Source organism: Lupinus angustifolius, chromosome LG16, assembly GCF_001865875.1.
Source record: "Lupinus angustifolius cultivar Tanjil chromosome LG16, LupAngTanjil_v1.0, whole genome shotgun sequence".
Classification (NCBI taxonomy): domain Eukaryota; kingdom Viridiplantae; phylum Streptophyta; class Magnoliopsida; order Fabales; family Fabaceae; genus Lupinus; species Lupinus angustifolius.
Genome location: NC_032024.1, coordinates 13,877,441 through 13,949,529, shown reverse-complemented (window position 1 = coordinate 13,949,529; position 72,089 = coordinate 13,877,441). Strand labels below are relative to the sequence as shown.

Genomic DNA, 72,089 nt, shown 5'->3' with positions numbered 1-72,089 from the left:
TCTATATTGGTATAGTCAAATTGCATAGTCCCACCAGTGCTCCAGTCTACAGGAGAAGTTGCCCCTGATGTCCCTGCTGATCCTAGCCCAGAAAAGAGTCCTAGAGAAGAAGCAGCAGCAAGCGTAGGGGAGGCAGTTGTTCTGTTCCACATGCTATTCCCTCGGTTGGTTGGTTGGAGATCTACGGAATTGCTGTTTCCAGTCACAAATTGTTGTTGAGGTTGATACTGAAGTTGATTGTACATTTGATGATTAGAACTGACATAGTTTGAACCAAGGTTTCTAGTGCTAGGAGTGTGCGACATAAAGCCATTAGCCCTCACTGCTTCTAAGCTGTTAGTTGGATACCAACTGGCAGCTACTCCAGGAGAAGATGAACTTATGCCTAACACCGGAACTTGCTTTGCATTTATAGATTGAGGCTGCTGCATCACAATCACCGGTTCCTTAGCTGTTCCATGTTGAAGGTTCTTAAAATCGCGTTCAGAAGCCATATAAGAAGCTTCAGTCTTAGCAGGTTTGGGCGACACCTGCAAAGGTGATGTCATTGAATAAGAAACAGAAGGATTGGATCCTGCACTAGGCCACCTCTTGTCAGCAGGTATAGCAGCTTGTTGAGGCTTTACCCATTCAGGCTTAGATTGGGTTCTCTTTAGAGGCTGCAAATTTTTATTGCTGGAATCTGAAGATCCTCCATTCATAACTGATACTTTTGTGTAGTTAAAACCCTTATCATCTTTTTTCGGTTGATTTGGCGAGAGAATAGGTTTCGTTTGTAGCCTTTGGCTTTGAGTCACAACACCTGATTGCTTATTGTTAATGGTAGGAGGACCAGCAATTTCCTGTGCCTTTGGTAGAGCAGATGATAGATCCAGCTTCAAATCTCTCAAGGTCTCTGCAGCCTTATCAAGATCACCTTCACAATGAACAATGGCTCTTTCGACCTCCTGTTTTGAGCAACTATATCTGGTTTCCAGGTCTGCAATCCGAGCAAGTTCTTCTGATATTTCAATTTTCAAATTGGCCACACCTATATTTTTATCCTTCTGATTATCTGATTCTTCGCCACCTTCAAACAGCCATGCAACTGATTCCTCCACCCTCCCTTCATTCAGTATCAGTGCCACTGTTGCACGATCATGAGAAAACCCCATTGCCAAAAGCTGTTGAGCAAGTGACTCTAGTTTCCTTGACATAAGATATCCATTGCAACGATCATGCAACTCTTGTGCTCGCCTTTCCTTCTGTCGTTGATGCTTTCTTTCATTCTTCTGGCGGATTTTCTCTCGCTTGTCAGTATCAGCTCCTGGTACTGCTTCCAGTCGAACAGGCGGATTAGAAGCTTTCTCTTTATGGTCCTCTGACTCACCAGACCAACTACCATTATTAGAGACAGAATCATCCTCCAGACCAGCTACCAATGAGCCTACAGGATGTTCGTCTGTCTCATCTATGTTCCGAAAACGACCATTAGAATGTACTGGTGAAGTAGAAGATATGGGTGACATCTCCAGGGTATGGAACGTTCCCAATAATGGGTTATATGCACTAGCTGGAATACCAGGTACTGCATTACCAGATCCTGAAGGTTTGGCAGAAGGCTTGTGAGTTTCCTTGCCTGCCTTTTTGTCTTTGGACTTCGATTTGGAAGCAGAAGACATATCTTTTGAAGAAAAAAAGTCCCTGCAAAATTAAGGAAAATAATAGATGAAATTTGTTTTCTAGTTGATAGAAAAACCAGTATGGTAACAACATTGATAAATCTGGGATGCACAGACACTCCAAAGTTGGTGGCTTATCCTAACATGATACTCACACTCATACAATTTGCTTGCGTTTTATTTATTGTATATTTTTTCTGTGGATACCCACCATCCTCAAAGTATAGCTACTTGAAAAATCCAGAACACAGATTCAAGTCCATGAAACCATATCTATCCGACAACCTTCTGTTAACATCAAGGGAACCTTATGACCAATAGGGACCAAGGCTAAAGTTGCCTAGGACTCTAGGGTACAATGGTGTGCCTCGACTTCTGACTTTTACCGTTAACAAACCAATTCCCACTGTACTTGTCAAGGCCAATAATCTGCACACATGTGTGCGCCACCAATAAATCTCCCTATTCTTCTTAACAAGGGGAAATGAAGAAACTAACAACCAGAGTCCGGATTAGATCTATACACCTTTGATGGACTTCCAAACTATATAGATCAGTTTCAAGAAAATAACTTAAACGAAACAAAAAGACAAACAGTCATTATTTGATTAATATTCTTCTCTGGCATGCCCCATGTGCATAAGCAGGTTGACTAAGGTTCAAAATCATATACACACTCAGTCAACTTTCCAATCTTGCCTCGTACAGTAAAAACCAAAATCAATAAGTTATCATTCATCCACCGTACCGTTGTACAGTGGCAATGCTAAATATTAATCTTAAAAATAATAATAAGAAAAAGCAAAACAAAAAGTTTAATATTTCTGCTCAATTTTTTCATAAGCATTAGTCTTATTCTCCAAAAAGAGGGTGAGCTTGACGCAACAGTAAGGTTATTGCTTAGTGACCATGAGGTCACGGGTTCAAATCCTGGAAACAGCTCCGCTAGCATGAGTAAGGCTGCATATATCTAACCTCCTCAGATCCCACTAAGTGGGAGCCTCATGCACTGGGCCACCCCATTTTTGGTCTTATTCTCCAATAAAACCCCAAACATGAAGAACAATCAAACATGATATCAGGATTCCCCAATAACAAAATAGTCCAAAAAAATCCGCAACGGCAACGAAAATCGAACATGAATGAAGAATCGGAATCACTGAATCCAATAACATTAACCATCCACATGAAAAAATACTCAATACAAACGGCGCCCCCCCAAAATCCATATCCCCAAACAGAGAATCCGACAACAAAGGCCGCGAAATCCGAAACACTGAATCCAATAATTGCGAAACCTAAAATCAAACCGTAACAACGTCTAATTCGCAGATCATAGTATGGAAACATAATAGAAGCGAAAAACACGGAAAGAGAAAAGGGTATTGAAACAGAGAAGAACGAACGAACCTGTGGATCGAAGTGTTGTATGGAGAAGCCGTCGAAAAGTGAGAGAGAAAAGGAGATAGGTTTTTCGAGGCTCTTGAATTTGGAGGAATTAGGGTTTTGAAAGATCTGAAGGAAGAAAAAAATTAAGCAAAGGAAAACAAAAAAAAAGGTCAAAAGAAACATATATGGTAAGTAATATAATAATATTAACATTGGAAGATGTTTTTTTTTTGCATTTTTTAAATCACAAAAATATTAAATTCTAATAATATGCATTAAAGCGTATAATTTATACATTGACAATATACAAATTTATATACATGTACTTAATCATCTATTATTCATTTTAATTATTTTTTTAAAAGTCAACAATAATTAAATATCAATAGATGGTGCAATGACAGTGTATAAATCTCATACACTTTAGTGCATACAATTTTTTATATACTAATAATAATCTATGCTATTATTTTATGAGTGTAATATCTATGTACTTTTAGTCTAAAATTTATATACAATCATTATATTATCTATCATTCATTTGTATTATTTTTTTTGAAGAAAGATAGATGATAGAGTATGAATGGTGGGTAATATCTATACTATATATAAAACCAAAACTTGAAATAACTACCTTCATGGTGTAATTTTTATTTCTTATATTGCCCTTAATATTATTTAATTTTTACAAAAAAAACTATATAATCTTAAGCAACTACCACCAATACATTAATTAATCACATATATCATATTAAATTAAACATTATCATAAACACAAAAAAAATATAATATAAAGTACACCGAACACAACAAATACATTTTAATTCAAAAAATGAAATATATAAAAATTGAATATGTAATATCACACAATATTCGTCGACAGACACAAAGTGTACACACTAGTAATAATAATGTATCAAATTTATACATTATTAGTGGATACTTTTTTTCTTATTTTATTGTAATTATATCTTATCTTATATATCATAATATAATATAATATAATATATATATATATATATATATATTTATTGATTTTCTTCTTTCATATTTTACTCCAATTAATACTTTATAGTTTATATTATTTTGTTTCCATGTTGTTTAGTAGTGTTTGGTCTAATTAGATCTTAGAAAGACCAAAATGCAATGGTTTAGTTTCGGGAGCGAGACTTGTTAAGATGGATAATCATGTATTCTGAAAGAGATAAGTTTATTATTCATAAGGTGATGAAATATCTTCGGTATTACAAAATAATGTTATTTATGAGAAAATTATATATATCATTATCATTAATTATTTTCATATATAATTATATCTTACCATATTTTAATTTTGTTAAAAATTAATACTTTAATTCAATTTATTATTATTATTATTTATCTGTAATATATATATATATATATATATATATATATATTGACTGAGGATGACACAATAATTATTATAAAAATGAGAACAATTAATATGAATCATCTTATATTATTTGAATGATGAGATTAATAAAAGTAATCATGTTGCTAATAACTAAGTTTTGATCTTAATTATTTATGTATCGTTGTAAGACTCAAATTTATTTATTTTCACAATTTATTTATATATATATATATATATATATATATAATGGAATGTTTCATGAATGATATGTTATTTTAGAATTCATAATAATTCTACAATTTAGTCAAATTCAAATAATTATTATTTTTATTTATTTGTCAATTTTCACACATTTAAATATTTTAAAAGTTTGTTTATATATCACTAATTATAGAAAGAATTAGTGATTAGATAATATGATTTTATCTTGCCCTATTTTATCATCCCTAAAATTTATATTTTCACAATACATTATACTTTTCACAGTCTCTAAATTAAATATATTATTTTCATCATCTAATATTTTTATATATAAATAAATATCATGTGTCAAACTCACTCATTCCATATTTTGAATTATAACAATCAAATTAAAATATTATTATAACCTTTAATTTATATGTTAATTTCCACACGATCAAATATTTTAAGTTCATTACTAAGATTTTAAACATCCAACAAAATACAAATATGTGACCTAAAAACTTTACAATGTGGGAACCTCGACCAATGAGGATGTGTGGTATGCAGTGTTGTTAAAACTGTACGATTAGGATACTGGTATAGTGGTACAATGGTTCAGTAATTAAACCGCATGTCTGTTAAACCGGACATACCTACTTATATTTATATATGTATATATATATATAAAAACATATAACAAAAAAATTCCAAATAGGTAGATACTCAAATTTATAATTCATATTTATAATCTACTCAAAATTCACATAAACAAACAACTAAGTTTTTAACAAATTCAAAGTCTAAATTACAAAACATATATAAATCCAAAAGTATCACTTGACAACCGCAAAATATAAATAAATGACACAAGTTCATAACTCACTCTATAAAACAAATAAATTTGGAGTTTTAACATTTAACACCAAAGAGTCAAAGTTGTCTCATATCGATATTATATTTTTGCACCAAATCTTATCTTCAGATAGAACTCCAAGATTACACAAATGTCATTGAGATTACACACGAATGTTAGGAACCAAAAGATGTAATCTAAGTATGTTTTGGAAACATGTGCATTGAAGTGTTGAAGAAGAGTTGGAAAGATAGGTCACCTTGTAATGAGTTTTTAAGTTTTTTTTCCAAAAAAAAAATATATGTATAAACCGGCCGGTTTAGTGAAATACCGGTCGGTTCACCAGTTTTGACCGGTTTTTGATCGGTTTTGATACTTGACCAGTTCAACATATGTACCATACTGGTTAGGAGACCGGTTTTCCGGTTGAACCGGCCGGTACGGTCCAGTTTTTACATCATTGGTCTCATCTCGATATTATATTTTTGCACCAAATCCTATCTTCAGAAAGAAATCTAAGATTACACAAATGTCACTGAGATTACACACGAATGTTAGGAATCAAAAGGTGTAATTTAAGTATGATTTGGAAGCATTAGCCTTGAAGTGTTGAAGAATAGTTGGAAAAATGGGTCACCTTGTAATGGATTTTTAAGTTTTTAAGTTTTTTTAAAAAAAAAATATATGTATAAACCGATCAGTTTAGTAAAATATCAGTCGGTTCACTAGTTTTGACCAATTTTAATACTTGACCGATTCAACATATATACCGTACCGGTTATAATCATCGAATGTTCACGATTGTTAGATGTGTATTCTTGTATTGAGAATTTATAGCACATGTAAATCGAAATGTTTCGACGTTGATTTTATGTGGGGATCAAACATTGGTTATAGAACATGTGGTATTAACACAAAATTTTGTTGGAAGAAACAAAGGAGGCACACATCTCAATGAATTTGTTTTTTCTATTTTTGGGAATATTTCATTATGTGATTTCTCACATATTTATATGGGATTTCAACATATGTTGAAAATGAAATATTAACCTCATTAATTTATATATTCAATTCAGATACCAAATATTTTTATTGTTATTATTAAAATTTTGAATTTAAATATATTCATAAATTCAAAAACTCGAATTAATTATTTTTAGTTTTAAAATTAAAAAATTATTACATTACATATAAAGAGGTAAAAATAATTATTTTATTTTTATAAAATTATAAAAAAAAATATCGACTGTAATTTTTTATTTAATTAAAAACGAGAACTGAAATTGTTATAATTTGAATTGACACGTGATTTTTTTAAAACCAATTCCTTCCATTGTGAGGTTAATGAGTGGTCATAAAACCACTTAAAACTTTAAAAAATAGGTAATTAAAAAGAAAACGAAAATTGTAAGGGAAATTAATCTTGAGATGCTTATTGGGGGGTGAGGTAATTTGAAATTGAATTTTTCATATTAAAACATTTATTATTTTTAAAAGAGTGAAGACCGAAGACATTTGAATTGAAAGTTATAATTTTCCAAATCAAGATTCTAATTTATCTATACTAGCATGTTGATAGACACTCGTGTCTGTTAATCCGCTTTTCTATTGTTTGAAATATAATTGTTTGTTTAAATAATTGAATCATCTATAGTTAATTTTGTAGATAAAGTGTATAATTGGGGCGGAATTATTCAAATAAACTTATCATGAAATGAAATATTTGTGAAATGTATTCTTATTTTTTTAGTAATGATTGGACAAAAGTAATAAATATTATATATCGATTAATAATTTTTCTTTAGTATGGTGAAATTGAGAAAAAAAAATCATATTTATAGAGCGTTGTTATTGAATATTGAAGTCGTGAGAACATACTTAAGAGATAAGTATCAGTACAAATAGTTTTTGTTTCATAAGTAAAGAAAAAATGTTGTGGTTATAAAATTAAGAATAAGATACAATTAAGAAAATAATATGGGACATGTAATGGTGATATTGACATTAAATTATATGGTCTTTTTGTAGAAAATAGGCAATGATAAACTAGAGAATTATAAATTACACCATGGTGGATGGTTACACAATGTTTTAGCTTTATAATAAGTATATAAGTTTTGATAATAATTAATAAGTATTGATAGTTAGATATCTTTTTTTAATTATTTAATAAACACATTTTTTTTTGAATTATTTTTAAATATTTTTGGCTTGACAAAATTAGGTATTTACACTAAGATAACTAAAATACTAAATAGACCTTAGAAATATTGTTTTTCTTCCCGGCAACTTTTGCTTGTATTTGTTATTGATTCTAAAATATTTATCATACAAATTCATCATTAATTTATACATAATGTCTTCAATTTCAATAACTTCTATATGCATTGATTTTCTAAGTGATATAATATTTATATGCTTTAGTGATCTAATCTTACATTTTGGAAGATCTTAACTTGAAATGTATAATAATTTTAAATGAAACATTCCCTTCAAATATCATTTTCAGATAAAATCAACAATATTCTGGCACTTTTAACAAACAAAAAAAACCATATGAGTCTCCTTCAATTATGATAATTTATTTTTATGTTATGATTACATATTTATTCAAAGCCTTTTTTCTCATTTAAAACCTTCACCTGACTCATAAATTTAGAAATAACATGTTTTGATTATAAATATTATGAAAATGTCTCATTCCAAAAAGTAAAATAATCAAATATATTCATGTATATCTAATTCTATAACATATTCTTCAAAAAAAAACTTAATTGTTCTATGTCTTCACATTAATGCTCCATTTGATTGTAATAAAGAAAGCAAGAAGAGAAATACGAGTAAGAGACTGGAGAGAAAAAAATGATAAATATAGTTAATTTTTATGTTATTTAATTTTAGAGGGGAAGAAAAAGAAATATCACGCTCAATTATTTATCATATTTTCTCCATATGAGACGATAAACAAATTTCACAACTCAATATATTATCCTCTCCTTTAAATGAAAGGAGAAAAATATAACATTTTTCTTTAACTTCTCAGCGATCCTTCTCTTTTTCACTCTTTCTATTATACCAAATGCAACATAAATGCTTTTATTAAATAAGAAAGCAATTTCTCTTTTGGATTACTATGATTGTGTATGAGGAAAAACTCATAAACATATTGGTTTTGGTATGATACAAGTCCTCATAGTTTTTGAGATTTAATTCATGATGTAAACACTTAATTTTGTCTTATTTATTCATAGAATTCAATGACATTTTTGTAATATATGTAGAACACTATCAGAATTTTAATATTTTCACTATAATCAAATCTAAAAAACTCACTTTTTATGCATCCCAAATCTCATATTCACCCTTCTATTCTAAGGCGCTTGTCACTTTTGTCTTTCCCTCACTTATCTTGTATGTCATTGTTTGCCTCAGGCGACATTACTAGGAAAAATTACGGGGATAATGTAGTTTGACCACACTATCCCAACTTTAGTGTAGGTTTTGAATTAATTACGGGTTTGGAGTATTTTTATGAAACTCGTGGATGTCATCCACGAGTTTGGCAAATTCGTGGACCAGAGCCACGATTTCACTGGAAAGTTGTGGATACCATTCACGATTTCCATTTATTATTCTCTCTCCTCACTGAAATCGTGGATAGGGTACATGACTTCCAATGTCGTGTACCCGGTACACGAGATTGCATGGGTTATTTCAAATTGCACCCATTTACGAAACGTTTTAGTTGTTTTTTTATTAATTTATAAAAATAATGTATTTGAATATGGTAATTTTAGTTAAATGATTATTTTAGTATTTTAGTATGGTAATTGAATATGTTAAATGATTAATTTAATAACAAATTTGGAATTGGAATAATTTGTAATTTAAAATTAAAAAAATAACAAAAATGGAATTGGAAATGGAAGAAAGTTTCATAAATTGTAATTTAAAATTCAAATACATTTAATTAGCGGGAAAAAAATATCCTAATGGCGTCTATGAGATGATGTTCCACATCCAGGTGCCTTTCTCCTTCGAGGTGGTTGAACTCTTAGTTGTTGTTGTTGTTGCGATTGATTTTGTCTTCCACCTCTAACCAGTTGTGGCTGCTCCTCGTCTTCGTCTTCACTATCGTCATCATCTTCATCGTCATCGTTTGTTTGTGAAGGTATTGTCGGCTGATAATATTGTTGAGAGTTGAATGCCGAGAATAGAGTATTTGAAGTAGTGCCAAACATTGATGGGATTCCTTAAAATTGCAAATGTGATGGTAATTGAGAAAATGAGTAGTCACCCATTGCTCCGTAACTTTCAAACCCAAAGGGATGTTGTTGTTGTTGCTGAGGAGCAGGAGTCTGAGTGTATGCCTGCGGAAAAGTATCCGTCTGAGTTTGACTCTCATAATGTTGTTGATATTCAAGTGCAAAAGGCATTTGGAACTGTTGTGGAGTAGGAGCTTGAGAAGTAGTTGAGGAGAAGGCGGTTAGAATTAGTTGAGCAAATGCTTCCATCATCTCATTACAGTTTTGATAGACGTCATTCAATGACTGCAACGAATTTGGAAACACATTTGTAGGAGTACACCTATCCCGAATCATTTTGATAAAATTGTAGTGAATAAATGGAAAATTTTAAATTGTTAGAATATGTCAACACAAAATAAAATAAAATATAATTAGAAATGTTTTTGTTATTACCGATCCGGCTGAATATGTTCCATCTGGAGATATGTATTTCCTTGTCCTATGTAAGTACCATTGCATATACTGCGAGTAATGGTACAAAGGCTGGTTATCGGGAAAACCGTTGACCACATAGTTTTCCCGGTTATTCCAAACCTGAATCCACTGGTCATGCTTTTGAGGCCAGTTGTAGTCATTTTTCCCACGTAGATCCATCTTGTGTTGTTTCTCCAGATTAATTGGATCTTCTGGGATGGGTTGTTGTAGACCAAACTGTCTCATCACCCTATCAGCAGCATGCCACTCAACAAGTGAAAAGCATATGAGTGGTACACGTGCTCTGACTACATCAGGTATGGGGCCCACATAGGTAATGTTCCTATATGGGGTCCACACAAACTAATATATAAACAAAGTTAGTAATTAATGAATACAAGAATAGTTAGAAATAATAGTAAATATATTAAAAATTAGAATTTACAGAAATTACATGATTAATGCACAAGCGATCCAACATTGACTGTATTATGTTCGTTACATGACCATGTTGCGCCCACCTAAAATGTAATGTTATTGGTAGTTATTATTATATGAATAATTTCAAACAAAAACTATTGTAATTTGAAGAATTTTAGTAATAAAATCATGGAAAAAAATATACCTTTGGACTAAAATGAAATTTTGTGAGTCATTGTTGTGTACTCTTGGAGCTAGCATTGGGATGGGGTCATATGCTCATGACTGTAGTAAATGCAAGCATCCACCGATTTCAATTTGGTGACTTATGAGTGTCGCACGACATATTCCACGATATAGACACACAATACAGCTGAACCCCAACTATATTGGAATGTCTATGACAAGTCCTCCAACAATGGGAGATACATCAGGTGGACTCGTGATCCTGATGTATCTAGCATGAGGAAGTTTCCAATCATGCGTAATATAAATGCTCTTGCGTGTTGCTCAATAACAACATCATCAACATGTGGTGGTGTTGCTCAATAACAACATCATCAGCATGTGGTGGTAGAACCGCAAAAGTTGAGTCGAGCCAACTCATTTGGATTCTTTGACCCATAATTTGTTTGTCAGTTGAGATTGCACCCAACAAGTTGTGACAAATCATTTCCCAATTACCACTTGTAATGCCAGTAATAGGAGCTCCATTTATTGGCAACCCAAGTTGGAATGCGACATCTTCGAGAGATACTGTGCACTCGCCAACAGGTAGATGGAAGGTATGAGTCTCCGACCCCCATCTCTCAACTAATACCGTAATTAGGTGGTTGTTGATTTCGATTGTACCGATATCGAGAATATGCCTAAATGTCGTGTTACGAATAACTTCTAACACTGGTGGAGAAGGTAAATTTTGCCAAAAGTTGTACCTTACTCGAAAAGTCACTTCTCCACCATTCCAAATGTTGGTGGAGACATGATTTTTTTAAGGGTGAGAAGGGATGGGTTAATTGGACCTCGACCAATATGTTCCATTTTTTTTATAATTTTCGGGAAATGAGAGAAAGTAGGAATTTAGGAAGTAAGATTTCGGATGGCTTGGTGTGACAATGAAGGTGCTGTATGGTTCAATATATAGGGTTGGAAGTTGTGGATGTGGTCCACGACTTCACCAAACTCGTGGATGGGGTCCACGAGTTCGTACATGGCAATGGTACTTGTGCCCTAGCCTCGCATGAGATTCCCTGGCTAAACCTAGCCTGAGCCAAACTCGTGGGTGCAGTCCACGACTTCCATTGAAGTCGTGGCTGACATCTACGACTCTCTTTTAATTTCATACACAGAACTCGTGGATACCATCCACGACTTTCATTGAATATTTTGATTTTCCGTTTTTTTTGAATTCATATTTATTGATGTATATATGTGTTGTGTTTTTTTTTTGAAATTTGAATTTGGTACTTCCTAATTTTTATGATTTTTGAATTTTGAAATTTGTTTGAATTTTGAAATTTGTTAGAATTTCTGAATATGTATGTTTTTTGAAATTTGAATTTTCATATTTGAATTTTAAATTGATGTGTTAATGGATTATATTTAGAAAATGTATTTTAAATTGATGTAATAAATTGATGCGTTAATGAATTTTATTACACACATTATGTATGTACACAATTGTATTAAAATTGATGTAATTATACAATTGTATTACACCACTATGTCACGATTATATTAAAATTGATGTAATTACACAATTGTATTACACAATTGTGTTAATAAATTGATGTAATTAAACTTCCGAATATGTATGTACACAATTGTATTACACAAATTATAAAATTACAAAATTACAAAAAATTACACAACATTGCACAAAATTACAAAATTACAAAATTACACATAAGTGGAATATTATATCACTTAGTTTTGCCTTGAACTTTGTCGGACTTCGGTACTTCTGAAAGGGCATTTCTTCCTATTGTGCCCTTCACTCCTACACCACCCACATTTTTTAGTTTGTTGGGACTGAGAATCATCCATTTCATTTTGTATACATGTAGTTTTTGGTCTTCCAGTACGGTTCCTACGCATAAGGGGATTAGGAATGAACGTTGGACCTAAATAAGGAGGCCAATATTCTTCATTTGCAATGGGTTGAAACTCATGTCCATAAACCTTCTGTAAGTTCTCTAACCTATAAATTGGTGATATAAATTGGTCGTAGTCTAAGTTCAATGATGCACAAGTAGCAATAACATGTGAACATGACAATTTAAGTGATTGAAATTCCCCACAATCACACCAATTGTCCATTAATCTAACTGTGTATACTCTTGAGTATCGACTACCACCGGTACTAGCAACTTCTACTTCCGAGACTCCTGAATCCCGCGAAAAATTTCGTAAAATTTGACAGGTAGCTTTTCGGTTATTTTCATTAATCACATTACTCAATTCTTCGTAGTAAACATGACCCCCCTAAGCATATTAGTTGCTTCATTTCTATGGTGTACAAACCAGGAGTTTAGTCTATGATATGTTGATCTAACAAGTGTAGGAATAGGCAATGCCCTTGCTCCTTTCAGAACCTCATTTACACATTCTGCCAAATTCATATGGCCGTACCGTCTCCCCTCATCATATGATTGCGTCCATTTTTCTTTTGGGATTTTATCTAACCACGCTGCCGCCCTGGAGTTTTTTTGACGCAATACAGTAAGCATTCGCTCAAATCGAGGCCGCATCAATTCATAGCCTACAACAAGTAGATAAATATTCACAAAAATCCAATATACAAACAGTTTCATATAAATGACATTCATTTCAAGACTTACTCATTTCAATGACTTTTTCTTTCAAATAATTATCTCAGAACTCTTTGTTGAAATTGCTAGCAACGTGACGAATGCAATATACAAATTGACCATCACACCATTGTAGGAGCTCAGTACGTAATGCACCTAATAAACCTGTACCCCTATCTGATATTATGCAAATATTTGGTTGTGGGGTAATATATGTCCGAAGATTGTAGAAAAACCATTCCCATGCTTCTTTGGTCTCTCCTTCTACAATGGCAAATGCTACTGGAAATATACGTCTATTACCATCTTGGGAACTAGCTATTAACAAAGTTCCAGTATATTTTCCAGTAAAAAATGTGCTATCAACTTGAAGGATTGGTTTGCAAAAACCGAATCCTTCAATGCATGGCTTGAAAGCCCAAAAAACCCTATCAAGAATTAAAGTATTATGTTCATCATGGTTAGATACTGAATATCTTACAATTGTACCTCGTGTATGATCTCTCCCAATCACCATAAATTTGGGACATTGCTATTTGTTTAGCAATCCAAGCCCTCCTATATGTCATCGTATAACCAAAACGAGTTACCACTTTCTTGACTAATGCTTTAATTGGTATACCAGGATCTTCTGATACTAACTAAAACGAGTTACCACTTTCTTGAGAAATATTAGTGGATACACAAGTGTGTTTTCCACTAATTTTTCTAATCTCCCAAATATCACGCTTCAAACTTTTTGATGCTCGAAGTCTCTATTCACACCCAACACCATAATATTTACATTTTACAACATATTTATCTGGCCTGGACTCATCCACAACGTAATCAACAAAATTTCTAATATGAAAATGTTTTACAACATTTATTGTTGTCTCCTTTGATTCAAATTGCATACCAACAAAAAAATCATTATCTATATCAGTACCTATGTGAGTACTTCTATATGGAAAATCTTGTCCAGATTGATAATCAATGTTAACGAAAAAAGATAAAGGATTATGATATGTTACACTAACTGGTTCATATGTGGTAATCTGAACATCATCATCCTCGTCATCACAAAGCTCAATGTCCTCCTCATCACTAAAATCACTAACAATATCTCTAATAATTGCTATCTACATATAACATAGAGTAAAATATAAACAAACATATTTACATTTAAACAAAGGTAACACATAAAATTATATATAAAATAAAAGATCTAAAAAATTTAAAACATTTTAAGTTACCTTAAATATTCAGAGTTCTTTAATTCCAGTAGGCTACAATTTTTGCATACAGTTCTTCATTCAGTGTGGTTTTTACATATGGCACTTCGAAATCGTGGATTCAATACACGACTTGTAAGTCGTGTACGTGGTCCACGATATTGCATGGAACTCGTGGACCCCATCCACGACATTGCCATGAAAGTCATGTACCTGGTCCACGACTTACAGAGACCTGACACGTTGCAGGGAAATCGTGGATGTGGTCAACGAGTTCTATGCAATGTCGTGGATGGGGTCCACGACTTTAGTGAAATCGTGGATCTGATCCACGAGATCCACTAAAAACTACCCCAAACCCGTAATTAATTTAAAACCTACACTAAAGCTGAGATAGTACAATCCCTGTAAATTTTCCCATTACTATCATTACGCAATTATTACAAAATCGTTACCATTTGCATTCCCCACACATATTAGCATCATACAACGCATAACTAAGTCGTCATAAAATGTTTCACGTCGTATCAATCAGTGTTATTGAAGGTTTTCGTGTGGGTCATATCTTCTATAGTGCCTCAGATCAAGTGTAACACAATTTGCACTCACTTGGCTTTGCTTTTATTTTTTCTTTATTTTATTTAATAACTATTAAATATATAATTGATAAAATTTTAGTTTTGTTTCATTAAATAATATATTTATAAATATTATTTACTTTATAAAAATATTTTTATCAATAATAAATTATTGCTTTTATTACATTAAATACTAACTAAATTAATATTTTATTTATATATAATTGTTTTCGATCTAACCATTAATTGATGGAGAATCCCCTAATTAATTAAAATATTTAATAATGAATCATTAGTTTGGATTTATTTAATTTAATTTTTTACGAGTAAGTAATTATTTAGGAATAACCAATAATTAATAAAATTATTTTCAATTATGAGTAATAAATATGAAATCATTAGTCAAATAGATAATAAAATATTTTTAATAACTAGATTATGGTGTATGGAAATTTGTGATGAGTTATTTCTTTTCCTTGAAATATCATATGCGTCATTTTTGTTCTTGAAAATTCTTTACTTCAAAAAATAAAATTGTGATAAACCACTTATGTTCTTTAATTTTCATTCTTGTATTAAAAAAATGTCATAACGATGGAGGATGGGGTGTGATAAGTCATTTCTTTTCCTCAGATTATCCTTTGAATGATCATGATTTGTCACTTCTGTTCTTTCAATTAATGAAAATACACTTAACAAATCAACTATATTTTGCCCAGAGTTATACAGTGGTAATTTTCCTATTGCACCCATGACTATATATGGGAAAGACAAACTCTTAGTTAGATACAAAAAATAAAATAAAAATTATTTTGACTTTTGTAAATAATTAAATAAATTAAAAAAGAAGCAAGTTTACGGTATATTAGAGTCCGTGCAATTAATAAAGGTGTTATCTTAATACAAACATATAAGATGTTAATATTTTTCTTTATCTATAATCGACTATTGAGCTTCTTAAATTTAAATTCTAGACAAATGCTTTCCAACCAAAGATAAACAAAGTAATATCCAATTGCTTTGATATATTTACTTGAATAATGCTTTGACATGTCTATATCACTGCTTTTGAAACTCAAATTTGATATCCTTTTGAATCAAGCATCAACCATCATCATTTTTCATATGTTTAATACACATATATGCTATGAAACATATTCTTAATCTGACTGCTCTCATATATCATTACATATATACAATGATATATCTTGGATGATCTGGTCTACAATATAAATGATCTAGATTGCACAATACAAATACCATTTTGTTGATGATTTTTCATTATTATGTTGATTACTTTCAAATGTGAATTAAATATGCTTCACATTTGTCATCATAAAAAGGAGACATTGATAACATCATTATTAACAATGAGTTTTGATGAAAACTATGATATATGTGAAAATACATCATATTTAATCCTTATTTTATATGTAATTATTATTTAAATTGTGAATTTAATTAATATTTTCTATTATCACTTAGTTCATATTAAGCATGAGTTATATGCTATTTTTTTGCGGAGTTAATGAAAAAACTTCAAATATAGATCATTATACTAAGATATATGATTTGATAATGGTGTCTTATTAGCTATAGGATGAGATAAATTGGACTCAATCTAATTGGATTTGATAAAATCATATTGGAAAGTAATGAAGTTATTCCTAGTTATTGCTATACTAACCCATGCATAATTGCACCATGAGTATCGCATCATGCCGTGCCTAAAAGCCACCCTGGTCATGCCAACATGCATCAGTCTTGAGCCTTGACTGAGGAAAACATGCCAGGTTGACCGTGCTAGGAAAACCAACTGACCGGTGGAATCACATCATGACCAAGGGAACTACACAAGGTGCTAAGTATTTGGCGCATCAGCAGGCCAATCCTGACACATCAGCGGACCAATCTTGGCACATCAGGAGTGAATCATTGGCCAAATATTTGGCGCATCAGTAGTGCATCAGAATTGAAGTTATGATGCATAATAAATTAGCAAAGTTTGTATTTGGGCTAAGGGCATTTACAGAAGAATGGGTTCATCTAGTAGAGCACATTTTGCATATTTATACATGTGATTAAAATCTTAGTTAATTTATAGTTTGTTAAGTTGTTGCTTGTTGTTAAGTGCCATGTTGTTAAGTAATTCCATAGAATTTTGGGGCACTTATTGTGTAATTAAGATGAAAATTGTGTACAACTCTAAAGAATATAGTCTAATTAGTCTTGCTTAAGAAGCTTATATGTTTTATGTCAATTGTAGGAGAATGGAGATTGAAAAAGATAGAAATTGAAGGAATTTCTATAAAACAAGCTCTGGATCCCTTGCCCAAGTCACAGGCTCGCCTAGGGGTTTAAAGTTCGGTTCGGTTTTTTATGAAATTTAGTGATCGAACCGAAAATAAAGATATGATTCAGTTCTATTCAATTAACCGTAAATTTTATTTAGGAACCGAATCGAATCGAACCATTCATTAACGATTTGGTTTGGTTCGGTTCAACGGTTTTTCACTTTTTTGTTCTCTTTTCTTTTTTTTCTTGTTCTTTTCTTTCCTCTTCTCTCTATTCTTTCTTTCTTTCTTCTTCTTTCTTTTCTAATTGTTTCTGACACAGTCAGTTAATGACGCTCGTTTTCTTCTTACTCTTACTTTCTTTCTTTAGTTTTTTAGTTTTTTATTTCTTTTATTTTTTCTTTATTTTGTTTTTTTATTTTCTGTTTTAGTTGTTTAATTTCTATACTTTAATTATTTTCATTTTTTATCCTTGGAGGCCTGGACAATGAACACTAGATTGTTAATATTTTTTTTCTTCTCAATGGACATTACACATGTTGGGAAGTAAGTCTCACATCGCCTACCTCATTATCTCGGGAATGGTTTAAATACTTGTTGGGCTACTCCTCTCATTGCCAATTGGTTTTGAGATGGAACCTTAACATGGTATCAAAGCCAGAGCCCAACTTCTTTCCGATTGTTATGGGCCAAAAGATGCCCTTTAGTTATGGGTCAAAGGTAACCCTTCGCCTGGTCCGACAGGCTTATGTGGAGGGGGCATGTTGGGAAGTAAGTCTCACATCGCCTACCTCATTATCTCGGGAATGGTTTAAATACTTGTTGACTTACTCCTCTCATTGCCAATTGGTTTTGAGATGGAACCTTAACAACACATACATCATAGATATAATATATATTTATGTTTGTTTACTTATTTTTCCTTCTACTTGCCTCTTATTTATAGTCTATATATATTAATAATTCTAAATAATATTTCATCTCCTAACTTTAAATCCTAACCATCCAAATATATTAAAAAATTTGGTATGCGGTTCAGTTTGGTTTTAACGGTTCCAAAATTTCTAAAATCGTGGAACCGAGCCAAACCATATTTTGTGGTTCAGTTTGGTTCGAAACAAAATCCGGAACCGCTTACACTCTTAGGCTCGCCCAAGCACCACTTTGTCCTCTTGCTTGAGCGAGAAGCTATCACTCAAGCGAGAATTCACAATCTTGGAGACAAAATTCCTGTGTGTTTCTTGCCCAAGTCAGGCACACAGTTAACTTGCTTCCTCAAACGAGAATATGTAGCTTGAGCGAGGGACCAAAATTCTGAATCAAATATAGGCGATTACAGGAGAGAATTGGGGGTTCCAATCAGTTTCAAAGTAATTTCTTCATACTTTCTAGAGAGAGAAACACATGCGAGAATGAAAGAAGACGTGGGAACGACTTTATATCTGAACTTTCTTGTAAATTACATCATTCTAGTGTTGTAATGCATATGATGAATGGTTAATTCTCTCTGTGTTGGGATTGAAATGTAATATTCTAACTCTTGTATTCTTGGATTCAATTCGAAAATATATTTTGTTGTTTGATTTTGGGAATTTTACATTTGCTTAATGTTTGATTCTTCTTAATTTCTAAATTCTTGATCTTGGATCTAAGTTTAATCGGGAAGTTAAACTTGGAATCGAATATGAATAATCTTTCTTGGTGCATCATTGATCTAGGAATTGACAATGATGTATGAATTGCTTTTACATTGGATTTAATGCTAGATAATTGATTAAATATCTAAGGAATTGGTGTTTGATGAATTATCTAAGGATTTTGTAATCAAGAAATTGATACAGATTATTCGAAGAAAATGTTGTATCAAGATCCTTAACTTCGTAAGTTTTATAGAATTGAATCTAAAGATTACAAAGAGGGGGAATGATAAAAGTCAATCCCAACCATTTTTATTTTGCATTAGGAAATCATTTTAAATTAAGAATCTTCGATAATCTAAACCAATGAACAACATTATTTCTCAACTTTGTATATATTTATTCAATTTACTGTTGTAGAAATTAGTATAGATTTGAATTTCTCTCCGAGGATGATATCCCGATATTTACTGATTTTTTACTTGAATGATATGATTCACTTGTCGTACATAAAAATATCAACACTTGTATCACAAGTTATCTTTGAATTGTGTGTATAAACACATGGCTTGTAATTCTTCAAATCAATCAATGAAAAAACAATACATTTACATATTCTACACATCTTTATAATCCACAAAATCCTTTATGGTATCAGAGCACTCAAATTGAGTGCTCTTATGTGATTCAATTTTGTCCCTTTTTCTCCTTCTTCTCTTTAAGCAAGCAAGGCAAGAAACAACAATCATGGATACAACCTCAGAAATAATAGAAAACCACTCACAACCTATTGATTCATCACAAATACCGAAGAGCCCCTACTACCTTCACCCATGCGAGAATCCAAGTTTCATTTTGGTCCCACCATCATTAGATGGAAGAAATTATCATTCATGGTGTAGAGCCATGAGAATGACTCCATCATCTAAGAACAAGTTTAATTTTTTCAATGGCACAATAGGCATACCACAACAATCTGATCCAACCTATGATTCTTGGGAAAGATGTAATACCATCGTGGTATCTTGGATCACAAGGTCACTCACTCAACATATTGTCCAAAGCACCGTATACATAGATAATGCACAAGACTTATGGGAAGATCTGAAGATTAGGTTTTACAAAGGTGACCATTTTATAACTTCAGACTTGTTGCAAGAAGTGCATTCCATGAAACAAGGTGACAGGAGTGTTTCACTCTTCTTCACTGATTTAAAAACTATATGGGATGATCTTGATTCAATGAGACCTATTCCAAACCCTTCTTGCATAAATGGATGCAATTGTTCCCTACTGAAAGTAATGAAGGAATATAGAGAAACTAAGTATGTTATATGCTTCCTAAATGGGCTCAATGATTAAGACAACACTGTGAAGGCACAAATATTACTCATGGAATATTTACCTCCAATTAACAAGTTGTTTTCATTAGTCCTTCAGCAAGAAAGAGAGGAAGATGTAGTGTAGTGTGCATATAGCAAAGGAGTCATAAACTCAATAAACTCAAACCAAACTTGGAGAACTCAACCCAACAAGAACACAGGAAGAGGTAACATGGATTACACCAATAGAGGCATACATAAATTTGGCAGAGGAGCGGGTATAGGAAACTATGGCAGAGGGTATCAATCATGCAACAATAACAAAGTTTGTGTTTTCTGTGGAAAGAAGGGCACACCATGGAAACATGTTATTTTAAACATGGTTTTCCCCTAATTTTAAATTCAAAGCTAAGACTACAAACAGTGGATCCATCAATTCCAACACCACAGTCAACAAAGACAATCTTGATACAGATGCTAGGCACAGTGATAACAAAGCAGAAACTCAAGTTGGGCAGATGATCATTGATCATGAACATGGCATCAACCAAGATTCCACTCATAATGATAATCATCTCATCTCAGGTATACCTTTGAACCAACAATCTTGGATATTGGATAGTGGTGCAACTGATCATGTTACTAATGACATATCAAACTTTATATATTACAATCAAATTAAACCAATTTTGTGTTAAGTTACCTAATAACATGACCATTATGGCAAATCACTCAGGAACCATCAGACTATCTAACTCCTTCACATTATATAACACATTATACATATCTGGATTTAAATACAACATGATTTCAATTCATAAGCTTGATGCTTCCCTTTAATGCCAGCTTGTGTTTAACAATAATTTTTGTAAAATCCAGGATATGACTACCTCGAAGATGATTGGTTATGTTGATGCTTACAACAATCTTTACATCCTCACTAGATATAGGAAGATAATGAATAATGCCACACATCATATTGGCTCTTTTGATAAAAATAATGCACCATCTTTTGATCTTTGACACTTTAGGCTAGGACATCATCACATTTTGTTCTGAATCATATTCATAAACAATTTCCATATGTAAAGTTTGATCAAAACATTGTATATGACTTTTACCATCTTGCCAAGTAATCTAAGTTGTTTTTTCCTTCTCTTAGCACTACTTCTACTGCTTATGTTTGATTTAATCCATATGGACATTTGGGGACCATTTGGTACACCAACCTTACATGGTCACAAATACTTTCTCACCATTGTTGATGATGACACTAGATATACATGGGTTTTCCTCATGCAAACAAAGGATGAGACAAGGAATCTCATCCAGAATTGTATCCAAATGGCTTTAGTTCAGTTCAACCAAAAGGTCAAAATCATTTGCACTAACAATGGCCCTGAATTCTCTATGTGTACACTTTACTCTCAACTTGAAATTTTTCATCAAACCTCTTGTGTGGAAACTCCACAATAAAACTCAACAGTTGAAAGAAAGCATAGACACATCTTGAACATCACAAGGTCTATCTTGTTTCAAGCTAACTTGCCTAAAACCTTTTGGGGGGTATGCCATCAAACATGTTGTTCATCTTATGAACAAACTATCCATCCCTATCCTAAACATTAAACCCCCTCATGAGATTCTGTTTGGTGAGAAGCTTGACCTTAACAACTTCAGGGTCTTTTGCAGCCTTTGCTATACCTCTACTCTTACTAACCAAAGAAACAAACTTGACCCTAGAGCAAGGAAATGTATTTTCCATGGCTTTAAAACTAGAACAAAAGGTTTTATTCTCTGTGATCTAAAAACTAGATAAATTTTTATCTCTAGGCATGTTATTTTTCATGAGCATATCTTTCCATATCATGCACCTCCACAACAAGCACAACTTCCTATGCCAACCACCAACTCCAATAATCAGCCTCCCCCTTCTCTTGATGATTATACTATGCCCACTCATCTTGAACCTGTAGCCACCACTAACCATAACTCACCAACCCCCCACACTCCACCTTCCCCTATCAACCTACCACCAATACCAATCCTGACATTTTTCCCACTATTAGAAGATCACAAATGATATCATGTCCACCCACATACCTAAGAGATTTCCACTGCAATCTCTTAAACAAAGATCAAAATGATTTCACTACATATATTAAGCACCTTTACACTCTGTGTTATCCTACACAACCCTCTCCAACAATCATTTACATTATAGCCTTTCAATTCTTACACACATTGCACCTAAAACCTACAAACAAGTTGTGCAATCACCTACTTGGATCAAAGCCATGAATGATAAGATCCAAGCCTTAAACATCAACAATACTTGGTCCCTTATCCCACTACCACCCAACAAAAGAGCTATTGGCTCTAAATGGGTCTACAAACTAAAATTTCATTCTGATGCGAGCATAGAGAGGCATAAGGCTAGGCTTGTTGCAAAAGGCCATACTCAAACAGAGGGAATAGAGTATTATGACACTTTTGCTCTAGTGGTTAAGCTTATCGTTGTTAGACTCATCTTGGCACTAGGTACCACACAAAGTTGGCTATTAGAGCAATTGGATGTCAACAATGCATTCTTGCATATGGATCTTGATGAGGAAGTATACATGAATCCTCCTCTATGTGTCACTACCACAATCCCCAACCTTGTATGCAAACTCAATAAATCCTTGTATGGTTTAAAATAAACAAGTAGGCAATGGAAGTATGCCTTTGACCTCCTATCGGACAAATAAACAAGTATCCATTGCCTTATCTTCCTTGGGTTACACTCAGTCTCACCATGACTATTCCCTTTTTACCAAGAAACATATTTCTAGTTACACTACTCTTCTCATTTATGTAGATGATTTAATCCTACCAGGCAATGACTCTAAAGAAATAACCCATGTTAAACAATACTTTGATAACAAGTTCAAAATCAAGGACCTTGGCAAATACAAGTACTTCTTTTGCCTAGAAGTTTCTAAATCAAATCAAGGCATTACTTTATGTCAAAGGAAGTATGCCTTTGACCTCCTATCGGACACTGGCTTCCCGACTTCTAAATGTGTCCTTAGACTAATGGTAAAGACCACCCAACTTCACCAACAAGACAATGATGCTTACCATGACCCTACCTTATACAGAAAGCTTGTAGGTAGACTCCTTTACTTGACAAACACTCGTCCTGACCTTAGTTTTGCCATCCATCAGTAAGCCGATTCATGGCTAAGCCAACTGTAAACTTTCCTAGATACAATAAAATATGTTTTTGGTTATTGCATGTTTTAGGAAATTCTCTTGTTTCTTGGAAATCAAAGAAACCAAATATTGTCTCTCGTTCATTATCTGAAGCAAAGTATCGTTCTTTAACTATAACATTATGTGAGGTACAATGGCTAACCTATCTGTTAATTGTTTTTCAAGTTGTTTTCACTCAACCTGCATTACTATATTGTGACAACAATTCAACTCGTTACATAGCTGTCAATGTTGTTTTCCATGAATGTACAAAACATATAGAAATTAATTGTCATGTGGCTCGTGAACATTGGCAAAATAAACTATATCACTTACTCCCTATCAATACTCATGATCAAGTGGAAAATATACATACTAAATCTCTAGAACCTTATATTTTTAATCACTTATTATCCAAGCTGGGAGTAACCAATATTTACTCTCCACCTTGAAGGGGGTAATGAAGTTATTCCTAGATATTGCTATACTAACCCATGCAAGATTGCACCATGAGTATCACATCATGCCTTGCCTAAAAGCCAACATGATCATGCCAACATGCATCAAGCTTGAGCCTTGACCACAGAAAGCATGCCAGATTGACCGTGCTAGGAAAACCAGCTGGCCGAGGGAATTGCATCAAGTGTGACCAAGGGAACTAAATCAGGTGCTAAGATTTTGGCGCATCAGCAAGCCAACCTTGGTGCATCAGCAGGCCAACCTTGGTGCATCAGCAAGCCAACCTTGGCGCATCAGCAAGCCACTCTTGGCACATCAGGAATGCATCATTGGCCAAGTATTTGGCGCATTATTAGTGCATCAAAATTGAAGTCATGATGTAGAATAAATTATCAGAGCACATTTTACACATGTGATTAAAATATTAGTTAGTTTATAGTTTTTTAAGAATTTGTTAAGTTGTTGTTTGTATCACAAGTTATCATTGAATTGTGTATATAAATACATGGCTTGTAGTTCTTCAAATCAATGAATGAAAATACAGTACATTTACATCTTCTACACATCTTTACAATCCAAAATCCTTTACAAAGATAAATATAATGTATTATAAAACAAAGATTATGACAAAGTTTTATTATATTTCTCTTTATCATTTTGTACACCCTGGTCACAAAAACATTCCTATTAATAGACGCTTTGTGACCTTATGTAAACACAAAATTTGAGTGAGCAAAACATGAGCTTCACTCATGATTATAGAATAAGATTTATGTACTTTGTCCTTTATACTTCAATAAAAATATTTTTCTATTTTTTTATTGTTATGAGTAAGTAGTTCCATAGTTTATGGGGTAAGGACTCTGCCTTTCAGCCATCATAGGTTAGATTTCTCACCAATCATTCTTGTGCCTATCACGATTTGAATGTTGGAGAGTCAATCTATCTCATAGAGTAGTCTTAAGATTCTCGGGGATACCATTAGACAACCGTAGAAAGATTGATAAGAGCCAAGTCCATTCTCGGGGATACCATTTGACAGCATACATCTTGTCCTTTCGAGTAAGGTTCTATTCATTCATTCTGCAAGTCCATTTTGTTGTGGAGTGTGTCTCACGGTATAATGTCTGACAATATCGTGATCATTGCCAAAATTTATGAATTCTCTGCTATAGAATTCTAGACCATTGTCAGTTCTCAGTCTCTTGATCTTTCTCCCAATTTTCTTTTCGATCAAAGTTTTTCACTGTTTGAACTTGACAAATGTTTCACTTTTATGTTTCAAAATGAAAATTCACACCTTCCTTGAATAGTCATCAATGAATGTTAACATGTATCTACTACCACCATGAGAAGGTACTTGGGAAGGACCCCACAAGTCAGAATGTACATAATCCAATATGCCTCTTGTTCAATGAACTGCAACATTGAATTTATTCGACATTGTTATCCGAAAACACAATGTTCACAAAAGTCTACCTTCCTGACTTGTTGACCACATAGTAATCCTTGTTTGACCAACTCGGCTAGACCTCTTTCACTAACATGACCCTTTCTTAGATGTCATAGTTTGGTGACATCAGAATCAGATGTTGAGGAGACAGCAACAACACCTGTGATTGTGTTTCCTTGTAACATATAGACTATTATTTTTCTTTCCTTTCATTACAACCATAGTGCATTTAGATATTCTTATCGCTCCACCTTCACCTTTGTAGCTATAACCTTTTGAATCCAGTGTTCCCAAGGAAATCAGATTTTTCTTCAATTCTGGAACCTGTCTTACATATGTCAACGTCCTTATGATTCTATTGAACATCTTGATTTTAATTGTGCCGATGTTAATGACCTTGTAGGGAGCATTATTTCCCAAAAGGACCTTGTCCCCATATAAGGGTTGGTAAGTGGAAAACCAATCCTTAATGGGACATATATGATATGAGCATCCAGAATCAAGTACCCCTTCATCTTTTGAGTCGTGCTCTGAGACTATTAGTGCATCTGCACTATCATAGCCATTTATTATAGCTGCATCTCTATATTCATAAATATTTTCCTTGCCTTTGCGCTCTAGGCAATTCTTTCTTATATGCCCCTCCTTGGGATAGTGCAAGCATTTATACTTTCTAGGTTTTGCTTTAGACTTGGACCTAGATTTTCCTCTTTCACCAAATTGATTTCACTTCTTTGTTCTTCCTCTAGTAAAAAGACTATCACCTTAGCCTTTAGATCTCGAATCTAATACTCTTTTCTTCAGTTCTTTCGAGCGCAATGCCGCATTTACTTCGTCCAAGGTCAGATCTTCTCGATCATACATCATGGTGTTAATGAATTGCTCGTAAGAACTTGGAAGGGAACATTGTAGAATAATTGCTTAGTCTTCTTCATCTTCAATTTTAACATCAATATTCTTTAGATCAAGAATAATTTTGTTAAATTCATCCAGATGATCTTTTATGGGCGTTCCTTCTTGCATTTGAAGAGTATATATTCTTTTCTTCAAATACAGCATGTTGGTGAGTGACTTCGTCATGTATAGACTTTCCAACTTCAACCATAATGAAGCAACTGTAGTTTTATCTGACACTTCTCGTAGAACTTCATCTCCCAAACACAACAAAATTGCACTGTGTTTTTTCCAAGTTTTCATCCTTCTCGTTATCGGTCAGACTCTCTGGTAACTTGTTTCTACCTTCCAAGGCTTTGCCTAAGCCTTGATGAACTAGTAGAGCTTTCATCTTCAATCGCCGGAGGTTGGAATTTGGCACTCGCCATGATAACTGTATACCGGAACAATATCGTAGTCCGTGAACATACACAGGAAAGTTCCCAGGAAAGAGAGGTGGGTCTTAACAATTTAATGTGGTTTGACAATTTGCCTACGTCCACAGCTGAAGAGCAACAATGATTATTCCACTATGATAAAAGAGAACTACAAGTGTTTCACTCACTTTCCAAAACCCAAGTACACCCAATTTCACTCTCTTTCAAGTATTTCTCACACAATTAGAACAAGAGAACAAGAAGAGAAAATATGCACTAAGCTAAGTATTTGGTGTGTCTTACAATGGCATGGAACACTCCTATTTATAGCCAAAGCTCTTGAAGATTATGTGGCCAAAGGGAAAATAACATTAATGTTGGTTTCACCATAGCCACTTCTTTTTACTTGGCTAGACATTCTCATTCAAAATGATCTTTAGCCACTTCTTTTTTGTTTGGCTCAAGAAAATCTTTTCATCATCTTTTTCTTTTAGCTAATATTTAATACCATGTCTGATAAGAATCTCTATCTATCTATGAAGTGCATATATACCTCAACTTGTGTATGGAATTTCCATTCGTCTTGCATGCACAATGCACAAGGATTTCCTCAAGAGAGCTCAAGCTAATAATTATATGAGTTTAAGATTTATGTACTGACAGCGTAAAATTTTTTATATTGTTAGTACATCATTCATATTGATTTGTATTACTTTTGTTTGAAAGTCAATAATGGTTAATAAATCAATGTTGAATAATTTGTTAACAGTGTAAAAAACACTTATATTATCATTGTATACATATTAAATCCTAATTATATTTAAAGTTGTCCCTTTCAAGTTGATATTCCACAAATTGTCTTATACATGAATATCCAATAATTAGAGGTCATATCTCAAAAAAAAAATTATTATCCAGTCAAGAATAATAGTCGAAGTGTTTTACTTCTTGGACAAAAGGATTATATCTAATATGGGAAAATTATATTGGACATGCAAAAAAACAAGCTTGTGAGTCTTGTGCGACCGCTACACAAAAGCTAAAGCATTGATCAAATATTTTATAGATCAAACAATGGCTCTATTGCTCTTATCGATGAACATCGGAAAAGCCAAAGTTGAATAAATGTCTTTAATAGCTAATAGATTATTTGAGGACTATAAATACCCCAAATATCTTTAAAATGTGCTCATTGTTCCTTCACAGATTTATGCTTTATTGCAAATGGACCTCTTCATTTGAAGAAAGAAACTATTGTTCTTCCATTCTCAACAGAGAAACGAAGAGGTTTGAAGTGAAAAACTAGTACAAGTCTATAATGACCTAGTAGAAAAACATTTTCTACATGAGCTTCAGTGTATATACCCTTCAGTAGGTTGAAGTTGTTGATTAGACAATTTTCCTTAGGCTTAATTGTAAATCACAATATGTGAAGAAGAGTCTTTTCTTTAACCTTGGTTAGGTTTTGATAAAGACATCAACATTAATAAAAAGAAAAAAAATGTTAAAAACCTTCATGCATGGAAAGCAACGTACACAAAGATAAATAAGAGTTTTATTTGCTTTGTAGTATAGGTCTAACCTTTGCAAAGTTCTTTTTACTCTTTATCATACATACTCTTAGAAATAATTTTCAATAGTTTTCGTAAAGTTTTTAAATGATGAAAATGAGTTAGGTTCTAAAAATGAGTTTTTATAAAATCAAGTAACAAATTACTTGAAATAGAGTAACAAGTTATATGTCAAAAAATGGGTCACTAACCGATTACGACAAATGAGTAATCAATTATTCTGTTGGGAAGTAGATGTCCAATTACCGATTACCACAACAAATTACTTATTACTATGTGTTGTTAGTGTAGTTTTGATTTTGAAACTCAACCAACATCTTTCCAAACAAATAAGTGCCTTCCCAAACATCTTGTACCTTTTAGTATGCAATTTTGAAAGTTTCTAAACTCTATAAATAATACCATAAGCCTCTAAACCGAATTACACTGGAAATATACTTGAATCATACTTTCAATTATACTTTTGTGCATTCAAGTTTTACAAAGTTTTTCAAAATTATTTTTATGCAATTTCAAAGTCTGAAAAAATAAGAGCATTTATGATATCTAGTTTGACCATTCTTTTAAAGGATCCATATTTTAACAATATTGAGTTTATTGGTTCTTAGCCAAATTAAGTCTTCTTCTTCTTCTGTATCACAAATTAAGAACACCATAGAGTTTGGTGAGTGTGCTTGTAAAATAAGAAAGTGGTGTACTTTCTTGTGTGGTATTTGAGTGATCAAAGAAAGAATTCTGGTGTAAGATTTATACTGATACTCAGATTACATACTGAAAATCCCTTGGATGAAGTAAAGGGGGATATATGTAGCCTTTGGTTAGTGAAGGTGAATAATGACACATCTTAGTGTAATTCTCTATGTCCCTAATTCTTTCATTTTATAGTATTTGTTCGTTGCAATTCTGATTTTTCGCTTATTGAAAAGGAGCAAATAGTTTGTAAACCTAATTAATCCTCTCAAAGTAATGGATCAACAACTAGTACTAAATGCAGACTCTAAAACAATAGTTGAAATAAGAATTATTAGCATGTCCTTAGCAAACATTTGTAATGTAGGATATTTTACCTCATTTATCTTCCACCAATTTAATATGTCAAATTCACATTTTGTTCTTGGCAATAATAATTCCTATCTAATTCAAACATGAAATTTACCATGTTGTAATTTTCAATGACATACTTGTCAAAATCTATATCATTATCTTTTCTAAAGTTCACATTTATATTTGATGTAGGAGATGAATAATTAATCTCGTTATCATGGAGATTTCTACCATAGTCTATTACTTACTAAGTTTTGGCAAATAGCTTTCACATTTTCCATTACATATCCATAAATTTTGGGGAAATAGAAAGTAAACAAAGCTAGTTTATACCTTAGATTTAAAATGGTGCTTAATTACAAGTTACAACCATCACACCATTGACAACTCTCTAATACTTATCAAGTTTGTTCATCATGGTTGTGGCCATTCGATGAATAATAATATTTGGAAAGCTAACACACTCTATAAATAACATGTTAATTTTACTTTTTTAGAAAATAAACATTTGGGGTCAGATATTTTATGATTGTTATTATTTATCCTAACCAGGAGATGCATTATAAAATCATTTATCCAGATGAGATTAACATTCAGTACCCAAAATCAATAATCCATTTGAGATTAACATTTTTATGGGGTGCAGCTTCGATGCTTCTTCTTACACAACCTAAAATGGAAGTTAGTACATAAAATACATTCAGTACCGCACAGGACAAAACATGCTCTTGAAAATGGAAGTTAGTACATAAATTATATAACACTAGTGTGTACAGGCACTTCGTGCCTGCCGGTGAATACTGTGTGATACTATATATTCAATTTTTATATATTTCATTTTTTGAATTAAAATGTATGTGTTGTGTTCGGTGTACTTTATATTATTTTTTCGTATTTATGATAATGTTTAATTTAAGGTGAGATATGTGGTTAATTAATATATTGATGATAGTTGCCTAGGATTATATAGTTTTTTTGTAAAAATTAAATAATGTTATGGACAATATATGAAATGAAAATTACACCATAAAAAAAGTTATTTCAAGTTTTGACTTTATATATAGTATAGATTACAATTAACTCAGAGTAGCTTAGCTCTTTTTTAATATGGGGACCGTAGTATTTATCAAAAGCAACGTACCAAATATAAACATGAGGAGATGTACATTTCATTATGCCACTTTCTTTAAAGTTGTTGACACACCCCACCATGTTATCTAAGTCCTTTGAAACTAACATTTAATAAGCTAAGGTCGTATTCATACCTATAATAATTATATGAGTCATACAATTATATTTGTCAAAATCAATTAAATCGTACGTTTTTCAATTAAATTGTATCGGTCATATAAATTTATTTTTATTTAGAATTAATTTTTAATATAAATGACTTAATTTTTATCAAAATGTATGTATGGCTAATCAAATATATAACCACTGCATTTTGAATTGAAGGGTCTAATTAAATTTTTTGAAATAATTCAAGACCAACAAATTAATTAAATTAAGAAGAGAAAAAAAGACGAGGCGTGAAAAATTGGAAAGAGAGTGCTAAAAATGCAGCAAGAACTGTTATTAATTAATTCCAAGATTGCTCTGGCACTTTCCGCCAATCAGTTACACAATTAGACTCTAGACTAGAGACATCACCTGTCCTAAACTCTATTATGGACCAATTAGAATAATATTTTTATTTTTTAAATTGTTATTTTATTGATGTGATAATATCTAATTAGTTCAGAATAGAAAATAAGATATTGTTTAAGATATATGTTTGTTGGAGAATATCTCCTCCGAAATCCGTAAATTAAATACGGAAGTTCTTATGACCATGACTTTGTTCTCATAACCTAATGTTTATGCCCATACATAAACCCAAATGGAACAACCATGGTCCAGACCGAAGAAACCCCAAATGAGTTCATGGTGAAGATGAAGAACATACATTGTTGAGTCATTTCCGGAATCTCGAAGGTATGAGTGTGCGATGATCTTCCAGAAGATAGAGTGCCGAATGGTTTTCCTTATGCTTCTCTAGAAGGGAATGAGAAAGCCAAGAGAGAAGAGAGTGTGTTTGATGTGAGACCCTTGCCTTATGATTTGCCTTAGTGTTCCTTTTGGAAGTGTGATGGAGAGTTATCTTATATATGATAACTCTTCACAATTCCCTTTATTCTCATCATCCACTCAACCAAAACCCTTGTTCTACAAATGAGGACCATAACCCATAAAAGTAACTCCGTAGTGGTTACTACTTTAGTTGCAATAATTTTGATTCAGTCCCTTCATCAAATTAGAAATTGTCTGAAGGTATCTACACTTATTATTATTTCATGACACATATACTCTTAGCCACCAAATTAATTACTTATCATTTTATATTTTAGCTAATTACATAATGATCATAACACAATTATAGAATTATATTTGTGACCTATAAATTGTAAGTAATTCTATCAATGTTCATTGTCTAATTACACATTTACACTGCAGCATCAAACATGAAATGATCATCATCCACCACTTCATCTAACTAATTTAACATCATCCACCACTTCATCTATCTAATTCAATATCATCCACAAATGAAAATTATATGCACTTAAAGATTTATATATAATCCTTATATTATTCATTCTTCATTTGGATTATTATTTTTTTTAAAATAATAATGATTAAAAATAAATGTTAAATGATATAGTGAAAATGTAACTTTTTTATATTAGGATTGTATATTTTTTTCTCAACAAGTAAAAACATCATATTAAAATTCAAATAATCACTAAACGGACACAATTATTCTGGTACTCTCGAGTTTTGGTAAAATTACATAAACTACCTATTACTTTTTCACAGCTACACAAACCCCTAATTTTTATACTTTCGTTACACTGATCTCATATATGAAAAATAAGTGTAATCTTTTAAACAAAAAATATGATAAACACAATTTAGTTAAACAAAACATGATATATTGTGGATACAAGTCCAAATAATATATAAGCCAATACATATTTATTATTTTTGGTTCATTACGATATAATATAAGAGCGATTTAAACAATATCTATTTAGAATTGTTGATGCATTTTGTATCAAAAAATAATAAACGTACATTGATTTGTATATTATTTGGATTTGTCTCCACAATATACCATGTTTTGTTTAACTTAATTGCATTTATCACATTTTTTGTTTAAAAAATACACTTATTTCTTATACAGAAGTAATTTGTGTAACGAAATTATAAAAAATTAAGGATTTGTGTAGATATAAAAAATGATATATAGTTACTGTGATTTAACTAAAACTGATGATATACCATTGTAATTTACTTTTTATCTTAACGAGGAAATGCATTCTAAAAACATTATCCAATAATTGAGATTAACATTCAGGACCACAACTTGAAGATTAACATTCAGTACCACAACTTGAAGATTAACATTCAGTACCACAACTTGAAGATTAACATTCAGTACCCAAAAACAATAATCCATTTGAGATTAACATTTTTATGATAAGTTGTTTCTATGCTTCTTCTTACCCAACATAAAATGGAAGTTAGTACATAATATACATTCAATAAGGCACAGGGATCCAAACATACTCTTGGAAAAAGGAAGTTAGTACATAATATATATAATATGACAATTAACTTAGGCTGTCAGCTATTTTATAACATGGGGACCATAATATTTTGTTATAAAAACTGGTTTGTGTCGTCCGGTTCAACTGGTGAATCGGTCTTAATATTGGTACGGTACAGTAATTATACTGGTCATACAATTATACCGGTTAAAACTGACCAAAATTGATCATACTGGCTGATTTTCAATTGAACTGTACCCGTCATACTGATTTGTTTTTATTTAAAATTAATTTTTTAATGAAATTGAAAAAAATATTGATTTTTCAACATTAATAATAAAATATTATATTTTTATATCTAATTTTACCAGTATGCGGTTTAATTAATGAACCACCGATTAAACCTCTATACCACTATACCAATATCTTAACCGATTTCATTATCTTACTTTCTTAAAAGTTGTTGACACACCCCACCATGTTATCAAACTACGTCTTTTGAAATTAATATTTAATAATTTTGCATGTCCAAGTCCAATTAGTAATTATAAACACTCAAATCTAAGGTTGAATATGACCTGATTCTTCCCATTTATTAAATTTGGTCTAATCAATAGTTTGATTCGAAAAATAATCCAATCAACATATAAAACTTATTAAGGAACATACTTTATACGACCCAACTCGGTCCGTAATCACCCCACCTCAAGACTCCCATTACAAACTTGAATTCCATGGTCTATTTAAAAAGTTTCAAATAATTCAAGACCTACAAATCAATTATTAAAATTAAAATTAAGAAGAAAAAAAAGACGAGACTGTGAAAATTGGAAAAGAGAGTGCAAAAAATAGCACCAGGGAGTATTAGCGTGAACTCATTCGCATTATTTCAAACTATGTCTGAGATGAAGAAGCAAGAAGTAGAAGAAGAACACCTTGACGTTCTAACCAAATCAGGTCACAAAACAGGGATTTCCAAACCCAGGTACGTAATTCAATTAATCAATTTTCAACTTAAATTGCTTCAATCACTATATAACTATGTTCCATGATTCAGAAAAGAGGTTCATCGCGATGGAGATTATCATGGAGCAGTTCATGTTTGGATTTATGCAGAAAGTACTCAACAATTGCTTCTTCAACAACGTTCCCATCGTAAAGATTCTTGGGCTGATCTGTGGGATATTTCTAGCGCTGGTCATATTTCTGCTGGCGATTCTTCTCTTATCACTGCTAGGTCGTTGATTTATGAAACTTTTATGGATATGTGTTAATTAGATTCATTGAAAGGTGTTGATACGATTTATTGTTTTGTGATTGATTTTTTATTGTTGCAGAAGGGAGGTTCAAGAAGAGTTAGGTTTAACTCTTCCAAAGGATGCATTTGAATTCATATTTGTTTTTCTACAAGAGTGGTAAGTACTCATTAATTCATATTTGTTTTCGTTTCTAGTTGCTATGTTTTCATTACTGGCCAGTTGCACCAGGGTTGAAACTGTGACCTCTTGGTCACTAAAGTTCTGTTTGCTAGTTGATTTTTAAAGGGTAATGGAGGAAGCGAAATGCTTGAGAGCAATGAAATAGATTTGTAAGATGACTTTGAAGTTTATTTCTATTACTTCCCCTCCAAAATTCAACTCGTAAATAGACCCAAACAAACAACCTTACTATTGCACGGAGCTCATCCTCTTGTCGTCTTGCGCGGAGCTCAACCTTACATTGAATTCATAGTTGTTTTGTTTTCTTTATAATTACAAAATTGTCGTCTTGCTATCATTCTGTTTTCAAACTTCCTTTGTTTTTACCATTTTCTTCACAAAATCTCAAAAGCAGAAAACAAAAAGGAAACGAGGTGATACTTTTATAAATTATTATAATTATAATGAAATCATATCAACTGAAAACAAAAAGAATGAAACTGAACACTCTCTAAACTTTCCTTCAAGCTAAACTAGAAAGTTTGTTTAGTGGGACCCCTTTATATATATGTGTGTGTGAAAAGAGACGGCTGGGTTGACATGTCTTTCTTTTTCAATGGATTGCATGTTTATAGGATTTCTTATCTTCAACTAATGCAGTCCCCTACTTTGTTATCTATGAAGTAGCTGATGTTAACTTCAAATATGGAATGCAGTGTCATAAATGATGGAAAATACATCAATAATGAATATAGTGATGTGTATCTGGTAACAACTGTTGATCCAATACCTTTGGAGGCCTTTACACTTCAGGTGAGGATGTGTAAGATGTTTTCAAATTGGATTTTCTGTCATTTTTTTCACATTTTTTGTGTATTTCCTAAAAAAAGTAAACCAGCAGGTTTATTGCCATTATCATTGTATCATTTTATGTCTGATTCTGTATCTCTTCTGAGAAACACGATACACTGTGATTTATTCAATCATGTAACTATAATTTGTTCCTCTCTCTCTCTCCCTAGCGATTGTAGATAAATATTGCACTTTGATATGCTAACCTAATTCCATATCCGACCTTCATGTGTTTTCAATGTACATGCATGATTGTGTAACTAACTTTCCTGATTTGTATGAGGCTATCTTTTAACAATGGCAGGAAACAGAAGTTTCTGCTGTTAAATATATCTCTTGTGAAGATTATAAAAAGTTACTGGCCAAGGAAGATTCAGACTATGTCCCTTATGATGTTCATGGACAATACGGTCAGCTCTTTGCTATACTTGAAAAGAGGTATGTGTATATTTAAAATATGCAAGACAACTAATTTCTTAAGGGTGAAGCAAAATCTCTTCCCTTTCATAACCATCCTTGTTAAAATATCTCAATATGGTTTGGTTCCATGTACTAGGGTAAAACTTATTCTTCCAATTCATATGGCTGTGTTTTTCCATTCTATCCCTTTTTCTAAAGAAAATATTATTTGATAGACAAGGAATGAAAATGAAGCATAACTAAGGAGGGGATACGATATCCTCCAAAACACAACAAGAGAACAACAGGGAAAAAGAAAGAATGGAGGTTGCATCAAAAGTGCCCAGTAAATTTAAACCCTATCCCAAAACAAATCTAGGTGGTATAGGGTGGTCTTTACAAATGTAGGCATTTTCCTCTATTAGGGATTAGTCTTTTGCTATCTATTGCTTGTATATCTTAGTCTTTACCCTTAGCTTTCTCTAATATAAAACACCCCCCTATTCAGTTGGCTGTAACCAATTCAGTTACATCAATAAAATTCACAATTACTTTTCTTCTCTCAATTTCTCTGAACTCAAGAACTCTCTTTTCTGTTACGGTTTTCTCATATGCTCAAACCAATTATGAAAAATAACTGCAAAACAATACATTAACCAAATTTCTGACATCATTATTTATTCCGAACCCTTTTAAATGGACCAAGAGTACTTGCTATATAGTGAAGGGGCAGAGCAAAGATTTACCCAGCACACCAAACATCTTATTGCAACCAAAATTCGATGCTCGACAATTAGGAATAAACGGGCCATTGTTTGCAGTCAAAATTTAAGCTGCTGATTTTGCTGAATCACTGGTTTCCTAAAATTATATGTCCGTGTCTAAAAATTCATTTCTTTTAAATTTTCAGGTACTTTATGTACTCTGTGCAGGAGAACTACATAATACTGAAATTCATTACTGACATTGATTATATGCTTATTATTGTATTTATTATATATTCTTGTTGAAGGTACAAAGAGAACACTGTAGCACGCAGTCATACTCTACAAAAGCAACTAAGTCGTTATGCTCCTATTTCCCTCAGTGCAGAGGTTGTTCTAATTATTTTTGTTTTTCCCCCCTCAACTCTAGTCAATTTTGACAGCATACCATTAAAGCACTGACATTTCTATCTTATCACAACCCACTTTCCATGCATCTGTCTAAACAAATTGTTTTTTTTACATGAAAAACCCTCATATATACTTGGAAAAAAGAGTGACTGTGACGTCTTTATATCAGTGGTCTTTATGTCAGTTTTGTTAAATAAATGATGGAAAAGAGAGAATATATGATGAAATCCTCGTGTTTTAACTACATAGCGAAGACTCTTTCAGATAAGTTTAGCGTAATAATTAAAAAATCAATCTAGAAGATACTAGCCCTATTTACATGATATGATATGTACAAGGATTCTAACAACTATGTTTGCACTCCTATTGGATCACAACATTAATTTTAATTCCTAGTATTAGAGAATAAGAGTTAGTTAAGCCTAGTTATTGTTATTTCTTTCTGCTATATAAAATGACATATTTGTCACATGCAAAATATGTCAATTTGTCATGCAGAATTAGTTGTTAGGTTGTTAAGCCTTGATGACATTTTTATTCTGACAGTTCACAGGGCTTACGGATTCAGACAGAGAGGCTCTTGTTTACATTGTCAAGGCTGCAGCAGTTATGGATGAGATTTTTTATCTACAGGTTGTCTTTACTATACACGTATAGTAAATTTTGCATGCATTTGTTTATGTACCTTTTATACTTTGACAACATTATTATGCATGTGCACATTGATGAGTTATATAAAATTTAATTGTAAACTACTATGCATGCAGATAATTTTTCATATGCATATAATGATGTGCCATGTAGCATACTTGACACCTTGATTTTTTCCCCAATATATTTTAAATTTGATTGGCTATTTATTCCTTGCTCAAAAGAATATTGTAACCTTCTGATTGTCATTGGTAGAATAGAACCAGGAAGACATGTTCATGGTAGTGTGTATTACTAAGGTTTCTCTGTTTATTTCCTTTTCAGTCTTGGTACAGTAATCCAGCACTTAGAGATTGGTTGAAGGAGCATGCTGATACATCAGAGTTAAATAAGTTGAAATGGTCCTATTATATGATTAACAAGAGCCCTTGGTAAGCCCTTGACAGCTTACTGTACCTACTGAATGGCACACATTTATACAAATTTAGTTTATATAAGTTGGAGTGGTCCTATTGTCTGACTAACCATAGCCTGTAGTAAGTCCTTGACAGCTTACTGTACAAACTGCGGTAAGTTTTACAGACAGATAGATTGATGATTTGACTACGGTAATTCTGTATGCCAGAAACTCAACCAAACCCCAATATTGTGTGTGTGCATGAGCACCCGTAGTTGAGAATTTCTGACACCATAGAATATGGCTCATTTCCTGCCTTTGGCGTACTAAGAATTTAAGATCCCACTAGAATCTGTATTCCTTAAACCAAGGGACTCATTTACATTCCAAGATCTGGACTATGGTCCTGGATTTCCAACATGATAGCTCCAAAATGCATCACCTGGCTCATTTTGTTTAGCGCTTCCTTTCTCATGACTTGATCGATGTTGGAAACTGAGTTTGAACCCAAGCAGCATCTCTTCAATGCTAATGAGACAAGGTTCTCAATATACAAGGATGTTACCAACTTCAGATAGGTTAATATCTTGTGATGGCATTGTCTAGTATATGCACACCATGTCCACTACTTGGTCGAAACAGCACAGTATAGATGTTCCACTTAATCAATGATGATCCTAGCATAATGAAGGCAATGACATTGTATCGTTTACATAGCCTATGAATTGAAGTTTTACTCAATCATCTATTCCCAAAGGTAGAATTGGTGGAGAAAACCTTGATGTCGGAATTCCTTCTAGAGATCTTGGTGATGTTCATTTAGTAGGATGAAAGATTATTTTGATGAAGCTAACCCTCAAAAGTCAAAACTCTCCGTTTGGACATGACTCCAGTTAGAATGTTAGATCTGTCAGTTATACTTCAAGAATGCACCTTTTGTAACTACAAACATGTATATTATAATCTTCAGATTTTATGTTGGTTGGGGTTGGTAAAAGGAAAAAAAGAGACATCTACTTCTTTGAGTTCTGTGTAGTCTTTATTTTTATAAAATTCCGGGGAACTATTTATTTAGAAAAACCTCTTTTATACTCCACATGTCTTATTATTTATTTACTGTTGGTAGGTCTTGCCTTGACGAAGATGAGGCATTTTTGACAACTGCTGATTCAGCAATAAGGTTGCTTTCTAAAGCAACTAGAACTGTTAAAGAGTGGAAGGGTCTTGAGTACAGAGCAGCATTTCCCGTGCTGAAACCTCCTGGTGCTAATTTCTACCCTCCAGACATGGACAAAAGGGTACATGCTAAGCATATGCTGTCAAAACATTTGGTTTGCAAATATTTAAAACAATAAGGCTTCTGTCTTGCAGGAGTTTGAAATATGGAAGGGCAGTCTAGAAAAGGATAAACAGAAAGAGGCGACAGATTTTTTCAGTGTTATTAAAAGGCACAGTGAATTTATTTTAGATTCTCATCTGTCCGATAATAGAGCAGGTGATGTTAATGATCTATATATAGTTCCTTACTCTCAAGAGTACAAATCTCTTCTTGCAAAAGCTGCTGATTTATTGCATAAAGCTGGGGACATTACCAACTCACCAAGGTATTGTTCTTATCCATGCTCTCATTATTAAGAAGTCATTGGTCAGCTTCATGCTAAATATATTTTACTTAAATATTTTTGGTTAACTCGTGCTTTCCAAATTCCAATTGTAGTTTGAAGAGGCTGCTACATAGCAAGGCTGATGCTTTCCTTTCAAATGATTATTATGACTCAGATATAGCATGGATGGAATTGGTTAGTCTTACTTTCTTGTTTAATTTTGTGCTACAATCATTATGAAGTTGTTGGCAAGCTGGTAAAATGTGTTTTGAATAGTATATAATTTAAAAGGCCAAAAATATGTTAATACTCCATATTTAATCATATTGTTACACACTTACACTTGAATCTAAATATGTGATTGATTTGTATTTCATGAATGGTTGATATAATTTTTATATGCATAATTATGAATCCCTGAACTTTAGGGATTAGAATCAGCTAAGAGCTAACCAAGGAACCAACATCAAATACATACATAACATAACAAAAATATACAATAACAACCAAACCTTAATTCCAATAGGTGTGGTCGACTACATGGATTGAATGATGCCATAATGCTCTATTATAAATCAATAGTAAGAATATATCTAATAATAATGGATGATATGTCAACACCTCTCAAGCTGGATCATATAGATCATACGCATCCAGCTTATCAAATATATATGTTATTCTAGAACCCCATACAGGTAGAGTGAAGATATCGGCAGGCTGATCCTTGGAGCAAATATGAGAAGTGTCAATGAGGTCTCTAGTGGAATGACAATCAACTTCAATATGTTTAGTCATCTCATGAAAGACCGGATTGGAGGACAGGTACGAAGCTGAGTGGTTAGCCTCATGGAGTCAACTCTTCAGAACTGCTACTCTTAAAGTAAATACTTAAGCCACATGAGCTCATTTGTGGTGTGAGCTATGGCCCAATACTCAACTTCTGCAAATGATTTGTATTTCATCAATGGATACAGTATTGATATAATTGATAGCCTAATCAATCCCTGAAGTTTAGGGATTAGAATAAACTAACTATGGAAACAATATCAAATAAAATAATACTTACATAACATAATCGAAAATATCTAATAATAACTAACGATGTCTCAACAGTTACCTTCACTAATGTAAATGAGTAAGTTTATTCAAAGAATACTGATTCTTATCAACGTTTTAGTTCATGTGTCCTGCCACCACCTAGATTACCTCGTGTGTCATGATAACTGCCATGGTAGCCTCGGGTGCCATGATAGTGAGAAATAGAACCACCAATGTATTCACAATAATAACCACCAGTGTTATGATATTGATATTTCAATCCTGTAGGTCGATACGATGAGAGCAATGGTGGTGAATTAGGTATAGCAGAGGACATCGAGTCATGAGGTGAATTGGATTTCTCATCTAGATTGACTGATATTGCATCTGAAATTGAACGAAGACTATTATGTTCTAACCTCGCCTTGAATGTGAGAAGAGAATTCAGATGCCATGAAAGGATCATCTGATCCTACTCTTCCCAGTTAAGAAAAGCTGGATTAGAAGATGGTTGGCCTAATCCTCAGCATTGAGAAATCAATCAGGAACATCAGGAACTTAAACAAACCGTTTAGCTTGATTTGATTTCAACACTGCTTCAACGTATTGACTCCAAACCACGTAGTTCTTTTTCATTTAGTTTAGTAGAGGATAGAGGAAGAGTGAGAAGTGGAGGAGAAGAACGGACGGGAACAGCAGCAGTGGTGAAATAAAGGCGGAAGGAGGAGGAAATGCTCCAGTATCATTGGCAGTAGCCATGGTCGGCGTGATATCATGTAAAGAAAGCAGTTAAGCATGAAAGAGAGACAGTAGTTAGGAATAAAAGTGGTAACAGAATTTTCACTTTTTTTTAATTATTGAATGAATGGATTTACAAGAGATAGTCCATTCTATTTATAGGACACTAGATACAATGACCGATGCTGCAAGCTAACCAGAATAGTCCAATGCAGTATAATTACGGTTATCAACTGTACTGCAGTAGGAAGCCTAACTAATAGTACAAGCAAGTAAGATCTGACAGTACTCTTTGTAAATGCAACTAACTCTACTAACAGTAGTGCAGAAGACATAAATATCCTCAAGCACACTATACCTGTTTAATACATTACTTGTATAAACATGTTTGTATAATTTAACACTCATCCGTCCACACACTACACCAAATGCATTCACAAGAACTTTTCTTTTGCTTGCCATGAGTGCTTGATAGGACTGAAAATCTGTTCATACAAAGAACTCAATGATCAGATAGATTCAATGTTGGAACCCCTGTCACTAGAAGAGTATGCTTTCTTGGATAGGCTGTTACTACCAATATGCAATTCCTGCAAAATAGGCTTTGTCTAAATTTAGTGCACTGGCATCCTTACTGTAATTTTTTGACAAATTTCATCATCATACAATTATTTTTACCTTATATTTTCTTGCAGGACTCAAATTTGGATGTTACAATTGGGCCATATGAAACTTATGAGGATAAAGTTTTTGGATATAAGGTGATTCTCAGCGATGAGGTTTTGTGCAACAAAAACAATGAACGTTCCCAAAGCATGATTATATTAAACATACATCACTTTTTCATTTGCACAAAGTTTATACTTTACAAAATTATGGCATATTACTATGTGCAGCTTTGTTTCTGGGATTGAGTTCATGTGTCCATATGGGGAAGACCCTAGGAGAAACATGTATTAAGTATCTTCCAAAGAACCTCGTCAATTTGATATTTACTTCACTTACCCGATATACTATTTGAGACTATAACATTTTCTATGATCATGTAAGCATCCGAAAGATTAGGTGAGTGAAGTTTTTTAGTTGAAGGCATAAAGTAACTCTGTGCAGTCATAGTGCTTAATGGACCATGCTTAATACAGTTAACTTTCAAGTATATCATTGACGTCATGTATTGTTTATGGATGCTCTGTTGGTCTGTCCTGGGTTAAATCTCTTAATTCATTGACACTTTCATGAATAAAAAAATATAAATTATGTTCTAAAGACTGTAAATTCACTGGAAACTTGTTACCATTCTCATGATAAAAACATATGACAGTCTTCGAACTTACAAATCAGCACTTGCATTGCCATTCTTTTAGGCTACCTTTGAAGCATATATTGGAATCAGGGATGAGGAAGCAACAGCTCAACTGAAACTCTTTGGTGATAGTCTACAGGTTCTATGCTTCCCGCATTTCAATATGAAAACTTGTCATTTTATTTTATTTTTGTGACTGATGTGTCAAATAACCCTGCTACTGAAGCTTCTGGAGCAAAATCTCCCGATGGACAGTTCGTACAAATCAACCGATGTGAATGCAGCACCTATTAGGGTTATCCAGCTAATATATAATTCCGGGGTGAGGGTTAGGAATATTTAAATTTTGAGCACATATATTTTGTTGAATGTTATTAGATATTGAATTTTGAGCACATAGATATTTAGAGAGTGAGTCTCTATGCAACAATAAGGTTGTTTGCCCTGTGACCTTGTAGTCATGGGTTTAAATCCTTGAAATAGTCTCTCCACTTATGGCGGTAAGGCTGTGTACATCTACCTTTTTCAGACCTCACTAGGTAAGAGCCTTGTGCATTAGACACACTGTTTTGGAGTTTAATATATGTGCACTTTTACTGTAAATTCTTTATACTATCAATACTTCGTACATCATTCGTTTGTCTTGCTTTAATAAAAAAACAATGAATGGTGGATGATGCGATGAGAGTGTAAAGAACCCTTGCGTTGTCAATGCATAGACTATTTTTTCTTTTTTATATATTTTTTTACTATTAGATATTGTTAGACAGTATTTGTATTTTAGATTATTCTATTGTATACTTAGCATTATTAGTTTCCTTAGATAGTTGATCATGTCGCCTTAAGTTTAGGGATTGACTAGTTTAAATTAGGGACGGAGCTAGGAGTTGAACAATGGGGGCAATTGCCCCCACAAATCTCAATATTTATTTATATTGTACATACACCGTACATGAATCTGAAAATTTAGAAATTATAAATTTTTTATGTTATTTATATAATTCCCCAAGCTTAGTATAAAGCAATAACTTTATCTATTTTTACCTCATTCTTATTGCGATACACAAGTGCTATTATGATAAGATTTTTGTATGGAGTTCATATTTTGTAAGCGCTAAGTAGTCATCAACACATTAGTAATTAATATGTTTTTACATTACTTTTTTATATCACTACAGGTCTCACATGTCACTATTTCATTCATTTGAATTTTAATTATTGATGAATTATTTCAGGATGTCAAGGGACCACAGACTCTTGCATTCAATCTACCAAATGATGAGCGTATTGTACAAGAACGCGGATCATCAATGGTCATGCTTAAGAATGTTTCAGAGGCGAAGTAAAATTTCTGACCCTGAAAATTCTAGTTTGTTCGAGTTACAACTTATATTTGAGAATGGGTCTCTTGTTTTACTTATTTTTCTAAATGTATAGTTAATATTGGGAAACCTACCAATTCTTAACAGGTTCGTGCATATTCTTCTCCCTATAGCTGCTGCTTGTGTTGCAACAGAACAACAAGAATTTGTAGATTTTGATTCATTTTTTACTCATACAATTTGTCACGAATGCTGCCATGGAATTGGACCTCATACCATAACACTTCCAAATGGTCGGAAGTCTACTGTGAGATTGGTCAGTTACATAATATGTCTCATTTTGATCGATTTCTTTTTGATTGTTGAAACTTCTGCAGTAGACATACAATCTTAATTATGGTGTTAGTATGGACCAATAAGTTCATTTTCCTTATTTTAACTACTGAGAAGTTGAAAGAGAGAAGGAAAATCTATAGCAATTTTAATTAAATAGGAAAATCTTGCTGGAAATGGAGGTAATATATAGACTGTCACCACGCTATAAATTCATCAAAAGCGGGAAACAGAGAGACTTACATAGGGGATTACCAGTCTGGCTACAGACACTTTACGCCTCAATTGAAAGGACTGAGTCCTGTTTGCCAATTTTCTCATGTTAAATCTTTTGCATTCAGTAATATCATGGATACTATAAATCATGTTCAAAATACTAGAATTTTGTGTATCACATAATTACATTTGCATATAACATTAACTACAATATCTTACCTTTTGGTACAGGAGTTGCAAGAATTTCACTCGGCTCTGGAAGAAGCAAAAGCTGATATCGTTGGCCTCTGGGCATTGAGGTTCTTAATCTCCCAGGTTAGTTATACGTTACTATGCTTCATTTTTTCATGGGATGAAATTAGACTCTATTGATAGACAAAAGACATACATAGCAAGAGGGTTGGGAATCCTTTTAAAACAGAAAAGATGGTAAAAAGAAAGATATAAGCTCAAGAAGGTTCTCCAATCTGGTTGTATTTCCAAGAAAGAGCCCCTTCAAAAATCAATGAGCAGAACATAAATAGAAGCTAAGAAAATGAGTCTTAAATTTTTTTGCAGATCTCTATAAAATGGATCAACGATGTGATATTAATTTTAATGTTATAAAATTATATTCCAGTTTGATTGCAACCTAGTAGTCTCTTCATCAGTTGAATGACTGGTTCAATATTCAGTACATTGCTTTTATAGTATAGTCTCTCCTTTTCCCACTAGTAAATAGTAAATAGAGATGGAGAGGGGAAGAGAAAGCAACCAAGTTGGGGACTATGGGCGAAAAACTCTTTCTTTTCTTTCTCAAAAGGCAGAAACTTACACAACTGTTGAGCAACTTGATAAAAAATTAGTGTCTTTTAAGTATGTTTTACACATGCATGGTCTGTTCTGTGCCTTTGAAGTGTCTTCATAACTTGGTAACTCTGTGGTTTCTATGCTGTGTTTTATGTTTGAGACGTCTCCATACATCTTCCAGATAGTTATTGTTTTCTGGTTCACAACTTGATGCTAATGTTATTGCTTGTTTCTTATGATATTACCAGGATTTGCTTTCCGAAACTTTATTGAAGTCCATGTATGTTTCTTTTCTTGCCGGATGCTACCGCTCAGTACGTTTTGGTTTAGAGGAAGCTCATGGGTATGCTACTAGCTCTGCATTCTTCTTTAATGTGGTGTTTGTTTCATGATTAAGCATCTAATTCTACTGCAAATTGTCAGAAAAGGACAAGCATTGCAGTTCAACTGGTTATATGAGAAAGGAGCCTTTGTCTTGGATTCTGAAGGCGCAGTCTCTGTTGATTTTTCCAAGGTATTATTGCTTCGAAACCTTTGCTATTTCACTCTCTCCAACTTGAGTTTTTTTAACCCTAAGATAGGTGACATTAATTATATTTTTGTTCCCTAAGATTGAAGATGCAGTTGAAAGCCTGAGCAGGGAGATACTAACCATTCAAGCCAAAGGTGATAAAGTTGCTGCCGGTTTGCTCCTCCAGAAATACAGTACGATGACAGAACCCCTGCAAGTTGCTCTGAAAAAGTTGGAGAAAGTTCAGGTAAAACCATAGACTTTAGTATTCTGTTAATTTCTGTTGTAGTAAGATGATGAGTACACTGTAGTGCCTAGTATGGCTTTGTTCTCTCACCTATTCACTCTAGAAAGTCCCAGTTAGTTCTCTAAGACCCATGACCCATGACCCATTTTCAAAACTCAAACCATCATATTATTGTTTATACCTTTTCAAATTGAACTTGCAGACCATGTTGAATTATTAAAAATAATTTAGCATCTCACTTTGATTGACTCGTTGTCAGAACTCGTGAAGGCTATAGGTTATCTTCTCTGTACATTTTTAATTTTAGCTTTAAAATTTGAATGATTAAAAGTAATTTACCATCTCAGTTAGCATCTAATGTCCAGTTATAGGGTACCTTAAGCTGAGATCATTCTGAATATGTTTTCATCCATCTTATGATCATTTGTTTTTATACATAGGAGGTTGTCAGTTTGCCATCTACTGGCTTAAACCTAGGTTGTCTGTGTATAATGAGCATAACATTTGACTAAAACACTGGAAGAAAAATTGGAATTTTCTGTGCCTGTCACCACAATCTTATAATATTTTTCCAAAGGACTGTCCTTAGATCTTGGACTCTTGGTGTAATGGTAAAGTTGTTTGTCTTGTGACTTGGAGGTCATGAGTTAAATATTGGAAACAACCTCTTCACATGCTAAAGTAATGTTGCATCGAAGCTTCGTGCATTGGATGTACTTTTTTAAAGGACTATCATACTGTTTCATTTTTTTGTGCACTCTTTCTTTTCATACTCTTTTGCGGGAAAGTAAGTCTTCATATACATACTCTTTTGTATGACATAGCAACTCATTGTCTCAAAGATAAACTATATCCTATCAGTTATCCTAAGACAATGTTGTTGCATACAGAAATACCGTGATTTCAAAAAAAATTGTAACTAATTGTTTCTGTATATTATGCTGTGTACCCTAGGTACCTGTTGACGTTGCTCCGACCTTTCCCATTGCTGACAAAATACTGCAGTGAGAGCAAGAAAAATGGCAAAATTTTCTATGGGTGCCATAGCCTTTTGGGTCAGCCAGGAAAATTTAATTCAATGGATGTGTTTTCTGTGTTAGTTGTTCTAATAAATAGTGAAATACATTCTTTCTCAAGGATGTGTCTATTATTGAGCCTGGTTGAAGCTTATAACATGTAATTGGGATGGTGCAACCTCTTCTCTCTCTTTCAGCATAAAAGATAAACTATGTGGTTGTGTCAAAGAATAATGTTTAGTATTGATAAACTTATCTGCATTATTTGTTTCAGAATATATTCTTCTCCAATTTAAATTGTTCTAATAAATTTAGGATAGTGTAGTTGAAATTGAATATAAAATTAAACCAGTTGATACTTTTCTGAGTAACATCCTTTTTTTCTCAACTTAATTGTTTTTTACCGCAATTTTAGTCCTTTTCTCTTTTTATTCTTGTTATTTCAATCCTATGGACATGGCAAGCGATAGGTATCATTCATAGAAGCTTTATTAACATTGTTCCATCATTTTTTTTTATCATTCTGAATATGTTACTATTTAGTTTTTATCAAAATTACAAAATTTTGTCAATCTCATCATAGCGTCAGGGTCCCTTTTATCATAATTATTCTGTGGTAAGGCTAATTTGTTGAGAGTGGACTCACTGCAAAGTCATTGTTTGGATTAAATTGCCAAGCTAAGGTTCATGATAACTACAATACCGATGTTCATGTACAAGGTAGTATGTTGGTAATGTCGATTTTCAATAAGGGTGCTTCTTCTTGGAAAATTGTCTTTTGCTATTTCCAAGTGATTCGCAGAAAATTCGAATTTAAGATGTTTCAGATAATATTATCTGTATAGATTTTTTGAGTGTTCCATATAAAAGTATAAATAATGAAAACGGCACAAGTCTTGTGGACTTAACCATTCTCAGTTGAATAACATATATCATCTGCTCTAAGGTATTCTCAACTATACCATAATCTAGATCTTCATATGTGTTGAATGTAGCACATTTTTTCGATACATATCCATCAATCCTTCACAAATAAAAGCTATAATATAACTTTAACCTTCATTGTGCAGTCAAATGTAATGTAAGCAATGAAACCCATTTAAGGATTGACTTGGGATTCCACAGTACAGCCAAAATTATCACCCCATACTTAAATCCCCATGCTCTGTGAAAAACATAATACACTCTAACATATAAGACACAAGAGTGTCTTAGATTTTAAACTACTCAACTCATATATAGGACATGTTTTTTGTATTGTTCACAAGCATTGCTGACCCCATGACATACTCTGGTTTCACAGTGTCACCTCCCTAAAAAAACAAAAGTAGATTATAGGATAATCCATTTACTAAAGGTAGTTGAGTACCACTAAATAATACTCCAAAGGAAAATCTCAGAACCCAGTTGTAATAGCCTTTCAATATTTAAAAGAAACTTTAAAGCACATCACATTCAACCATGATCTAAAAAAGAATAGTCATGAAAGTAAATCAGTTCATGAACTACCCTATAAATCCCACAAATTCTTGACAAACTCATTTGAAAAATGCTTTCATGACAAAGAAGCAATGGTTCAGGCAGGTAGGCACATTGAACTATTTCCTTTATGACGAACGCGATAGGTAACAATAGGTTAAATGATGGAACCATATAACTATAGAACCCATTGTGCATACTATCCTTCCACTCTAGGAACCACAAAACCCAGGCCAACTTGGTGCAGCCACCAGTACAACTTAGCAAAACCAGATCTGTGTTCCATTACCTTGATACCCACTTCGGTTACAAGCAGGAGTTACCCAACTTGGTAAGCTGCTGCTCTTGTCAGATTGCTTATAATTATAAACAATGTGCCTGACTTATATTTGAGCAAAATGGAACTTGGGAAGGAAAAACTATTACATAGCAATAATAGACTTCTGAATATATATAATCAAGGGATTTTAGGATAATGAAGATGCATCCAGGGAAGTCATTGTTATAATTTTAGAAGAACAGTTCGTGATATATAGCATTGATGAATCAGTCTGTTTCTCTTGTCCAAATAATTTTAATACAGAATTTTTTTAATGTTTTCATCCCAAAAAAAGTTGTACTAAAATTATTTTGTTGTCAAACACCGTTGATTCAGTGCATTTTTTTAGAAGCAACAACTATTTTTTTCTATAATATCATCTGAAACAGACATTTATTATACATATAGTCAGTCATCAATATAATCTTTTCCATGGCTAATTCAAAGGCACTCATCTTTTCAGGGATGATGCTAAATGCATACACAGTGTGTAGATTATGATTACATCATATTTGAAAGGAAATCCCGAAGGTAGATACTGCATTTATTCCATACATAACATGCTTTTTAATATCCTTGATACGACCTTGTAGCCAAGCTAGCCATATCATCTTCAGTACCCTGAAAAAACCAAGGTAGGACTTCGTTAATAATCCCTATAGAACAAAAACTCTGAAAGCATATGACAATATGGGAGACCCTGTCCATGAAACTTCCACCTAGTGGGGCCTGGAGAGGGTCGATGTACGCAGCCTCACTCTCACAACTCACAAGTTAATATGGTTTCCAGGAATTGAACTCATGATCACCAAGTTACAAGGTAAACAACCTTATGTTGTAACTTCTCATGAGAATCAGAAACAAAATACTAAATCTGGCTGGAACAGGAATAATGGGGAATACCTTTTTCTTTTAGTTGTTAAAAAAACTTATTTTGCTTTACATGTCACAACTAAGACCAGGTATTCCTATTCTCTAATAGGGAAGGTGTGCTGATTTGCAATCTAGCACTATTATTTGTATATCTATTTGGACAAATTTACTATTTCAAAGCATGACAAAGTAGTCCTAAACTAAAGTTATGGAATATATATATGAGCAAGAAACTTTTGATTTGCAATCCACTATATGCTTACTGTATTAAGCAGAAAATAACCAAAGATCAACAAGTCTTGAAACATATCATTCAGCTGACTACAATGGTGGAAATGGTAATGCAACATTATGATGCCTACTACACCAACAATGTTCTATATATACAACAAAGCTGTATTGCCACTATCAGCCACAATACAAGACACAGGTCCTGATACAGAACAGGCATAGGGAATAAAAGGGGTTCAAGAGCATTTAGATGAATGAAAACACTAGAAGTGCCTTATCTTTATAAGTTTTGTCTGTTCATAAGCATGCAATAGATGAGTCCTAGATTAATAATTAGTGATCCAATAGAAACACCCTAGCTTTCAAAGGAGCAGAGGTAAAGTCATTGTCCCTAATGTCATTCTATAAATTATATGCAAATATGCAATTTATCCTTCTGAATAGGGGAAAGAAAAAAAACAGTGAATGATCAAAAAATGGATCTCAAAAGAACTACTTTTATTGCCCAAATGTGTAATTTATGTCAAACTTCTTGATCATAGTACATCATGTAATTAGCTTTTTTAGAGGGATCATGGAATTAAGTTGATTCATCAGCAAAACTAAAAAGTGTGTTACACAATCTAGGACTGACAATTTGGCGCACCTGGTCAGGTTCGGGCCAGCCTGTTTCAGCTCGGCCTTAGTTCAGGCCAAACCAAAAAAGCCCAGCGGTTATCCGGCCAAAAAATTGCATAAGCCCGATAGCGGGCATTTTTAAACATGATCAGACAGACTTTTCTTGTGACTCTACCGAGCTGCCATGGCCCAGTCAGGTTAAATCCCAATTAAACCAGACCAAAATGGTTGAGGTCTATTTGAGAGGGCTTTTAAGTGCATAAAAGCCGTCCATTAGTCAGAGTGGCTCGACCGGGCTGGCCCGTTTGCCAGATGACAATCTATAACATAAGCAACAGCTGATTTGCTTGTTTCTTTAGTAACCGATTCAGCAAATAGTAATTACACACCAGTAAAACATCTTGTTCAAATGCCTACACAGCAAGAATAAAATGGACTAACATTGATAATCGTTATCAGAAGCATGTAAGTGATAAATATAAGCCCATTATTAAATTGGAAACTGAATCCAGACTTTCAGTTCTTGTTCATTTACCCTCTTCCCTGCTTCATTCTAAACTTTATTGAGCCATGTTCAGAATGGCCAGAAAACAAGTTTGGGAGATATGCATTCATCCTAAACATTTCATACATTAAAAATTAGGCAGTAGTAATCAAATACCTGGTTAAGCACTAGCCTCTGAAGGTGCATCACTGACATGATTGAACTCCTGCACTTCCTTGAAGTTCAACCATGGCTTTTCCCAAACCTTGGCTTCATAAACCTTCTTTTTGTCACCATCTTTTGCCTCCAAAGTGATGTGGTACAAGGTACCAGAAACCACTTTCTGTTGGGCACTGATCACCCTACCAAACTCCAGAAGCGCATTCTGCATAATCATCACCAATTCAATCAAACAACAACAACCATGCCTTTACCCCCTTAAGATAGAGTTAGCTATATGAGTCGAACAATGTCATAATGCTCCATCATAAATCATGTTCATTGAAAAAATATTAATCTCTAAGTCTTTCTTAATCGTTTAGCCTATCATTTTTCTTGTCTTCCATCTTCCTCTAGGAATTGAACTAACCTCCATTTAATCTACTCCCTTTATATGGGCTTCAACCGGTCTCCTCTACACATCCAAACCAACTAAGGCGTAATTTTACCATCTTTTCTACAATAGGAGTTGCTCCAACTTCTCCCTAATGCATTCATTTCTAATCCTATCTTATCTAGTGTATCCACTACTCCAACAGATTCCGACCAATCGCACCATAATATCTTATCCTATACCATATCCATAAACTAACCATTTAAATCCAAATGTTTCTTAATGATTTCACCTGTAGTTTTTATTGTTCTTCTATTCTCACTTTTCCTATAGCCATTGAGCTACACCTCCATTTAATCCACTCTCCTTAGTGCGGTTTCATGTATTCTCCGCACATACCCGAACCATTAAGGCGAGATCCTATCATCTTTTAAACAATAGGAGTCACATCAACCTTCTCTATAATAAATTCATTTATAATCTTATCTTTGTCTAATTAGTTACTCATCCAACGCAATATCGTCAAATCTACTATTCTCTTAGCTTTTTTTTATCACTCAACATTCAATCTCATTAATAAAGCGCTTTCTTACAAATCAATACAACCAAAATAACTTTTTTTTTTGTAGAATCTTGATGACATGCATGGATCATCAACAAAACATAAAATTAAAATGAAATCCACCTCATCTAATTGAACAAACGTTAGCATGGCGAGATCGAAGTAAAAAACTGGTAATCGGTGACATAATAGAAAATGAATACGTAGCATAAAGAAAAATAGAAAAAAAGAAACCTGTTTTTTGTTGTGTTCATCAACAGCAAAGCGAGCAAGACCATCGATCTCAAGGCTGTTCTGGTTTCCAGCAATTTCTCTAGGACCACCCAATGTTGCCATTTTCTCTCTTTCTTTCTCTGTTTCTCAGCGATGATGTTACTTACGAAGATATATATTCTTGCGTTTCTCCTTTGATGTAGTTATTCGATTACTACATCACGCTACTTAACCAAAGAATATCAACTTTTTATTTGTCTATTAATTCAGATATATAATCCATAATTTATTTCATAAAATAAAATGTTATTTCAACATTTGTCATCAAATTTTTAATCACTAAATTTTAAATAATTATAATTAATACAAATAAATGATAAATAATATATTATTTATAATTTTTTTTTACAAATTACATAAATATTACACATTTTTTATTGAAATAAATGTAGGGCAAGAGTGCATCGAATAACTCCCATTTCTTAGACCTTAAGCTTCCAACATGTGGAATATGTTCCATATTCTCCAATTTGTAAGTGGACTCAACTGTCTAACAAATCTATTGACCTCTATCTACAAGCTTTTAGTTTAAGTATGGTAGTTTCTCTTAAATTTTTAGGATGATGAAAAGATTAATGATTTGATTCTTGAGAATGATACTTATTGGGAGAGACAGTCATATGTCATAAAAGAGATTAGTTTTTTACCCAAAAAATGAAAAAATATTGTTGATAGTACCAAAAAAATCTCTTAAGCTTTATTGGAATAATTGCTATATAATAATTAATAAATTTAGCTTTAAAAAGTATAGAGTTGCAAAATAGTTATTACAATTTTCCATCATCCAGTCATTAGTCATCGAAAATGAATTTTTTATATGAGGAAATGGATTTTTGAAATTTTTATTTCACCAAATTTAATTTATTAGGGATTGAATTATTGTTTGAAAATTTTAGGCACTAAATTGTCTTGTCAAATATTTATACTACTACATAAAAGGCAAAACATGTCTCAATGGTTTTTAGATAATTTAATAGATATAATTTATATATTCTAACTTTCCCCTTAATGCTAAAAAAAACATATACCCAATGTTTATATACCATGCACCATGTATTCAAAATTAGATTTAGATTTATGAAATTATTGTTAGAAATATCAAATTTTGTTGTTGTTGCTAATAATGACTTTCTTGGAGTTATTAGTTGTATTTATCCTCTCATTCATAGCTTTGATAGCTATTATTGGTCATTTTAATTAGGTCCACATTTTTTTAGAAGGATTAATATCATAACTATTTAATATTTTATGACCGTGAGTTTTTCCATATTCAACCACATGATTTGAGCTTTTCATATAGATTCTCGTTACAATACAACAATTTTATATATATTTATGTTTTATGTCAATTCAAATACACATTTCAATAATTTAATGTACTAAAAGTTTATAACATATATGTTATAACTACTATCATACAATTGATTACTAACAGTAATTGATATTCTAAATATTTACTCTACGTAACTTTCACGTTCTCCTTTAAACCAAAATGTTAAATATTCTAAATTGATGCTTTTCTATTATCCAATTCCATTTCATTTTCTCATTTCATTTTTTTCGGATACGTTTTTTCTTCTCATCATTATTATTGTTAGGGCATAATTTTATCTTCTCTCATAAACTCATATGTTAAACTTCTAATATAAGGTATGCACATCTCCTTTACTTTTCATTTTCATATTCATTTTTTCTTAGGTATTCTTGGATTCATATATGTTTTAGTTGGAAAAGTCATGCCACAACCACTATGGTATGAATTTATTATTTTTTAATGTTCATATATTTCTTCATTTCCTCTTTCATTATGTGTGATTAGTGGTGTGATGAAAGAAAAAAATAAACTCTCATTTTTTAGTTTTTTTATGTTTCTGGATCTCTAATGACTACAAGTGTAATGAATATGATTATTCTTAACCATTGTATTTATTGGTACTTTTCTTATATTATCTTAAACCTTTCTTACATAATTATGATATGAAACATTAAACTCCTTTAATGCTAATTTATATCGGCCTCTTTTCTATCATATGTGTTCTTCCTTATAAAAAATAATAAAAGATGATGTTCTTATCCCACAACATAATATTTAATTCTTTTTTGACATAACTTTTATGTTAAAGCAGACGTTTTTGTTAAGTATTCGTTATTTCTTTTATCCTCCCAATTTTTGGTTGCAATATATATAGGTTTGAAACAAACTTCACGTGGAAATGGATGCATTATAGTAGCAATTGACATGACTTTTGGTTATGGACTACCTCATGACTTAAGTAGGAAATTCAACAAAATCAACTAAGTCTTTGTCCCACAAATTACTATATTTAACATGTCATATTATATTTGACATTTGTAACATGTAAACAAAGATACAGAAGTGTCTGTTAACACACTAGTATATACAATGATTATTTAATGACTTCTTAATTTAAGGAACTTAATTATATTATGAATAAATTTTTTAAGGACTATTCAACAACTTTATTTAATGTTTAGAAACCAAATTATTTTTCATACACCCCTTTGATTATTTACTCTCTTATGGGTCTATATGAAAAATTAAAAAAATTAAAAAATAGTTGAAATAAAAATATGATTGGGATATTTGATTAAGTTTGATTCTATTAGGTAATTATAATTACAATTATTATTTATTTTTATATGTAAACATATTTTATTTGTTTAAAGGGACAGAGGAGATAACATTCTATATAATTGAATATACTCTTGTAAAATTAAGGTGTGATATAATATTTTATAACTCAACCAATTGAGTTGATTTTTGAAAGAAGTTAAATCATTGTTAATTAAAATTACACTCGTAAAAAAGGGAGTTGGTAAATGTTCCATTAGGTTACCTCTTGAAGAAAAAAGATACATTCAAACATACATTAAAACAACAAATTTGATTAATTTCTTTCTGTTTGTATGTTTCTCACATGCATGCACTAATTTCTTTGGGTCGTTACAAGTTCTTCCCGGAAACTTTCTAGCAGTATTCATACTTGTTTATGGGCTTTGAATACACCATGTTCTAGCTACAAAATAGGGAGAGAAAAATACAATAATGCAAACATATATTAAAATCTCTTTCAGGATGCGCAATTGTTGCTTTCAAGAATCGAATATTTGATTTTTCAGTTGATCTTGATCCAGTGAAATCTTACATTGCTAAACCAAAGTAGCAATCACCATTTTGTGGGCATTTGTTGTTGTTGAACAACTAAAATGGAAGCTTTAGTCTCCATATCTGGTGAAGCAAGTAAATCACCAATTACACCCAACTCTGGAAACTCAGTCCAATTTACCATTGCACTTGTGATAGGAGATTTGACTCCATGTCTTCTCCCAACTATAATATAATCAAATTTAGTCACCACATCATTTAGGAATGATGTTATTTGAGATGGATCATCTATTGTTATTTGTTCAAATGTCACATTTTCAAGTCTACCATATGTTCCTTGTACACCCCTTAGCACTTCAGCATCAAGCATGCTATCCCAATTTGTTGTTTCAGAATCTGGTCCAACCAATCTATACACAAACAAGTGATTATTTAATTCTTTAGCTGATCTTTTAGCTAAGCACAAAGCTTCTCTATCATCTGAACCACCCAAGAAAATCATGGCCACTACATAACTTGATGAAATAGATGTACAAGATCCGCGATTCACTAGAATCCCAATTGAGCATGGTGCCTTTTCCATGACCTTAATATTAAGTGTCCTTATGTTATTATTGTCTGATTCGACCGTGCCATCGTCTCTCCATCTTAAATGAAAAGGAAGTATTATAAATGATGCTACTTTGTCCATAGCAAGATAACAAATATCATCATGCATAAAGGTGAATGGAGATATAGCTGTATAGGCATTCACGGTCGCGGCACCTGCATACTCATGCTCATAAAGGCTAAAGGTTACAATGATTTCCCCTGAGAAATTATGATGACTTGACCCAACACTCATTTGCTGATTGCGATGTGAGATGAAAATCGGAGAAGTCCTTCCAATTAGCTCCATGAGATGCAAGACATCAACCACTAATGGATTTGTTGGTGTAGGACTAAAAAGGTCCAACGAATTTCTTACTGGAACTATGTGACATGGTTTGTGGACGCATGCCACAACTCGAAGCTCTGTATTAGGCTTCAAGTATAAAATGTTCCTTTTCTGATACCCTGCATATTTTCTTGAAGGGTCATACAATGATTTCACACCAATCTTTGAAATGGTTGCCAAAATCAAACCCGAGATAACCATAATACTTACTTCTCCACTAGTGTATCTCTGGAATCAATACAATGAAACAAGTTAGTTGAACATTTTTTGTATTAAAAAGAGCATATCGCTAACATTTTTCGTATTCAAATGCTTACATAAAAAATACTAATTACCTTAGCATCATATAGTAAGATATAGGCGCAAATGTCGACGACGCCTTTGCAACTCAAAATGAGAGCAATGCAAATAGAGTCAATGATAGGCATGCTACAAAACTGGCAAATTCCCACACACAATAGTATTTTAACCAAAGTGACCATAATTATTAGGCCAAATATAATCATAACCAGATTTTTGTTCATGTTCCATAGGTCTAGATCAACCTTCATGATGCAGCTTGTGACAAATAGAGGCATAAGGAACCAAGTTGAGAACAATTGAAGTTGCTTCACCAATTCAGACCCTAAAGGAGGACCCTCTGGCACAGCAAGACCAAGCATAACAGCACCACCAAAGAAAGGTTGGACTAATTCGGTTTCCATCAACCCGAAAATTATGACAAGGAAGACAATGATGTAGATGAATATTTTCTTCACTGGCCTACCTTGTTGAGTATGTCTCACCACTAACTTCATCAAAGGGCGTCCAATAGTTAATATTATGACGAATAATGCAATTAGTCCACCGACATTGATAATGTATGCTTCTAGACCTTTATTCGAGCTAACAACCATGCTAGTTGCGATTCCTGTGACTGCAGTGCCAGTTATATCTAATACTAGAGCTGATGAAAGAGTAAGGCGCCCGATTTCGGAGTTAAGGATTTCGAGCTCAGTGAGTAAGCTAGCAATGACTGGGAAAGAGCAAATGCTGTGAGATATAAACACTGTAGGCATGCTATTAATTTCTTTTTCACCAACAGCTTTATGTATAAAAGGATAACATTCTACATAGAATGCAAAACCAAGACATATTGGTACTAATGAGGATAAAGCAATAGCCCAAGCTCTTTTTCCTGTTCTTGTGATCATTGAATAATCCATTTGTACATAATTCAAGAATAAGTAGAATGTGTAACCAAAAGCTGATATCAATTGCAATGTGTCTTCACTCCCAAATGGAAACAATAATTGCTTGTATTTGTTCAATGTATCAGACTTAATTGTAGGGCCTAATAGAATCCCAGCCTGCATGCAACAAAATTTTCTAGTTACATAATAAAATCACAAAACTTTGATAAAATTATTTTTTATATTTGTAAACAAATACAAATTTTAAATAAAATTATATGCTAAAATATTATTTTGGTTCTTTATCTTAATTTTAGGTTTCAATTGGTCATATAACAGAGTAAAATGTCAATTTAATCATTTATCTTATATTTTATATATAGGTTTCAATTTGATTATCTAACAAAATAAAACATCAATTTAGTCCTTTATCTTTATAATGTTTGTCAATTTCACTCTTATATCATGACAATATTAATTAGATTTACACGAAAACATACTAAAATAATTAACATTGTTATGATAGAATAGTGAAATTTAAAAATATAAAAAAGATAGAGGACCAAATTTAGACGTAAAAAAAGATTAAAGACTAAATTGACATTTTATTTTGTTATAGGATCAAATGAAAACCTAAAAATGAAATAAATGGTCAAAAATAGTGTTTTACCAAAAACTATACAATAAAAATCACTTTTTTTAGCTTAAACAATGGAAATGTGTTTTGAAATAAAATGATATGCAGATAATAGGAATGTAACTCAAAAAATAGAAAGGGTGAGAGATTAGGATATGCATACCAATGCAGATGAAATAAAATAAGGGACCCCCAATGACTTAAGCAAGAAATGGCAACATTGTGTGATGAAGAAAATGGTGACTATTTGAAGCTGAAGGATTGTAAATGGGGATTGCAATGGTGATTTCCCCCCACCATGATTATAATCAGCCCATAAGCCTTCTGATGTTATATGTGGTGGAAGATCAATAGAAACATTATAGATATTGAAATTTTGACTTTGGTTTAGGACAATAAATTCCTTAAACAATGAATGGTTATAATTCATTTTGTGCAATTATCTTTCTCCCTTGCCTAAAATTCCCAAAGAAAATAGATTTTTTGTAATGGGAATTAAAGGAGAAGATTTGTAAGAAATTGCATAGTAGCTAGAAAAGAAAGGAGTTCATGCAATATGAGAAGTTGTTCTACTTTGCCTGAGAAATATTGTATATATATAGTTGGTATATAACAAACATGCTAGTCAACTTTGTAACTTGTCCAATAAGGAAAACAATAATATAACTGAATTCAAAAACGGATTTAATGTTAATCTGCGATCAAGTTAGCCAACTTTGTAATTTGTCTATTAATAAAAACAATAATATAACTGAATTCAAGAACTGCATTCGAATTAATCTTTTCATTCCAGCTGTTTAAGGCCAAAAACAGGTTTTTTTTTTTAGGTTACACTACTGTTAGACGACTAGTTTTTAATTCTCTTCTCTCTCACTCTTGTAAATGGGGATTGAAGGAGAAAAACTTATGTGATATATATATATATATATATGAAAATTAAATTTTTTCCGACCCAAAATAATTTTTCAAAAAAAAAAATATAAAATAAATTAAAAAAAAAATATATTTCAAATATAAAAATTAACATGTGTCAAAAATACTTAATGAGTAATTATTGACTCAATAATGAATAAATAATAACTTATTTTCGTTTTTGGTTTTTAAACGAATTTTAAGTGACTTAATAATATTTACTATCCTGATTATGGAAACATTCTATTTCTGGGGAAAAACATATGCTAAATGTCACATAATGGAAATCAAATGATTGTTTCTTTTCTATTTAAAGGTAATGCAATAACTTTGAGATTTTTTAGAGTCGTTATGGTATTTCTATTCAAAAAATGGTTTTCACCTACTACTATATTTTTTAAGGATCAAATAATTATTTTTATTTTTTTACTCACCTGGGGGCATTACAAGTAATTTTTGGCTTGATTAAAATTATTGGGTGATGTTTAAAATAATCAGATATTTTATGTGGTGTCTTGTGATAAAAAAACATCATATTCAAATTATTTCAAATAACTGAATAATTAAATTCGAATTTTCAAAATTTAAAAAAACAAACATTACTATAGTCCAAATTTTAAATCCGGAATTCAGTAAGGGAGAAAACATCTCCCCTTAATCCTCTCTCATTTCTTAATGGGGAAGATTTGTTTTTGAAAAAACACATGTTTAATTTCACTATAAATATGCACTATCACCAAGCTACAAAGGAAAAGTTGAAAAAAAAAAACCAGAAAAAGCCATTAAAAAACAATTATGAAACAAGGCATCAAAATTAGAGAGAAAAAAGAAACAAAAAAAGGACCATTATAAAAAACTAGGTTGCGTGTTATCCAGTGTTAGTGAGTTCACGCTACAGGCCATGGTCGTCCAAATCCATCCAATCATTTCCACTCACACTACACCAAATCCCTACACTTATATGAGCAATGGATCACGTGTGATTGAGCACACAATTGGATCATGTGCTCCATCTATCCAGCCTGTCTCCAATCGACACGTCAACGAGCATGAGTCTCTTCTGTTTGATATTTATATTTTCAGCATATATACATTCATATAAAAATGCTAATAATGCAAACCTTCTTTTTATAAAAAATAATTATTTCACAATTTTTTATAAAAATAATTATTTCACAGTTTTTTATAAAATGATTATTAATGTTAATTATAATAGTAAATGACACATAATATATCATAATGATTGAAAATCATTCTTTTCTAAAATAGTAATGGCAATAATGTGTGTAACAAAGATATTTTAATCGTTTTAAATATCACTTTTTTAATGGGAATACAATAGTGAGGTTATGTCTCGTATTGTATCATCTTTTTCTTTCGAGCCGAGAAGCAGTTGCGGTCATTAGTATTGCCTTTGTTATTTATCTAAATGAAAAAATGGGGTAAGTGACCAATGTCAACTCTCCGTCTATTAATTCCCCTTAAAAAATTTCTACACTTTTAATAAATTAAAATTAATCAAATTAATCATTTTTAAACTTGAACTACGTAGTCTTGATTTCCCTATTGCACCTAGGGATACGTAAGAGTAAGATCAACTCTTGTCAGACAAAAAAATAAAAAATAAAAATTTTGTTTCAAGTAATTTAATTTTAATAAATCAAGGGTATTTAATTCATGCAATTAGTTAGGGTACCGTTTTATTACGGGCGAACGAGATGCTAATACATTCTCTGATTCGTAATGGACTCCTGAACCTGGATATCAAAGTCCAAGACCCAATGTGATTAGGCCAAAAGATTTTTCTACATTTTTGACTGAAAAATGTAGTGGCAACTCTAATGAGGTCGTACAGTCAAAAATTGGGGTGCGACAACTAGCGACTCTGTTGGAGATTTTTTTTAAGAGAGTCAGGCCTAGTATTGCTATTCGCTTGGATCTAAATACCCTAGTTTTTACAAATAAAATAAAATAAATAAATAAATAATACATGCATTCTTCATTTTATTTATTTCCATTTAGTTAATTATTTTTATATATTTATCTATCTATTATGTAACTTTTGTGGTGTAATTTATTTTAAATTGTTGTGCTTCCACACACACTCACATAATACACTTGAGTTTGCACACATATATGCCCTATACCCGGGTATCAGAGATTAAATTTAAGATTGGAGGGACATTTGCTTTGCTGGTAAGTGGTCTTATGTCACATCTAGTATTGGTGTGATGGACCACCTAGAGTGTTTCCATGTATTGTGAGTTATCTGCTTGGGGAGCTAGTCTCTTCTCGTAACTAACCTATGATATTTGGTTTCCTTTCTTTTAAGATTGGATGCAATCTGATGACCTTTAGAAGTCTAGAGCTTTTATCTAGTCCACTTTAATCAAGACCTAGTATCTTGCCATAAAGTTATGACCTATAGATTATTCAAAACCTTGCAAGTGTACCTTATATAAGACACAAGAAACATAACTTAAATTATATCAATTATCATTATAAATTGGGACTTTTGTCCCTAAAAAATATATTCATGCCTAAGTATTATAAGGATTTCATTGCACCTCCCTTGATGTACTTGTGCCACAAGGATGACTAATTTCGATTTTTCATCCCCTTCGATGGATTCAATGCCCCAGAGATAATTTTGTCATCTTAATAAGCTAGATTTTAATCATTTAACTCTAAACGGACCTTAACAATATAATAAGTGTCAAGTTCATCACAACATTTTACTATATTCTTAATGAGGTTACATTTCCCTAAAATGAAGTATTATATCCTAGGGGCATACAAATTGTAATTATAGTAGTACGCATCATGATCAATCATATCATCCATTCATACATATATTCCTTAAAAATACATCATTCATTCATACATCCATGCAAAAAAAAAAAATTCATACATACATCTATGCAAAAAATACATAATTCAAACATCCAAAAATACATCATTCAAATATTCATCCAAAATATATCATTCAAACATTCATATAAAAAACGAAAAAAAATACATCATTCATTCACCAATTCGTACATTCATATACTTACTTAAAAAATTAATCAAAAAATATAATCATCCAAATATTGCATGCCATACACCATAAATTACATACACCATACATTATTTGGAAGAATTCATTCATGCAACATCAAATACATTCATTCAAGAAAAAAATAAAAATAGCAAGCATACATTATCCTTGCACTCTCATATCACTCATCTCATTCATGAGTTGACAATCAATTTTTTTCTTTTTAAAAATTGATATTGTTGAACCATACTGAAGCGATCTGGCAAAAAAAAAAAAAAAAAGAGGAAATAAACAAGTCGCCCATATTGATACACCTCAAGAGTTGGTTTGAAAAGCTTCTCGTCATTTTGAAGACCTCAATTGTCCAATTCGATCACAATTACTCCTCCATTCACTCATACACCCTTTTATAAATAAAGATTCTATTTCTATTGGATATTTTTTTAACAAGTATATACTAATGCATTGATCATGCAAATTTTACCATCTCATACCTCACCCTCTCAACCATATTATCCCCATTAACTATATTTATTCTAAAAAAACAGACAGCAAAATAAATTCATGCATTAACGTGAGATATAAGATTTAAAAAAATCATGTGGAGGATGATGCAAATGTAAGACCAATATGGTGTGGGTCTTTAGGCAAATTTTTCCGATGATACAAGGCTTCTTTGGTAATTCCCAAATACTATGAAGATATCCTTAGTCGCCCCATTTGAGCCATATACATTATGAAAGGAGATTTCTTATGATTGACCTATAAAACATCAATATCACGGGGATGATAGTTTTTTATAAGTTTTCCTTGACATTCAATTATTAAGAAATAAATAAACACTTATGACCCGGAGGATAAAAAAGTAAAAGTCAAGTCAAACAAAATTGTTTGTCGGTCAAAGTGCAAAATGAATTACAGAAAAATAAAAGCTCGCTGAGAATCCTCAATGTCTCAGGCAAAAGTTAAGGCAAACGAGATACACTCTTAAGTACTGCCAAAAGAACTATTCACATCCTACCGGGTAAGATTACAATATTGACCCATTACATTACAAAAATCCAAAAATTATAGTAATTGAATGTCATTTTAGAAAACTATTGAAAAATAGGACAAAGAAGATAGGAGAAAGGAGGAATTAGTATGAGAAACACATATTTGAGCCTTATATATTTTCTTGGAAACCCTTAGCCAGACCACGATACAAGCTAAAAAAAGGACCTTGTTAATGGTCGACTTGCCTAGGATTCACACCATGACAAAGAAACGTTGACTCCACTAAACTCCACCTTTGATAAAAATATCTCAATTAATGCATGAAATATATTCTCTCTTGAAGATCACCATCATGGTCACCACATCAATATTTCCCAAATACAACTTCAATGTCATATTCAATTCTCTCGTCACCACTTATAGCCCAAACACTTACCAAGTTTGCATGATCATTGTTTTTAGTATTTCTTTTTAAAGAGTTGTGCATGAAATGAAGAACACTAAATCGAATGAGGAATAGTTACTCAAATTGGGGAAGTTTTTGGGATGATTCTCGTAGAATACCTCTCAAATTAAAGTCTGGAATGACAATTGGAGTAGAAGGATAACCCTCAGTATCTCACACTGGGGCAATTTTTGGGTTGGTCCAATTTTCCTCGAATCAAAAAGTTTCATGAAGCCCAAAGTTGAGGCAATTTTACATAAGGTTGTTCACAAAACAAAAAAAACAAAGAGTGTTAGGTTGAAAATCCGCAAGGGCGACCTAACAAAAGGAGAGTGATACTAAGTCGAAAACCTGGAAATGCGATTTAGTATCATTGCAAAAATAGGGAATTCTTGACAAATACCTACATTAGGTATTTTGGGCAAAAATTAGGGGAAATTAAATGAACACCCTTAAGGTGAAGTCTTACTACTACACATCATCGATGATCCAAATTGTGGCAGTTTATAAATAATAACCATCTGAATGAAGATAATATGTCAAAATAGGCATACTGGGGCAGTTTTTGTTACAAAAATATCAACGCTCTGGAAAGAATTCCTTAGCCAGCCTACACTGAGGCAGTATGACTGAGTTTAGTCACTATCCTCAATATTATAGTATGATAATTTTTTGGACCACCTTAATAGAAAGGCATCTTCAGCTAAACGGGGGCAAATTATGATGGGTGAAAAGTAATGGTACCAATCAACAACAGACATCAAGGGTCGCTTCAGTCAAGTCTGCAAAAGTTTATGAGTTCCATCAAAAAAAAAACCATGAATGATACATTAGAACATTTATGCATGGGCCTTACCTCTCATTCCATTACATTCAAAAATCATATAATATTTATATTATACATGACATTAATCAAACAATGCATATACATGATATAATAGCATCAAACAGTAATGCATATTCACATTAATCAAACAATGCACATACATGACATAATAGCATCAAACAATGCATATACATGACATACGTCAAAAATAATAACATCAAACAATGCATATACATGACATACATATATTAAATCACATCAATATTCAAGTAAATACATACTCACTTTAATCATAATAACATCAACATGAAATTCATGCATACACAAGCATTCAAACAAGGACACCCCTAATTTTCTTATGTTAAACATCAACCACCTCTCATGCATCATAAGCATAATTGTGCATACTCATGCCAATCAATGCATAGTCAAATTCATACAGTATAAATATCAACACGAACTTCATGCATACATATCCCAAACAATCATACCATTCATCCGAACCATTTCAAATTATACTTTTGAGGACCCCATGCTTGACGACCTCGAAGTCAATCTTTCCAAGCTCCATGCTTGGCGTTTTAAAATTTGAGGGGCCCATGTTTGACGACCTCAAATTGTGTTTTCGAGGATCCCGTGCTTGACGACCTCGAAGTCAATCTTTCCAAGCTCCATGCTTGGCGTTTTAAAATTTGAGGTCCGTGCTTGATGACCTTAAATTGTGCTTTTGAGGACCTCGTGCTTGACGACCTCAAAGTCAATCTTTTCATGCTCCATGCTTGGCATTTTAAAATTTGAGGGTCCCGTGCTTGACGACCTCAAATTGTACTTTCGAGGACCCATATTTGACGACCTCGAAGTCAATCTCTCCAGGCTCCCTACTTGGCATTTTTAAAATTTGAGGATCCCGTGCTTGACGACCTCAAATTGTACTATTGAGGACCTCGTGCTTGACGACCTCGAAGTCAATCTTTCTAAGCTTCGTGCTTGGTGTTTTTAAAATTTGAGTTCCCCGTGCTTGACGACCTCAAATTGTACTTTCGAGGACCACGTGCTTGACGACCTCGAAGTCAATCTTTCCAGGCTCCGTGCTTGGCGTTTTTAAAATTTTAGTGCCCCGTGCTTGACGACCTCAAATTGAACTTTCGAGGACCTCGTGCTTGACGACCTCGAAGTCAATCTTTCCAGGCTCCGTGCTTGACATTTTTAAAATTTGAGGGGCCATGCTTGACGACATCAAATTGTACTTTCGAGAATCCCGTGCTTGACGACCTAGAAATCAATCGTTTCAAGCCTCGTACTTAATGTAAAATTAATTTCCAACTTTCAGCAACCTATGTTCTTGGTTAGACCTCAATATCTATCTCACCACAACAAAAATTCTTTTGTGCCTTGACAAAATTAGCATTCATTGTTTTACTAGTTACTTACCATGATAGAACTTAAACCTTAGTTTATATACTATCTAATAAGCAATAAGTAAAGAGGGGCAGCTGTGAACACCCAATTTTGTCCGGCCCAAAATAATTTTTCAAAAAAAATATATAAAATAAATTAAAAAAAAACAAACATATTTCAAAAATAAAAATTAACATGGGTCAAAAATGCTTAATGAGTAATTATTGGCTCAATAATAAATAAATAACACTTTGTTTTCGTTTTTGGTTTTTAAACGGATTTTAAGTTACTTAATGAATATTTACTATCCTGATTATAGAAACATTCCATTTATGGGGAAAAACACATGCTAAATGTCTCATAATTTTTGTTTTCTTAATTAAATAAAAATAAAAAAATTGTGTTTGAAATATTATTTGCGATTTTATGAAAATCAAATGATTGTTTGTTTTCTATTTAAAGGTAATGCAACAACTTTGAGATTTTTTAGAGTCGTTAAGGTATTTCTACCCAAAAAATGATTTTCACCTACTACTATATTTTTAAAGGATGAAATAATTATTTTTATTTTGTACTCATTTTGGGGCATTACAACTAATTTTTGGCTTGACTAAAATTATTGGGCGATGTTTAGAATAATCGGATATTTTGTGTGGTGTCTTGCGATAAAAAAATATCATATTCAAATTGTTTCAAATAAGTCAATAATTAAATTCGAGTTTTAAAAATTTAAACAAACATTAATACAATTCAAATTTTAAATCCAGAATTCATTAAGGGAGAAAACATCTCCCCTTAATCCTCTCTCATTTCTTAATGGGGAAATTTTTTTTTGAAAAAAACACATGTTTAATTTCACTATAAATATGCACTAGCACGAAGGTACAAAGGTAAAGTTGAAAAAACACACGGAAAAAGCCATTAAGAAAACAATTATAAAAAAAGGCATAAAAAGTAGAGAGAAAAAAAGAAACCAAAAAAATGCACCATTATAAAAAACTTTGGGTGTGTGTTATCGAGTGTTAGTGAGCTCACGCTACATGCCATAGTCCTCCAAATCTATCCAATCATTTCCACCCGCACCGCACCAAATTCCTACACCTATATGAGCAATGGATCACGTGTGGTTGAGCACACGATTTGATCATGTGCTCCATCTATCCAGCCTGTTCCAATCGATACATCAACGAGCATGAGTTTCTTTGGCTATTTGCATCAGGTACATCACATTTTCTCTCTCATGTTTGATATTTATATTTTCAACATATATACATTCATATAAAAATGCTAATAATGCAAACCTGTTTTTTATAAAAATAATTATTTCACCATTTTTTGTACTAACGACAATAATGTGTGCAACAAAGAGATTTTAATAGTTTTAAATATCATTTTTTAATGGGAATACAATAGCGAGGTTATGTCTATAACACCTATATTTTTTCCTAATGTATATTTCAATTGATTTGAAAATAGTTAAGAAAAATAAAAATAAAAGTCACTGTCCCTTTATTTGGAAGAAAAAAAAAAACAGAACGTAACTTTTGGTGAAGGAGAAGAAGGAAATGGTGACTCATTCTCTTCTTCCTCTTTGTTTTTCTTTCCCTTTCTCTCACTCTCTTTCTCTCATTCTTTCTTTCTCTATTTATCTCTACCTTCTATCTATTGAGTGAAGGTGTAGCAAAAAGGTGAGTTCCTTTTTGTTGGTATTTTTGTTTTCTTCTCCAATTTTAGGATGCATGTTTACATTAACATCAACAATAGAACATATGATGATCATTGTATTTTAATCTATCATACAATAACTCCATACAATTAGTATCTTCTTTATCTTCCTAAATTATTTCAGTTTCAAATATGAATATTTTTAATCAAGTCCAATAATAGTATACTTAAAACAAACATTCAATTCATGAGTGCTCTTTCCATGGGTCATTAAGTGTATGCAAAGCAAATGATTTTTAATTATACATGTGGTGCATGAATTGAGTCACTTTCTCTTTTATATCAATGTTATAAGGATTGAAATTCAACCTATAATTTGAATGGTCTAAGAATTACGTGTTGCAATCACCTAATTTTGCCCGACTTTTCACTTAACAAAACTTAAAAATTTAAAATTTTACAAATAAAAAACATTAAACAAGGTTGAAATGACATTCTCATTATTTTTGTGATTTTATAGAATCGAATAATTATTTTTATCCATTTTTTGGTAGTATAGTATTTTTTTAAAATTTTACAAAATCACTAGTGATTGTTTTGTCCAAATGGATAATATGATAATTTTTTAAGTTAAAAGAAATATTATTGTGTTACTAGATATTTTCTGTAACAATATTTTTATCATGAAAACGCATTTTTAAATTTCTCAAAATCAATTTTGTCCTCTTTAATTGTTCAATTTTTAATCAGTAATCATAAAATCTTTGGCTACCACTCATTTTTTTTAATTAATTCATTTATTTTAAAGATCATTAATAAATCATTTGAACAGTAGTTTTATTTTAATTAAATAATCAGTTATTTAGTATAAAATTAAAAAAATCAATTATAAATAGTGTTGTAAAAGTAGGTAAATGGTGGAAGAAGGTTAGTACAAAAAACAAAGAAAAAGGAAGAAGGGGGAGATAAATAAACTAAAATTAGGTGAAACCGATAATTAGAATACCGATAAAAAGGGATGGGGATCACGTGTCCCAACTTGGTGTCCCCAATCCTGTCTCGGCCAAATGCATTCTGCCATATCATTTAAAAAATCTACCTCATTTTTTCACTAAAAAATATTTGTTATTCTCATGTGACTTTTCCTTACCCAGCTGATTATTCCTTTCTTCCACTCACATTTCCTTCCTCTCAACTCAACGTGTCACTCTCCATTTTCTTTTCTTTCTCTCACCAAGTTCCTCTAAGCCCAGTACACCATTCATTTTTTCACATGTCCTTCCTCTCAATTCTCCATTTTCTTTTCTCTCTCTCCTTTTATCTTCACTTTTTTTCTTTCTCTCACCAAGTACTTTTTCTCCTATATTCTCCTTCTACATAGTAACATTTTTAAAGAAGAAACAACCATAAAATTAGATTCTTTTCCATTATGGGTTGTGTTCTTTTTACTTCCCTCTCCATTCTCCCCACATAGCAGATGTAAGTCTTTTTTTCTTTCTTTTATTCTAGTTTTAATGTAAAGCCCACTCACATTAGTTTGCATATAATTCTTCTTGATATATTAAGTATACGAGTTTTATTATAACTTTTGTTATTATGTGATGTTTGATATATTAAATATATAATTCTTGTTGATATATTATGTTTACAGTTTAGCTTTGATGTTTGATAGGTATGTTAGTTACATATAGATTTAATAGGAAATGTGGGTGAGTGGGTCATTTTGGTCAATTTGTTAAAACAGAACTAATTTTAATTTTTATTTAATTGAAGGTAATGTCAAATAGAGAGGCCATGACACAAGATCATCAACCAGATACAAGTGATGGTAGTGGTGAATTAGAGAAAAATAAAATTAAAGAGATACATAATAAAATTCCAGATGAAATTATCCCAAAGCTTGGGTTAGAATTTGAAACTGAAGATGCAGCTTACGATTTTTATAACTCTTATGCTTATAGAGTTGGTTTTAGTGTGATGAAAAGTAAAGCACACAACAACGCTAATGATCACATAATCAATAGAGTATTTTGTTGTTCATGTGAAGGTTATCGTGAGAAGGATAAACGTAGCACTAGTGTGAATAATCCTCGTGCTCAATCAAGGTTTGGATGTTTGGCAAGAATGAAAGTAGATTGTCGTTCAACAGGAAAGTTTCGTATTGTTCAATTTATTGCTGAACATAAGCATGAGACTTCTAGCCCTAGCAAGACTCATCTTCATAGATCTCATAGGAAAATAACACCCTCTCTAGCATATGAGATTGACTTAGCTGAAAGTTCTGGTATTGCTCCAAAAGTAAGTTGTGAATAAATGTCAAGAAGAGTTGGTGGACGTGAAAATTTGGGATTCATTCGTGATGACTATAAAAATTATTTACGCTCAAAGCGAACAATTCAAATAAGATTAGGAGATACATTGAGTATTTACAACAGATGAAAGTAGAAGATCCTAATTTTTTCTATGCCATACAAGTTGATGAGGATGATTTAATAACCAATATATTTTGGAGAGATGCAAAAATGATGGTTGATTATTCATATTTTGGGGATGTTGTTTGTTTTGATACCACATATAGAAAAAATAAAGAAGGTCGTCCATTTGCCATGTTTATTGGAGTGGATCATCATAAACTTAGCATTATCTTTGGTGTAGTGTTGTTATATGATGAAACTGCAGAAACATTTGTTTGGTTGTTTGAAACTTTAGCTAAATCAATGTCAGGAAAAAGCCACAAACAATACTTACTGACCAAGATGCAGCAATGGCAAAGGCTCTAAGCTTGACATGGCCAGAGACATGTCACCGTCTTTGTATTTGGCACTTATACCAGAATGCTTTGAAGAATCTTAGTGTTGTATTTGGAGAGTTTCAAGACTTTAACAAGAACTTCAGCAAGTGCATCTATGAGTATGAAGAAGAAGATGAGTTTAATAAAGTTTGGGATGATTTGCTAGACAATTATGGTCTTCGTGGTAATAGATGGATGGATCAAACATTTGCTTTGAAGGAAAAATGGGCTTTAGTGTATGGTCGACAAAATTTTTGTAGTGATATGATGACCACACAACGTAATGAAAACATGAACAATGTAATAAAAAAATATGTGAGTTATAAGCATGATATGTTAAGATTTTTTTCACCACTTTTAGAGGTTGGTTTATGATCGTCGATATCAGTAGTTAAAGGCGGATTTTAAAGCAACTCAAAGAAGTGTGTCTTTATCATTTAATTTTGAGATTGTTCGACATGCAACAACAATTTATACTCCTGCAGTTTTTAAGATGTTTGAGAAGGAGGTATCAATGTCATATGATTGTAATGTAATAACTTCCCTTGAGATTGAGAATGTTAATGAATATAAAGTTATGCCTTATAAGAAACATTTTCAGCATAATGTCAAATATGACCCACTTAATGATGTTGTTACTTGTAGTTGTAAAAAGTTTGAGTTTGCAGGAATTTTGTGCTAACATGCTCTCAAAGTTCTTTCAACAAAAAATATAATGAGGATTCCTATGATTTATGTGCTAAAGAGGTGGACAAAGCAAGCAAAAACAGGAAGTGATAGAGGGACATGTCTTAGTCCAACTCATGATGATGCAAATGTGAGATTGAGAAATCGCTACAAGGATTTATGTGGGCGATACACAGAATTGACAACAAAAGGTGCAACAAATGAAGAAACGTATAAAATTGCTGTCACTGCTTGGAACAAGGCTATGGAAGCTATAAATGCATGCATTGGAAGTGGAGAAAAGGATATATACACTCATGACACATCACCCATTAGTATTGAAAATGCTATGTGCATTGCCAATACTAACAATAAGGTGAACGAAATAAAGACAAAAGGAAAAATTTGTGGATCATCTAGAAGGCCAAAAAATATTCTTGACAAAAAAAAGAAAAAAAACTTGTCTACAAGAAGATAAACCTTCTATGTAAAACTTAGCTTGTGGGTTGTCTCCATTTCAATCATTTGAGGTATTTTTTATATTTTAAATTTGTCTTCTGGATTGAATGTTTGTTTTAACCTATATGCGATCATAACTTTATAAATAAAATTTGTGACAGTTTTCCACATATATTGCACATAATAATACTTACAAGGAGTCGGGTAGTAATATAAGCATGACCGAATTGTTGCAGGTAATATTGTTCTACTAGTTTTTTCTTATTCTGAGTCTATATGCATGATTTTTTCAAATACTGATGTAAAAAATATTTTGTATTATAGGTACCATTATCTGGTGTAGCTTGGCAAGACAATCATCAAATCATATATCAACAAGACACTCATCAAGGTCAACAAGACTACTGTAACACCGCGAATTTTACGAGTTTGAATTATAAGATTTTACTAATATTTTCATTAATTATATATTCGAAAATGAATTTATGGAAATTTTCGGTAAAGAATTAGACGAAACTCTAATTGAGTTTTATTCTTGAAATTTTATTTCCGATTT

At 32.3% G+C, this 72,089-nt stretch overlaps 4 protein-coding genes across 4 annotated transcripts in view; 1 reads left to right on the top strand and 3 right to left on the bottom strand.

The window, feature by feature from the left end:
- Positions 1–3,207, bottom strand: part of LOC109330005 — a 3,613-nt gene extending 406 nt beyond the window's left edge. The window contains exons 1-2 of the mRNA XM_019563951.1: positions 3,072–3,207; positions 1–1,683 (exon numbers count right to left, since the gene is read on the bottom strand). The exon at positions 1–1,683 is cut by the window's left edge and continues 406 nt beyond it. Of these exons, the coding sequence (XP_019419496.1) occupies positions 1–1,661 (1,661 nt within the window). The 5' untranslated portion in view covers positions 1,662–1,683; positions 3,072–3,207. The remainder of the gene's footprint in view (positions 1,684–3,071) is intronic.
- LOC109329895 (nudix hydrolase 3) lies at positions 33,923–47,348 on the top strand. Its single transcript, XM_019563780.1, has 21 exons — positions 33,923–34,106; positions 34,179–34,358; positions 34,459–34,536; positions 35,256–35,352; positions 35,696–35,829; positions 36,803–36,884; positions 37,452–37,538; positions 37,881–37,987; positions 39,080–39,251; positions 39,325–39,557; positions 39,671–39,752; positions 42,029–42,094; positions 42,698–42,775; positions 42,863–42,958; positions 43,872–43,978; positions 44,106–44,274; positions 44,739–44,822; positions 45,545–45,639; positions 45,720–45,810; positions 45,908–46,054; positions 47,009–47,348. Exons 1-21 carry the CDS (start codon positions 34,018–34,020, stop codon positions 47,060–47,062), a joined length of 2,328 nt encoding a protein of 775 aa, XP_019419325.1. The 5' UTR covers positions 33,923–34,017; the 3' UTR covers positions 47,063–47,348.
- Positions 49,283–52,579, bottom strand: LOC109329897 (cysteine proteinase inhibitor). Its single transcript, XM_019563781.1, has 3 exons — positions 52,424–52,579; positions 51,252–51,459; positions 49,283–49,489 (listed from the first exon to the last, which is right to left on the bottom strand). Exons 1-2 carry the CDS (start codon positions 52,523–52,525, stop codon positions 51,256–51,258), a joined length of 306 nt encoding a protein of 101 aa, XP_019419326.1. The 5' UTR covers positions 52,526–52,579; the 3' UTR covers positions 49,283–49,489; positions 51,252–51,255.
- LOC109329176 (cation/H(+) antiporter 4-like) lies at positions 55,648–58,933 on the bottom strand. Its single transcript, XM_019562850.1, has 3 exons — positions 58,499–58,933; positions 56,862–57,875; positions 55,648–56,754 (listed from the first exon to the last, which is right to left on the bottom strand). Exons 1-3 carry the CDS (start codon positions 58,763–58,765, stop codon positions 55,651–55,653), a joined length of 2,385 nt encoding a protein of 794 aa, XP_019418395.1. The 5' UTR covers positions 58,766–58,933; the 3' UTR covers positions 55,648–55,650.

Coding starts and splice junctions, on each gene's coding strand:
- LOC109329895 (XM_019563780.1), top strand. CDS start 34,018: ATGTCTGAGATGAAGAAGCAAGAAGTAGAAGAAGAACACCTTGACGTT. Junction 37,988..39,079: donor ATGATTAACAAGAGCCCTTG/GTAAGCCCTTGA, acceptor TACTGTTGGTAG/GTCTTGCCTTGACGAAGATG. Junction 45,811..45,907: donor TCTCTGTTGATTTTTCCAAG/GTATTATTGCTT, acceptor TTGTTCCCTAAG/ATTGAAGATGCAGTTGAAAG.
- LOC109329897 (XM_019563781.1), bottom strand. CDS start 52,525: ATGGCAACATTGGGTGGTCCTAGAGAAATTGCTGGAAACCAGAACAGC. Junction 51,460..52,423: donor ATGAACACAACAAAAAACAG/GTTTCTTTTTTT, acceptor ATGATTATGCAG/AATGCGCTTCTGGAGTTTGG.
- LOC109329176 (XM_019562850.1), bottom strand. CDS start 58,765: ATGAATTATAACCATTCATTGTTTAAGGAATTTATTGTCCTAAACCAA. Junction 57,876..58,498: donor ATTTTATTTCATCTGCATTG/GTATGCATATCC, acceptor TGTTGCATGCAG/GCTGGGATTCTATTAGGCCC. Junction 56,755..56,861: donor TCTTACTATATGATGCTAAG/GTAATTAGTATT, acceptor TATTGATTCCAG/AGATACACTAGTGGAGAAGT.